This window comes from Actinia tenebrosa, unplaced genomic scaffold (genome assembly GCF_029948245.1).
Source record: "Actinia tenebrosa isolate PJP-AT-01 unplaced genomic scaffold, QUT_ActTen_1.0 PGA_scaffold3__52_contigs__length_22856419, whole genome shotgun sequence".
NCBI lineage: Eukaryota > Metazoa > Cnidaria > Anthozoa > Actiniaria > Actiniidae > Actinia > Actinia tenebrosa.
Genome location: NW_028292580.1, coordinates 2747791 through 2819683, shown reverse-complemented (window position 1 = coordinate 2819683; position 71893 = coordinate 2747791). Strand labels below are relative to the sequence as shown.

General features: G+C 40.0%; 4 protein-coding genes, 1 non-coding gene and 1 pseudogene across 5 annotated transcripts; 3 read left to right on the top strand and 3 right to left on the bottom strand.

Moving 5' to 3' along the window:
* Positions 1-34220: 34220 nt before the first annotated feature.
* Positions 34221-35022, top strand: LOC148907735 (uncharacterized). The gene is made up of 3 exons (XM_089034816.1): positions 34221-34246; positions 34527-34675; positions 34775-35022. Exons 1-3 carry the CDS (start codon positions 34236-34238, stop codon positions 34966-34968), a joined length of 354 nt encoding a protein of 117 aa, XP_088890942.1. The 5' UTR covers positions 34221-34235; the 3' UTR covers positions 34969-35022.
* Positions 35023-37497: 2475 nt separating this feature from the next.
* On the bottom strand, positions 37498-44932 carry LOC148907734 (uncharacterized). The gene is made up of 5 exons (XM_089035647.1): positions 44801-44932; positions 44360-44706; positions 42943-43996; positions 40882-41655; positions 37498-39256 (listed from the first exon to the last, which is right to left on the bottom strand). The coding sequence occupies exons 1-5, from the start codon at positions 44892-44894 to the stop codon at positions 38511-38513; spliced, it is 3015 nt and encodes a 1004-aa protein (XP_088891773.1). The 5' UTR covers positions 44895-44932; the 3' UTR covers positions 37498-38510.
* Positions 44933-45160: 228 nt separating this feature from the next.
* Positions 45161-49124, top strand: LOC148907733 (uncharacterized). Its single transcript, XM_089034776.1, has 7 exons — positions 45161-45564; positions 46832-46890; positions 46970-47061; positions 47459-47577; positions 47798-48332; positions 48741-48899; positions 49000-49124. The coding sequence occupies exons 1-7, from the start codon at positions 45211-45213 to the stop codon at positions 49116-49118; spliced, it is 1437 nt and encodes a 478-aa protein (XP_088890902.1). The 5' UTR covers positions 45161-45210; the 3' UTR covers positions 49119-49124.
* Positions 49125-52806: 3682 nt separating this feature from the next.
* Positions 52807-54229, bottom strand: LOC148907732 (uncharacterized). Its single transcript, XM_089035497.1, has 2 exons — positions 53643-54229; positions 52807-53444 (listed from the first exon to the last, which is right to left on the bottom strand). The coding sequence occupies exons 1-2, from the start codon at positions 54195-54197 to the stop codon at positions 53265-53267; spliced, it is 735 nt and encodes a 244-aa protein (XP_088891623.1). The 5' UTR covers positions 54198-54229; the 3' UTR covers positions 52807-53264.
* Positions 54230-66056: 11827 nt separating this feature from the next.
* Positions 66057-66178, bottom strand: LOC148907731 (5S ribosomal RNA; annotated as a pseudogene).
* A 5148-nt stretch (positions 66179-71326) lies between these two features.
* Trnat-agu (transfer RNA threonine (anticodon AGU)) lies at positions 71327-71399 on the top strand. The gene has a single exon. It is a non-coding gene; the product is annotated as a tRNA-Thr (tRNA).
* The last annotated feature ends 494 nt before the right edge of the window (positions 71400-71893 follow it).

Genomic DNA, 71893 nt, shown 5'->3' with positions numbered 1-71893 from the left:
CCCAACCTCGTCTGTAAGCACTGCCGCAGGAAATTCAGCAGTAAGCAGATGCTGGGTTACCATACTTCCCACATGGTGTGTCAGAAATACCTCAGAATGTTAAATAGAGGTTAAGACTTTGTTAAGGAAGGTCGGAAACTATCTCAGGAACCGCCTCAGAATGTTAAGATATGGTTAAGACTTTGTTAAGGAAGGTCGGAAACTATCTCAGGAACCGCCTCAGAATGTTAAGATATGGTTAAGACTTTGTTAAGGAAGGTCGGAAACTATCTCAGGAACCGCCTCAGAATGTTAAGATATGGTTAAGACTTTGTTAAGGAAGGTCGGAAACTATCTCAGGAACCGCCTCAGAATGTTAAGATATGGTTAGGCAGTTGAATACGTGCTCCTCCTCTCTTACACATCCACATCTCTTACATTGCTGCCTCCAATATTCCCTGTTAGTCCATGGGACACCCTCTAACGCGTCAAAGCGGGGTAGCGTCCTGCTTATCTTCCTAAAGTAGTCTATTCGATTCCTTAGGTAATCATCCTTATGTTCACAACGACTCATAAGATCGCCCGCACTGGTAACAATCCACCCCTTCCAGATCGTACCTCTTTGAAAGGCATTGATAACTATTCTCATGTCTTTCCTTATGTGTCTGAAGACGTTGGCGGCTACTAAGAACCTTAGCACAGTAACTACACTGCGTAGTTCTACGGCAAACCCCCTTCTTGACGTGGTACCGCAGCTTCTGAAGAGTGCTGAACTCCCTATTACAGTCATTGCAGACCTTACTAATTGGATTCTTTGTGCAAACTCCATGCCAAACATGGTATTTCAGTCTTTGTTTGGTACTAAATACCTTCTTACATTTCAAGCAGTCCATATATACTTAACAATATTTTAACCTCCATTTAACATCCTGAGGCATCTTTTAGATGAGTTTGACGGTAACCTTAACAATATCTTAACCATATCTTAACATTTTGAGGCATCTTTTGGAGGAGTTTGGTGGTAACCTTAACAAAATGACAACCGCATCTTAACATTCTGGGGGGGGGGGGGGGGGGCGGTTTCTAGGAGGGTTTCCAACCTTCCTTAACAAAATGACAACCGCATCTTAACATTCTGGGGCATCTTTTGGGGGAGTTTGACGGTAACCTTAACAATATCTTAACCTCCATTTAACATTCTGAGGCATCTTTTGAAGGAGTTTCCGATCTTCCTTAACAAATTAACATTCTACATGGGATACCGCATGAAGTCCACAACGGACTCCTTTGCCCAGGTCGCCATAGTTATCAGCGCGCCAAACCGCTCTGCGCGCTTCAGACCGCACATTTCCTCATATAGCTCCTTTACGCGTTCATTCAGCCGGTCTATCTCCTCCTTTTGCATTTCGACCGTCCTCTCCAGGTCCGACTTTTCTTTGACGACGTTAACCGTTGCTTTGACTGCTTCCACGGCCTCCATATATACCAGCAAATGAATTTGCTTCTAGTATAAATGAACCCAGATCACATGCCTTGTAACGCTCTGATCGTAGGCCCTACCGGCTGCGGAAAGAACCAATTTGTAGTAGAGCAGCTATTAGGACCCTTTAGATACCGCTTCGACTATATCGTGCTATTATGCCCCACCTACAGGAATAATGTTACCTGGGAAGGCATAGGCAGGAATGATGACGACTTCTTCGTATATATCTTAGACCCTAACGAGTTATCCAGCCATTTGAAGTTCTGGCATAAGCAATTCCCTAAAGATACACAGACACTCCTCATACTGGATGACATTGCCTGCGGGGACGACGTAAAAAGACGCACATCGGAGCTCGTTAAACTCGCTTTCAGCGGCAGACATGACAATATTAGCGTTTGGTTGCTCTCGCAGCAGCTTACCAGCGTCTCTAAGCCCTTTAGGGAAAACATAGGATCACTTGTCGTCTTCTACACACCCAGTAAGTCTGATCTGGAAACCATCCTCTCCGACTACGGCGGGGAGATATCCAAGGAACAGTTACACGAATACATGCGCCACTTGAAGACGCACCAACATTCCAAGATGATCTTCTCTTTGAGGTTTCCGTATTCCATAAAGATCTGCGAATCTTTAACTCCTAATGTATATGGAGATTGAGCAGTTGATAGAAGTCCCCACACAGTTAGACGAAAGTAACCTTAAGGAACAACTCAACATCCTTGTGTCTTCGGGGAAGTGCAAGGAAATGATAGGCAAGGAACTTACCCATGAGCAGGTTAATAAGTTGTCAGAAGAGGAAGTTAAGAAGTTCCATAAGAGGTACGAGGCCGCCCTTGCAAGTAAGACCACGGACGCCGTAGCAGACTCCGCTATCCGACTTGCCACAAAACTCCTTGGGCTTGCGCTGCCCATAGACGACGTGGAGCAACTGCGGAAGGACATAAGAGATGACTATGTCATCGCCCAAGAACTTAAGATAACCTGCGGCTGGTTGTCTTTGAAGTGCGGTAAGTTAATGGCAGTCGCCTCTGCGGCACTTCACGTAGCTCAGCATGTCGACTTGAAGGAACTTACGACATCTTGGAAGGACTTTAAGAAGAACAGAGAAGTCGAAAGGGTATTCGAGGCGGCACTTGCTGAGGTACCTGACCAAGTCGCCTCAAGTTCTTCTTAAGTACTTACTTAAGTCATCCTCAAGTACTTAGTCAAGTCATCCTTAAGTACTTGGTCAGGTCATCCTTAAGTTACTTGTCAAGTCCTTCAAGTCCTTAGTATAAATGAGTAAAGCTAAATCAAAGGTAGAGCAGCCCCAAGAGGAGCAAAAGATTACCAAGGCTAAATCTCCAGGCAGAGTTGCCGCGGGGAAGAAGCTCGCGGAGATGAACAGGAAGAACAAAGCCAAAAAAGAAGAAAAGGTGGAGGAAAGAGAAGAGGAATCCTCCATCAATTTAGGCTACGTTATTGGCGCGTTGGGAGTTGCTATAGCAGCAGGCAGCCTCTACTTACAATGGCGGGCTACGAAGCCAAAGGTAGAACCCGTGCATGTGACGCAGGAGCCCCCTAAGAGAAGCAAAATACCCGTGATGGAGTAATAACCTTCTCGCTCTGTAATATAATGTCAACCGCGTTATTGAAAACTGTTGAAGAGGCAGCTATCATTACTTCCATCGTTGCGGGCATTGGTTGGGTAGGTAAAAAGGTGCTCAAAGAAGACTTTACTGAAGATCCAAGCAAGAGCTTCGCTAATTTTGCTAAGATGACCGCTGCCGTAGGCGGGGCTATCATGGTAAAGGATTACCTACGTAAGGAAAAGTACCTCCCTAATGTATAGATGGCTACGATAGGAGGTGCATTAATTGCTGCTTTAGCATTTACTGGCGCCAGTTACGCAGGTAAGTACATAGAAAAGGCGGTAACTGGCGGAAGTAGTCTCGAAGCCGAAAGGAAGAGACACGACTTAGCGCTGGAGAAATATCAAAGGGATGTGGCGGCTTGGAATGAAAAAAGACAAGCTTACAGGGATTGGTTGGACAAGAACTACCAAGACAAGATGCAGGCGGATAAGAACTTCGAAAACACAGACTACGCCTTTAAACTTTATGCGCAGGCGCACCCCGCGGCATCGACGGGGCTAAAAAGGCCTCAGTTCAAGAATTACTACCAGCCTTCTAAGAAACAAAAAGACAATGAGTTGGTCTTCGTAGGAGTTGCAGGGCTGGCGGGAGGCGTAGCTTTGGCGTATTTAGTCTAGAAGGAAACTGTGTTGCCTGGGATATATGATAGTCTTTTTAATCGGCGACAAGAATGACTTCACCACTTACTTAAATCCTCCCATTAAGGCCTCTAAAGTACGGCTGGTCAGCTGTTCTTTGTATAATTCTTGGTACAATTTAATAGGTGGTAGCGTTACCGTTTCTGGGACGGCAAACGCAATACCAAATTCCCACTACACGCCTTTGACGCTGGCAAAGGAATTAGCTAAGCATAGCATTACCCTAAAGACAGGCCTACCACACGAATGGGGTTTGCAGACACCTTCTCAAACCTCTATTAACCAAGCTATTAACGACCTCATAGGTACGAAGTCCGCCAATAATAAGCTTACATATTCTTGGAAAGTACCTGCAGGCTATGAAGTCTATTGCGACTTGGTTCGCTCTGTTTCAAATGGCAAGCCATCTCAATTGATGTCCAAGTTCCCACCCAAAGGTAATCCATTTGACCTCGTAGAATACACACCCATATCCTTACGCTATGATCTGTCTGATGACCTAGTAGAAAGCGTAAACATCACCATTAAGGTGGACGGAAAGACGGTGGACTTCAACGGACGTAAGATCAATCTCGTCCTGGAATTCATATAATGGGTCGAACTGAGGACAAACTTAAAAGGATTTACTATGGACCTGAAGGCTATTGGAGAGGAGCGTCGGCCATCAAGAAACTCGCGACCGCGGCCACGGTATCAGAAGAAACGGCTAAGAACTGGCTAAGAAAACAAACCCTCTGGCAGGTTTATCTTCCCGTGCCTAAGTACATTCCCAGGCCCAGCTTCACCGTAAATGCCCCCAATGAAGTTCATCAGGCGGATTTGCTTTTCTTACCGCACGACAAGGTGAGAAGAAAGACCTATAGGTACGCTTTGATCGTAGTTGATATCGCAAGCAGATATAAGGACGCCAAACCCATAACCAGCAAGGATTCTGGGGAAGTCGCAGAAGCCCTAGGTAGGATTTATAAGCGCGTCTTGAAATGGCCTAAGCTGCTGCAAGTGGATGCGGGGACGGAGTTCATGGGCGTGGTTACCAAGACCCTGAAAGACCACGACACTAAAATTAGGAGAGCCGAAGCAGAGTACCACAGGGGTCAGAGCATCGTCGAAAGATTTAATAAGACCCTTGCCGTGCGTCTCTTTGGGATACCAGTATTGGAAAGAGCTGCAAGATCTCTCCAAACGCAACAGGGAATGGACTCAGAGGCTCCCCCAGGTCGTCGCGGCTTTGAACAACGAGGCGGCCAGGGCTACGGGAATGAAACCCAAGGACGCAATAAAAAAGAAACACGTGCAACACAAGTCCTACGTCAGAAGTTCGAGGGCGGTCGGACTGAAGGAAAAAAAGCTCCCCCGCGACATAGTGGTCCGATACCTCTATCAGCCGGGGGAACTCGAAGGTGGCAGTAAGAGAGCCACGGATCCTAACTGGTCCCTGGAAACGTATGAGATTTCAAAGTCCGTCACCAAGGAGGGGCAACCCGTGTTGTATTACCTAAATGGCCCAAGTCGCGGATTTGTCAAGGAAGAGCTGCTCATAGTCCCCAAAGACTCAAAGTAGTGCTGCTCCGCGCGCCCGATTGCACTCTAGGCATGTCAGTCTTACGTTGCCTCTGCAATGCCCGCGTTTATTATTTATACGATCCACGGAGAACTGCTGATCGTCATTCGGGTCAAACCTCCATAGTAGAGGTATGTTACACTTGGCACACCTTGCCCCTTTCTTATAGACGTCGTCCACGCATAGGTCGAACGTCATATTTTTTTTTTCGTCGTGCCGCTTGTAGCGAAGGAGTTTCTTAGCAATGTTCTCCTTAGCTACTTCTTCGGGGGTGCGGTCGTAGCGCAGTTGCGGCCCCCAGGCTCTTTTTAACTGTTTGGCATACTCCACGCGGCTGACAGCGGTGTAGATAAGGTTGCTCCAACACAGCCGCTGGTCTATGATCCATAAGGTTTCCTTTATGGTAATTCCTTGCGCGTTGTGGACTGTCATGCAATAGCCCAAGCGCCAATCTGGATGGGAGGTTACCTTTTCTACGACTCCCATGGGCACCCAAGCCCTGTCGTGCGTTACTGCGTCGTGCAAATAAACGTCGGTTCCCGGCACGCGAACGTTTCTTTTTTGCATACGGGTATCGCGCGGCTTATAACAAACCGGCACCAGATGACCAGGGAAGCGCTCTTGGTGCACTCTCAACAAGTCCTTTTGTATGCGCGACTGCGCTGCGCGTTTGCTGCTCAATACCAAATGCTCAGGATGCCAAGCTTGTAAGAATTCCTCATACTTCTTTGCCCGCACGCGCTTACGCAACACCTTAGATTGTTCGGCGTCGCTAAGGCCCCTTAATTCGGCCTTCAAGTTTCTTATCTGATCCTTGCTGCGATAGTCGGCGTTGATTTCTTCATGATAGTCTACCATTTCTTTTAACCATTCATGGGGCATTACTCCGGCTATAGGAGGTGGTTGGCAAGGATCCCCCGCAAATACTACCTGACACTTTCCTCTTAGGAATTCTACGAACTCCTTAAGGATCTCCAAGGGAACGGTACAAATTTCATCCCACAATATGACGGGCGGAATTTCGTGGATAGCTTCCGGCACCCACTTTTGGCCATTCCAGCGAAAGAAGCTGTGGTAAGTCTGCGCATCGTAGCCCTGTTCGCAGAGTTCCCTTTCCAAGCGATGCGTTGGCGTTAGCACCTTTATCTTAGGAAAAAGCTCCAACGCGCGCGTTGTCTTACCACTTCCTCCCGTACCATAAAGATAAGAGAAGCGTTGGTAAGATATCGGGTCCTCAACTGAAGGCAGTGGCTCTTCCGTTGGCTCCACGCTACCGCGGGTGTGCTCTCCGTGATATTTTACGCGGCCTCTCCAAGCTTTTATCTCTTCGTCTTTGACGCGCCACTGTCCACTTTCCGCCAACTCGTCTTCTGTGTAGAATTCCTTCATCTTTTCCAACACACTGGGCTCCACGTACAAAGAATCCGTGGCTACGCGTGGAACGTCTTCTTTGTCAAACCGCAAGAGCATTGCGAGGAGGTTAATGTGCGCATATGCGAGCATGCTGGCACGCAAATGGTAATACTGTGGTCGATGATCCTGATAGTAACACAGCGCGTTCCATTTACGAGTCTGCTCACCTTCTACTAAGTAATCCCATTTCTCCACGGACACCATCGTTCCTTGTTCGTGGGCGCGCTTGACAAGGAAGCTTAGTTCGCCTTCGTCTGTTATTAGGCGCCTTTGCATATGTTTCTCACCCTCCTTAGCACCCTGCGTGAACTTTCCTATGACTATCCTTGCCGTGGGGTTATGCTCTGGGAGCCACTTCGTGAAGGAGGAGTGGCAAAGTATGGCTTCATGCGCCGTGTATTTCAGAAGATTACGCTCTTCAAAGAACTTCAGCAGCGGCACAGGTATCCATTCTTTTTCCTGCAGATGCTTACCATACCAAGCGTAAATTATGGGGTGTAAGTCCTTTGCCAACTTCCAAGAGGTTAATCTGACAAACCCAGTTGCTGGCGCGTCGTAGCTGCCGTCTAACGAAACGCGAAAGAACTGCGAATCCGGGTGTCCGTAGCGGTCGTAATATTCCTTACAATCCCCCAAGCCCTTGAAAGATGCTGGGTAACAATGTTTCATGTCTAAGGAGACGTATTCGTCTTCGTTGTATTCCATGTTCCAAAGACCTCCATGACCGTGTTCTACGCAGGCCTTGGAGATATCTTTGAACTCTTTTGGGGTTGGTTTCTAGCCGTTTCTCTTTTTCGCGGCTAAGAAGTCCAAGCTGCGAGAGCTGAGCACTTCATCTGAGAAGTCTTCCCCAAGGGTTTCGCAGGCGCTCTGGATGCGTAGATGTTCGATTTCGGGGCGGTAAAGAGTACCATCTTGCGTCATAAACTGACTTCCTTCTGAATCCATCAGCCAAATAGAATTCTCATGGATTAACTCCACCAATGGAGAATTCTCGTAGACCTTTGTCTCTTTCTTCTTAGGAAATCTTAGTTCTCTCCAAGCATGCGCATTGTGTTGATAAATGACTATGGGAGCACCTCTACCTCCGTACTTATGAGTTCCAGGATAAATGTACCCATCCGTGATATCTTTCACATGTATTCGCCTCTCTAAGAGGGTTTCTAATTTTTTGATGTTGTCTATCGTTGCTCCGGCTTTATAGGTGGAGTTTTCCCATTTTCTTATGGCTTCTTTTCTCTTTGGGGTTAACTTACCACCACGGGAAGAATCCTCAAAGAACTCCCTCACCAACTTACCCACGCAGTTGCCGGGATGTCTCATCGGCCTAAGTCTCCTAACGTCTGGCTCTTCAATCTTATACGCGCCGTAGATAACTACAGTAACAGGATAAGCAACTTCATAGAATAACGCGTCTATACCCACCATCGCACCAGGTCTTGTATCCTTGTTCAATACGAACAGGTTCTGCTTACCAGACGCCCGGATAGGATTACGACCCCTCTCTATCACCCAATCGCCATCTAAATACTTTATGAACGTTAATTCAAGACGGTAGTTACCTTCTGGCATTAAGTCGATTATCCTTTCGGCTCTTTCTTCGTCCATAATTTCTTCTGTGTCTCCCTCTGCAAATGTCGTGAAGGCGAAGTCGGCATCCAAACGATCCAACACCTGAGTTCGTAACCTACGTACAGTCCTATTTCGAATGCTTGTGATGTTGTCCATCTATATCTAGGAAATATTTAAACCTTTGTTTGCGACCCTACGAGGGATCTAAATATCTTCGCAATCACAGCAGCAGTAAGGCGCTCCTCGCTGCTGTCGCCGGATCGCGCAAGGGGGTCCCAAGCCCGGGAAAACCCGCATAATTCCAGGTGCATTGCCGACGCTCCGCGAGTCCGCCTTACTGCTGCTGAAATCCATCATAAAATAAAGTTTATTTTATCATTATCATGATAACATAGGTTAAGCAGAGCCCGGATGGTTACAGAAGGAGCATATGGGCAACTGAAAGGGCGATGGCGTGTCTTATTGAGAAAATGCGAGAGCAGTAGAGAGGAACTGAGAACGACTACCCTCGCGTGCATGGTTTTGCACAATGTATGCATCGAGAAGGGGGATAGTCTATCTAAGAAATTAGATATTACTGTCGACCCACAAACCCAAGGTAGAAGAGACCGCCAGGAAGTCAGGCAGCTACTGCAGATGAGAGAATGCCAGAAAGTTAGGGACTCACCTGCAGAGGCAAACAAGGTCAGGAATGTCCTCTGCCAAAAACTTTGGCAAGAAAAAACAACTGGAAATGTTTGTTGATGGACCATTTTTGTGAATGGGTTTTTCTTACAAGGGAGCTCTTTGATTTCATAGATCATTTTTGTACTAAGTTATAAGGTCCAAGTGTGTACAGGCCTGTAGCTGGCCTCAATGATTTCCTTTTGAATATATATACCTTTTGAATATGTATCTTTGTCATTTATCACATCTTAAAGATATAAACTCTTTACATTATGTTATTCTGTCACTTGACAATGGCATAGCTATGACACCAAAACATTGTGTTTTTTTTTGTATTGAACTTCATTTTGCTAACTTAATAATGGTATCTTCTGCTGTTGCCTTCCTCTTCCTACCTGACTTTACTGGAATAAATTGCTTGGTTCCATTTTGTTCTTCAGATTCGCTCTCAATTGTAGCTGATGGTTCCCTGCCCATTTCCTTGCCATTAACTCTTTTTGCAATTGCAATGAATCAGTTCATAGCATGTGTCTTTAGCCTGAGTGAGCATCGTCCAGTTTGGCTTCCATCGATTTTCAACCTTCTTCCATCCCCATTCCTCTGGACTAGACATTTTTGGTGTCGGAATCAGCGTTTGTCCCCACACTTGGAATGGCAGTTGATGGTAAGACTCTACGACGTGTTCCTTTCCCTCTTTTCTCCCTTGTTCCTGTCTTGAGTGAGTCGTCTTTATAGATGTCCCAAACGATGTCTACTCTTGTGGAGCGTTCGAGTTGCTTTGTGATATAAGGCATGAAAACAGTGTCAGAATATTCTTGAAATGTACGGGCTGGTCTTGGATTTAGCATTTGGACTGCTACCGCACCATCGAGAACCACGCTCTCTACAATGGGGGGTTCATTTGGCCTGTTGGATTGAAGAGCTTCAAGACATTGTACAAGATCCGCTTTTTGGCCTTTTCTTATTTCTCCCCTGTCGGCTAGTGAGGGTGGCCAAGGCTGATTCTCATGACGAAAAAACTCTTCTAGGTTTCCGTCACGGTTTTGGCAAGCAATATAAAGTCGAGAAAATAAAGAACAGTCATTTTTCAACTGGACAATTTTGGACTTATCCTTCGACGGAACTTTCACTTCCGAATTACGAAGTAAAACCAACTTGTTCTTTGAGATAGGCTCTGAGATGAGGGTTGTTCTGCGTTTAAGTCTACATTCTACATAAGATGTGTACTGTTCTTGGCCTACTTTATGAACATTCTTTACTGCTTCCACAACACTATTGTTCATAATGTCCCTAGTGTCTACTGCAAGCTGATCTTTTCCTTCTTCCTCAAAGGGATTTCCCAAGTCTTCAAAGCTATCAATAACCGACTGAACATCCTTACAAAATGCTGCTTGGTGGCTATACGACTGCTCGTGGTGCTTTAGAATATCAGCAGGGGATGTTGTTGTTTTTTCAAATTCAGTCACAATTCTGGCGATCTCGGGCCCTGAAATCATCCAGCGTTTTAGCGCACCTGGATTTTCTGTCAGTCCCACCGCTCCACCTTCACCTTTCACCACTGCATTCTCCTGCTCGTGAGCCCGGTCTAGTGCTATTGCAGAGAATCGTTTTTGTGTCTTATGGACAACAAAAAAGCCATTGGTAAATTTCTCATATACATCAGGGTGTTTGATTGGCAGTTCCTGCATATCACGGATATGAACTGGTAGCCATCTGCTATAATTTGTTTGGTCAAGTGCAAACATCCAGGGCATCATCTTTGTTAAAGAGTCGACATACAAGTTGAAATCTGCTGTTCGGAATGCTTTAACCAACTGCAAGCAAAGTAGCTCTAATTCCATGTTTCTACACCAATAGAGAAAGTGTGGGCACATTTGTGACATCTTCTCTCCAATCTGTAAAAGACAGAGGGACTCTCTCTTCTGTTCTTGTTATGTACCTCTCATATGCTCGCTGCTGGAGAACGTAGATTCCAAAATTATGAATTGATCTAATGCCAGTTGTACATTTGATTAAGATGTTCATCCACTTGTTTCGTTTTATAATTGCTGAACTGTGAATAGCCTTATGTAGAGTGACAGAGCTTTCTGGTCTGACAGAGTGGAACTTTGTCACAATACAGTAAGGTGCAGATGACAGGTGGATACCGAGAAGAACCGGAACAAAAAGTGATTGCTGCACTTGGTGTAAAATAGCCGCCTCCTTTTTAACTACTGAAATATCAGTAGTGGAGTGGGCTTTTTTAACACAAACATGAATGTTCTTCCAACTCATTAATTCACATGTTCCATAGCTACCAGAACCAATAATTATTGAAGCTTCCTTACTTCTTAGTGTTTGTAGAGGTATTAGGTGGTGAACAGGAATTTCGGTCAATCTACTAATAATATGATCAACCTCATTTTGTGGTGGATTTACTGTAGCCATACTGTGTACACTGTGTTGCTTCAGTCTTTGTTCTTCCAGGTCATTGACTATTTTAGAAAGCGTCTTTTTCTGCTTCTGAAGTCTCCTTACACTTTCGAGTGAGTCATTGTAATTCCTCCAATCTTTTTAGCTTTTTAACTTTAGATCCTATCACTTCTTCTTTTTCGGCAACGCATTTTCTCAACTGATTGATGGCTTCATTCTCGTGAGGTAGATTTGTTTCTTTGCCCTGCTCCGTGCTAGCCACCTCGTCAGGCTTATAAATTTCCCTGATACTGTAGTAATAGCTTTCAGAACTACCATTTCTGGGGTGATAATTCTGTCGTTTCACAAAGGGAAAGGCTTTCTTCACGATTTTCCCCGCTTCAACAGGATTCACTGATGGATATTTAATAGCAATCGCTTCATAAACAGATCTACATTTAATCTTCCACTTAGTGTGCTCTTCATGACCTTCTAACTGTGTTTTCAACCTGGATCGATACAAAAGCGTACTCAGTAATGACCCTCACATGTCATGTGATAAATTCGTTTAATGTCCTTACCATTCAGCTCGTTCTCCTCGCAAATCAGACTCTAAAACAACCTTCTTCTTCATAGTATGTGCATTTGCCTTCCCTGACGCCATCTTGGTCTTGATAAACAAGATCACGTGGTTTCACTGTACGTACGGCACGGACAGTAAAACCACGTGACATACGACCACTGACTGAGAATATCCTAGCTAGAATCCCCTGATACTTTTATAGAAATTTAAATACAGCTAAAATTTCTTAATGAATTTTAAGACAAAGAAGAGATTTCCAAAAAAAATAATTTCCTTTTACATTTATGTGCGGCGACCGCTCAAGATGTTGGACTATTTCGCAAATCCGATCCCACGGCACTCGATACTTGAAGTTTACACCAAAATACGGCAACAAGATATTCGATGCTCGGCTTAGTGACCTAGTGTGCCTGGTTCTGTTTCTTGATTCGTGAAAGTAATAGAAACGAAATTTAACAACATTCATTTTGACGTTTATTTGGCAACCCTGGCCTTCTTGAATATTCGGGAATCCGGAACAAGAAACCCCAGTGCACTTGATACTTTGAATATACCTTAGAATACGGCATACGATATTCTCCGATACTATAAGAAAGGGGCAAGGTGTGCCAAATGTAACATACCTCTACTATGGAGGTTTGACCCAAATGACGATCAGCAGTTCTCCGTGGATCGTATAAATAACAAACGCGGGCATTGCAGAGGCAACGTAAGACTGACATGCCTAGAGTGCAATCGGGCGCGTGGAGCAGCACTACTCTGAGTCTTTGGGAACTATGAGCAGCTCTTCCTTGACAAATCCACGACTTGGGCCATCTAGGTAATACAACACGGGCTGCCCTTCCTTGGTGACGGACTTCGAAATCTCATACGTTTCCAGGGACCAGTTAGGATCCGTGGCTCTCTTACTGCCACCTTCGAGTTCCCCCGGCTGATAGAGGTATCTGACCACTATGTTGCGGGGGAGCTTTTTTTCCTTCAGTCCGACCGCCCTCGAACTTCTGACGTAGGACTTGTGCTCCACGTGTTTCTTTTTTATGGCATCCTTGGGTTTCATTCCTGTAGCCCTGGCCGCCTCGTTATTCAAAGCCGCGATGACCTGGGGGAGCCTCTGAGTCCATTCCCTGTTGCGTTTGGAGAGATCTTGCAGCTCTTTGCAATACTGATACCCAAAGAGACGCTCGGCCAGGGTCTTATTGAATCTTTCGACGATGCTCTGACCCCTGTGGTACTCAGCTTCAGCTCTCCTAATCTTAGTGTCGTGGTCTTTCAGGGTCTTGGTAACCACGCCCATGAACTCCGTCCCCGCATCCACTTGCAGCAGCTTAGGCCATTTCAAGACGCGCTTATAAATCCTACCTAGGGCTTCTGCGACTTCTCCAGAATCCTTGCTGGTTATGGGTTCGGCGTCCTTATATCTGCTTGCGATATCGACTACGGTCAAAGCGTACCTATAGGTCTTCTTTCTCACCTTGTCGTGCGGTAAGAAGAGCAAATCCGCCTGATGAACTTCATTGGGGGTATTTACGGTGAAGCTGGGCCTGGGAATGTACTTGGGCACGGGAAGATAAACCTGCCAGAGGGTTTGTTTTTTTAACCAGTTCTTAGCCGTTTCGTCTGATACCCTGGCCGCGGTCGCGAGTTTCTTGATGGCCGACACTCCTTTCCAATAGCCTTCAGGCCCATAGTAAATCCTCTTGAGTTTGTCCTCTACGCGACCCATTATATGAATTCCAAAACAAGATTGATCTTTCGCCCGTTGAAATGCGCCGTCTTTCCGTCCACTTTAATGGTGATGTTTATGCTTTCTACCAAATGAGACAAGTCATAGCTTAAAGAAATGGGAGTGTATTCTACTGGGTCAAATGGATTACCTTTGGGCAGAAACTTGGACATAAGAGAAGACTTTTCCCCATTGTTGTAACTATTGACCAAGTCGCAATAGACTTCGTAAGAGGATGCGACTTTCCATTTTACATCATATGTACTGCCGCTATTTATCGTGGTACTAGTAAGGCCCAGGAGTTCTACCAATGGACTGCCCTTTAGATTGGCACTCCCATTATTTTTCTTGAATGTCATTTCATAGGGTAATCCTGTGGTAAGAGTATATCCATGCTTTGCTAGCTCCTTAGCCAGTGTTATGGGGGTGTAATGGGAATCTGGTATTTTTGGTTTGGTGCCGGAAGTTCCGATGACAAAGCCATTAATTAAATTATACCAAGAATTATACAAAGAGCAACTAACCAACCTTAACTTATGGGCTTTGATGGGGGGATTCAGATAAGTAGTAAAGTTATTCTTGTCGCTTTCCAAAAAGACGATCATTATATTAGATACGCCAAGGCTACGCCTCCCGCCAGCCCTGCGACTCCTACGAAGACCAACTCACTATCTTTTTGTTTCTTAGAAGGCTGGTAGTAATTCTTAAACTGTGGCTTTCTCATTCTAAAGTCGGGGTGTGCTTGCGCATAGAGCTTAAAGGCGTAGTCTGTATTTTCGAAGTTCTTGTCTGCCTGCATCTTGTCTTGGTAGTTCTTATCCAACCAATCCCTGTAGGCTTGTCTTTTTTCATTCCAAGCTGCCACGTCTCGCTGATATTTCTCCAGCGCTAAATCATGCCTCTTCCTTTCGGCGGCCAAAACTCCGCTGCGATCACCTCTAACTAATCTATCCAAATATTGACCACCGTAATTAGCTCCAGTTAATGCTAAAGCTGCAACAACTCCACCTGCGACCACGCTAGCCATTATATATTAGAAAATCACAGGGATTTTCACACCGTAGGTAGGTACTTTTCCTTCTGTAGGTAATTTCTTAGCATAATGGCCCCGCATACGGCAGCGGTCATCTTACCAAAGTTACTCAGGTTTTTACTTGGGTCCTCAGTAAGGTCCTCCTTTAGGACTTTCTTACCTACCCAGCCAATACCGGCGATGATGGAGGTTGTGATAGCAGCTTCTTGGACGGCGTCAATTAATTTGGTTGACATTATATTACAAAGCGAGAAGGTTACTCCATTTCAGGGATTTTGCTTTTTCTAACGGGCGGCTCCGTAGGCGTGTAATGCGCTGGCTCCAACTTTACTTTTGGCTTCGTAGCCCGCCATTGTAAGTAGAGGCTGCCTGCTGCTATAGCAACTCCTAACGCGCCAATGACGTACCCAGGATTAATAAAGGATTCCTCTTCTTTCTCTTCCACCTTTTCTTCTTTTTTGGCTTTGTTCTTCCTGTTCATCTCCGCGAGCTTCTTCCCCGCGGCGACTCTGCCTGGAGATTTAGCCTTGGTAATCTTGGTATCTTCTACGGGAGCCTTTTCTGGTTGTTCTTCGGTGCCACTCATCTTATATTAAGGGACTTGAAGGACTTGACTAAGTACTTACGAATGACTTGACTAAGTACTTACGGTGACTTGACTAAGTACTTACGAATGACCTGACTAAGTACTTACGAATGACTTAACTGGGTACTTGAGGCGACTTGATCAGGTACCTCAGCAAGTGCTGCCTGGAAGACCTTTTCAACGTCCCTGTCCTTCTTAAAGTCCTTCCAAGAGGCACCAAAGGTGCCCGCAAGTTCCTTCAAGTCAACGTGCTGAGCTACGTGCAAGGCCGCAGAGGCGACTGCCATTGACTTACCGCACTTCAAAGACAACCACCCACAGGTTATCTTAAGTTCTTGGGCGATGACATAGTCCTCGCTAATGTCCTTCCGCAGTTGCTCCACGTCGTCTATGGGCAGCGCAAGTCCAAGCAATTTAGTCGCAAGTCGGATAGCGGAGTCTGCTACGGCGTCCGTGGTCTTACTTGCAAGGGCAGCCTCATACCTCTTATGGAACTTCTTGACTTCATCTTCTGACAACTTATTAACTTGCTCATGGGTAAGTTCCTTGCCTATCATTTCTTTACACTTCCCAGAAGACACAAGGATGTTAAGTTGTTCCTTGAGGTTACTTTCATCTAACTGCGTGGGGACTTCATCTAAGAGCTGCTCAATATCCATATACATTAGGAATCAAAGACTTTAAAGATCGCAGATCTTTATGGAATACGGAAACCTCAAAGAGAAGATCATCTTGGAATGTTGGTGCGTTTTTAGGTGCCGCATGTATTCGTGTAACTGTTCCTTACTTATCTCGCCGCCGTAGTCGCTCAAGATGGTTTCCAGGTCTGACTTGCTCGGAGTGTAAAATACGACAAGTGAACCTATGTTTTCCCTGAAGGGTTTAGAGACACTGGTAAGCTGCTGGGAAAGCAACCAAACGCTGATATTGTCATGCCTACCGCTGAAGGCGAGTTTAACGAGCTCGGAAGTGCGTCTTTTTACGTCGTCCCCGCAGGCGATGTCATCCAGTATGAGGAGTGTCTGTGTATCTTTAGGGAATTGCTTATGCCAGAACTTCAAATGGCTGGATAACTCGTTAGGGTCTAAGATATATACGAAGAAGTCGTCGTCTTTCACTCCTATGCCCGTCCAGGTGCGGTTATTCACGTAGGTGGGGCATAATAGCACAATATAGTCGAAACGGTATCTAAAGGGTCCTAATAGCTGCTCTACCACGAACTGGGTCTTTCCGCAGCCGGTAGGTCCTACTATCAAAGCGTTACAAGGCATGTGATCTGGGTTCATTTATATTTAAACTTATTCGCTAAAATATATGGAGCCAGTGGAAGCAGTGCAAAGAATTGTCGCCGACGCAAAAGATAAAAGAGACACCATAGAAATGCAAAGGGAGGAGATAGACCGGTTAAAAGAGCGCGTGCAGGAGTTGTATGATGAAATGTGCGGTCTGAAGCGTGCAGAACGGTTTGGCGCGCTGATAACGATGGCAACGTGGGCTAAGGAGTCCGTTAAGGACTTCATGCGATATCCCCCGTAGAATGTTAACAATAAGGTTAAATCTTTGTTAAGGATGCCTGGAAACTATTTAAAAAGTGTCTTAGAATGTTAACAATAAGGTTAAATCTTTGTTAAGTCGCCCATAAGCTATTCCAAAAAATGCCTCAGAATGTTGACAATAAGGTTAAATCTTTGTTAAGTATATGTGGAAACTATTTAAAAAGTGTCTCAGAATGTTGACAATAAGGTTAAATCTTTGTTAAGGATGTTAAATGGAGGCTAAGATACTGTTAAGTATATATGGACTGTTTGATGTGTAAAAAGGTGTTCAGCACCAAACAAAGACTGCAATACCATGTTCGGCATGGAGTTTGCACGAAGAAGCCAATTAGTAAGGTTTGTAAGGATTGCGGTAAGGAATTCAGCACCGTTCAAAAGATGCAACAACATCAGGATAAGCGCATTTGTGTGCTTTGTAAGGACTGTAATAAGGAATTCCCCAACCCCTTTGAAATGCAGCAGCATCTGAAAAGGGGCGTCTGTAATCGAACCAGACAGTGTAGTTTCTGTAATAAGATACTTAGTAGTCGTCAACGTTTACAGACGCACCGGAGAACGCATGAAGTGAATTATCGATTTCTCTCCCGCGCTTACGACTTGGAAGGCGTGGATTGCTACCAATGTGCGGATTTGATGTGTCGCTGCCCGCATAAAGAGGATTACTTAAGGAATCGCATAGATTACCATAAGAAGATAGTCCGTACTTTCCCCTCTTTTGAACGCGCCGAAGGCGTTCCGTGGACTAAAAGGGAGTATTGGAGGCAGGAGTGCGATCGTTGGGGTTGTGTTAGAGAAGAGGAACATATCTTCAACTGTCTTAACAAAGATTTAACCTTATTGTCAACATTCTGAGACACTCTTTGAAATAGTTTCCAGGCATCCTTAACAAAGATTTAACCTTATTGTCAACATTCTGAGACACTCTTTGAAATAGTTTCCAGGCATCCTTAACAAAGATTTAACCTTATTGTCAACATTCTGAGACACTCTTTGAAATATATGATACGCAATAGCATTTCTTGGGGCCTTTAATAGTAAAGCAGGGTTTGTGCAAAGAGTCTCAAATCCTGATCTTATTTTTCTTGTTGTTTGTTAGGGATCAACATTTAACAAAACAACAATAAAAATAAGGACCCCTTTTAAAGGTATATGCTAGCCTACGCAGCCGCCTTCTTAGGAGGATTCCTAATCGCCCTTTCAATATATGGACTGTATTACGTGCGAACTACCAAGCGACTGCATAATCCCTGAAACCCCCGCAATTCGTGAGGAGAAAAAATACACCTGCCTTTATTGTGGCAGTGCATTTTTCAAAGGATCCTTCGTTGGTCATTGGTGCTCCGCGGATCCTAAAGCGCAGCGGACTTTAGCAGACGCACTAGTAAGCTGAGGAACGAAGCTTAGCTATGCAGAGGACTCTCAGGCTCATACTTGACTACGTCAAATACCCACCTGCCATCCTTTTTACCATGACTCATAACGTGGGTAACATCCTGCCCTTCGATGGCGTACCTTATCCTATCGGGCGCCCAAAGGGTGTATGTTCTTTTTTTATTCTTTAAGACCAAACGCAGGCGGTCGATGTCTTCGAAGACCACGTAATTCTTTATCTCGTAAATCTCCCCCACGGTTAAATCCCTCCAGTATGTTTGTATGAACTTTAACTCGTTAAATTTATCCTTATCCATTATACCTATGGAATATTCTCAAATGCGTTGCCAGGGTCTGCGCGCTTTTAAAGCGCTTGCAGCACCACCTACATGGCAGACGCATTCCTTGTGCATACTCCGTGATCTCCCTGCAAATGACATCGTAGTCGCTGCTAATCATTACCTTATAACCGTTTTCTTCATACCTCTGTAAGAGTAGTCGCTGATCCTCGGATAATACCCCGTTGCCTTTTGGAGTCTTCAGCTCGATGCAGAAGCCACGGTAATGGCTGTGCGCATTCAGGATGAGCAGGTCGGGTTGACCGCGTTGATATCCTTTCTGCCAGCACTTTATGCGTTTACCGTAGCCGTCCTGCAGTTCGCCTAGACCAGGGGTCACGAGCATTTGGGGGTAAAACCTGCGGATGTAGTCTACTACCTTTTTATGCAGGTCGAATTCGTTTTCTATTTTGAATACCAACTTGTTTGGGGTGTTAAACCGCCTTTCGATTTCGTATTTACCTGTTTTTCTTAGCGTAGGGAGAACGTCGCCCAACACCCATTTCTTGAACTCCTTGGCTGCGGACTTTTCAGATCCGAATATTAACTCGTAAAGGCCCATTTCTGTTACGTAAACGGAATGCGGTTGCGCATTAAGGGTGTCGGCCAGATTGACACCCTTTATGTGCCTCAAAGTTACCTTGTTTTCCTCTGAGACGTGTGCTCTAGCTGCGTCCCTAGAGTTAACGTAGCCCAACGCCAAAGCCACCTCCTTTGCTTTGAAGTACAGTTTGTCGCCTTGCACTATGCATTGCAGTTTGGTTTCGTTGTTTTGAAATACGCGAAGCATATTATACGTAAGGGATATTTTAATTTTTTTGTTCACTTTGTTCACGAAACTAGTAGGCGACGCTCTTTAGCTGATTCATTTCTACGCTCAGTTGCGCGTCTGAGACTACGAAAATGTACGCATTTACCTTAAAGTCGGTAGCGGTTCCTTTAGTGCGCTTGATTTCCAATGTAATGCCATCCTGCGTATTTACTAGACGTAAACCCTGCCCATGTAGGTCTTCGTCGTTGGTGGTGCGCATATCGATCCATAACGCATATTTATCATTAAAGAATTTCTCAGGGCTAATTTGGTCGCAAAACTTACGCGCGACTTCCTGGTACATATCCGTGGGCTTTATCCCTTGGGAGTAGACCTTGTTTGGAACGCCGTTTATGCTCACACCCACGTTGGTAATGTTGGGATTGAAGAACGCTTCGGAGTCGCGCTTACCGGCCTCGTATGTCTTCGCAAACACCAACATCAATCCCGTAAGACTTCTTCGGGGAACGTTGATGCTTTGGTTAATGACCTCGTCGCCGTTGTTTTGAAAGCTAAATGTCTTGTACATCACTACGTGGTCGTAAAGGAATGCCTTTCCGGCGCTATATTCCATGCCAGCGCTACGGGCCAGCTCTTCGCTGTATACCGTTTCGTACTGCAGCTCTAAGTTGGTAACAGAATAGGGATGAATACTTCCGGTAAGTGCTGCCTGTGATGTGTCCATCTGTAAGATGTTTGTGGTATCTGCTAGGGTCACTTCAAACTGTAACTCGGATAGCTGTCTGGGGTAGTACGCGCCATGATTCGTAATCACCTCAAAGTCCAGTGGTATGACGTACTTAATACCATAGGCGGTCTTTACCCTCGTCGCGTCTGCTACTGCGGTTGCGTCACCAGAATCCGTAGGCTGCGTCTTAGTATCACTGCGAACCTTACGAAGAATGACGCTTCCAATTCCCTGCTCTATCTTTTGTGCGCGGTCAAAGGCCGTCAACCACAAATCTTCGTACGTGGCATACAGATCGTACCTGTTTAGATCCAGCAGGGTCTCCCCGGCAAACTTGACCCTCATCTTAGAGACCAAGTTGCGGCCTGCGTTATTAACGACGTAAGTTTCTAATTTTGTGCTTGGTTGTATTGCTAGGTCAAACCTTAGCGCCAGGGTGCCAGGAACCAACACTAGGTTATCCGTTAGGCGGGGCACGCCTACGTACAGCGTTTCTCCAGGTTTAGCGCTAGAAGGCGTAAAGGTGACCCGGTGAAAGGTGCGTTCTGCTTTCAGCCCGCCAACCTGCTTAGGTAATACGTTGGGGTTTAACTTTGAGCTTATCATATATAATGAAGTAGAAGGAACGGATTTCGATCCCACCACCGAAGAAGGTCAAGTAGATATTAACGACGACGAATTCGACGCATGGACTCAGGTTGCGGATACCGACCCCCTAGTTTACGACGCAGCCCTAGAAAACAAGTATGGTGGCAGATGGAAAAGCGCCAAAGCCGCCTTAAGAGACATGTGGAGAACTAAGAAGCCTAATGAACCCGCTCCTGAGTACTTGGAAATGGAAAACATGGACCAACCGGAGGCAGCTGCGCGGAAAACCACAGAGTGGGCAGCGCGGGAGCTAGAGCTGCGCTACGACAACTTTGATGCTGACGACGTAAAGCTCACGGAGCGCGGAAACAAAGTCCTCATAAGCGTTCAAGACTTAAGATATCCCGACAAAGACCGCTGGACTAAACCACAAGTCCTCTTTGATGAGGAGGGCAACGTTAGGGGTGACGTCTTAAGATTAAAGGGCTTCCAGCGTGCTACTAGAAGCCTGTTAGAACGGTTAAAAGCCCTAACCGAAAGAACTGAAATGGAAAAGCATGCCGAGAAGCTGCAAAAGGAGATAGAAGAAAAAGACGCAGAATACGCAAAGCAAAGTCAACTACTAGCTGATGCTGAAAAGAAGTTCACCCATCAAGACGAAAGAATGAAAGAAATGAAAAACCACTTGGATAAAGCTCTGCGCGATAGGGATAAAGCACAAAGGGACTTGGAGGAGGCTAAAGGCTCAGGCGCCTCCGTCTAGGCGCTGCGAGAAACGTTGGAAGAAAGGGAGGAAGAATACATGAAGCAAAACCAACGGCTTGCCGACGCACATAGGAGGGAAGTCGAATTTAAAAATCAAGAAATAAGTGAGCTGGTAGACCAAAGAACCCGAATTCGGCGTGAAAGGAATCAAGCACAAAAGGCTCTTAACCTCGCCCTGCAAGAGTTGGACTTAAGAAGCGAAGATGCTAAGGACCTACAAACCACCATAGCCGGCTCTTTGGTGGAACGGCGGCGGTTGGTTGCCGAAATTAACACCATGGAAGAGCAACTTCGGCAAAGAGATCAGGCCATCGAAGACCTGGAGGGGCAAATAGAGCGGCAGCAAGAAGTAATTGTGGACCAAACTCGTACCGAGGAAGAAAGGGAGGCAGCCCAAAAGGAAGTAGAAACCCTTCAGGTGCGCCGCGCAGAATTGCAGGCGGAAAAGGAAAAATTGGAAAAGGAGCTGGGGCTTACCACCAAGGAAAAGGTAAAAAGAGCCCATTTTGAAGTATGGCGTTCCGCTGGCATTTGCGGTCGCTATTTCAAGCGTAGTAGGAGTCATCCTTAACGCGCTTAAGGCTACAGGCGCGGGCGTAAAGAAATTAGGCAATGGACTAACGGACCTGGGGAAAAAGATGGCAGCCGGTCTTCCTGGGCTGCTGGGTTCGGTTGTTTCCTTGGCACTTAGGGCCGGCGGAGAACTGCTAAAGTTTGTGGGGAATAACATTTGGATCTTGGTCGTCGCTATTGGAGTGGTACTCCTGAAGAAGATGAGGGGTTGATCTTATCCTTGTGTATTACTGGGGGCTTATCGTCGTCGGGTACCCGAGGCATCCTCGACTGGGGATAAGTAAAGATAGTATTCGCGCCGCCTTGATAATGCGGAACTAGCGGCAGCACACTCATGGTGCTAATGGGCTTATGATTCCAAGTAGCATCCGTCGGGGAATCTCTTGACGGGGCGGCATTTATCCGAAGGTAGGCAACGTCGTTGGGAAGAACTTGTAACTTCGCATATTGGCAATTGGCTATCATGTGAAAAGTTACCGGCGTTAAGTCTTCTCCGCTTCTTGGAGGGGGTTCCGACGAGAAATGGGCTGGGTTCCTGTCGTTATCTTTTTTTCTGTAGGGTAGTAATGGGTGGTTATCCTCATCGACAATCCTAAACCCGACATTACACGAATACCCCGTCGAAATGCTAATGGTACACATGATCAATCCCAGGCCCCCAACCTTCACCCACAGCCCGGTGTCATGCCAATGCTGTTCTAAGTAGTCCTTCTCCTCCAGGTAATGGAGAAACCAATCTTCCTTCGCGTGTGGGTTCATACATTTCAAGAATCAAAGATCCTCCTAAAGGCTCACCACCGTAAGAGTGCTAATGGTCTTGTGATTATAAACCGTATCTCTCTGATTTTCTATACTATTTATGCAAACGCTCCCGGTGTCATCTACGCGCATTTGCAGCTTTACCTTCCCGTGGCAATCGGCGACCATGTGGAAAGTCCAAACGGAGTGATTCTCGGAGCTATTCGTTGGCGGCTCTACGGAGAAATGCGTAGGCTCCCTGTTGTTTGTCTTCGTACGCATAGGCTGCAGTATCCCATTGTCATCCAGGAACCTAAAGCCCACGTTGGCTGCTCGTACCAATGCAAATGCTGCATATTATCAGTTTCTTTCCTGAGTAGTTCAGATCCACAGACATCCCCGTGACATCAACCCAAGATGCCTGGTTGTATTTTTTCTCGCCTGTGTAAGTCGTATAGACACAATCTACTCCAGCTACGTAGGGGTTGTTCATCGCCATATATAATAACTTAGACCAATGCTTGCAACTGCTACGCCGGCCTTTAGTAGGTTATGGTCATATTCCTCGGGTATGGTTGGCATAACCTTCTTTTGAGGCTTCTTCCTTGGTTCGGGTTTTTCTGCGTGTTCCTTTTTTGGTTTCTCTACGAAGTGAGGAATGCCCTTGGTCATGTCAGAGTTCACATCATTCACCCCAAACTTCATATCCTTAGTAGCTCGCTGCAGCTTGTTGTTGTAACCCACAACGGAATTAGTGTTGATGACCAAATTACTTGGCATTAACCAACAACCAGGCGACAAAGCGTAATCCAGCCGCACTTTAGATTGCTGCACCGCTAATTGATATCTCTGCACCGACTTGGATATGTCGTTCTCTATTATTGCGGACTCAAACAGGGTTAGGAATTCCTGTTGCGTTTCCTGTGAAGCGCCTTGGGATCCAACAATGGGGCTGCGGGTATTTACCTGCGCTCCCAGGATGCAGTACACGAATGCCTCTATGCTGCGGTTAATCCTAGCGAAATTCCTTAAACCTTTTCCTTTCATTAACACAAACGGATCCCAAGTGCTAGGAAAAATCATTTGAATCCTATCAATTAGCGTGTTATTATCCTTGCGACCGCCCATATCGTAAAACTCTAATTCCTTCCCGGGGTATTCTTGGTGATCCATGTCTGCCGGACGCGCAGCATTAATACCCCAAACGTAAACAATGCCCAACCCATGCGTCTTACCCTCCTTATAACGAAAGTCTCTTTGCTGTGGCTTAAACTCGTTAATTAACCTTTCTAGGGCAGCGGAGTCGTAGCGGTTATTCATCGAATTAAACACCTCATCTCCTGGTAGGGGTACGTTAAGCTCCTTCAACAACCTCCTCACCGTAAAGGCGACGTGAAACCGCATAAATGAAATATGAAACATGTCCGCGGCAACACCACAACCTTTAGTGGCAGCCCAAATAGCAAAGTTTAACTGCTGCGGCCAATACCGCATGTTGGGCCCTGCTAACCATTCCCTGGCCTCTTTACCCGACGTATGCTTCAACATCGTCTCTTTAAAGATATCCCTTACTACTACGTCAAACGATTGCTTACCCACTGGAATCTTCAAATGCGTTACCAATTTATCGAAGTCGTTTATACCACCTTGGGCGTCGTAAAATGGGTAATCTTCCTTGGCCATTAATAGATTCCTTGGAAAATTGGGTGGTACTTCTTTATGCTCGGGTTTTGGTGGCCTTTCTTTACGAACGGGCTTTGGTGCCTTCAAATCCTCATTGCTGTACATCCTAGAGCCGTTATAGTAAATACCATCGGGCCTTCTTTCGAACTTACTAGGGTCTGCATGCGGAAACATCTTCCTAAATGCTCTCCAATTCCAGTAATCTCGATTATCGTGATGTGGCTGCTCCTCGATATCATTCCCAAAAGCGTCGTACATTAGTATATATAATGGATGTTATACCATCAGCACCTCCACTTTATCCTGATCTACCCAAGGAGGGTCCTAACAAACTAAACGCCGAAAACTTTCGTCTGAATAAAGCAAATTTAATCCTGGCTTACTTGGAAGGGCAAGCAAAACACTACGAAAAAGTTAGGAAAAAGTACGTCAGAGCCCGGACTACGCTACATAAGATTGCGATAACTTCAGGATCCATTTCTGTTGTGTTAACGGGCTCCGGCGTTGCTACTTCGCTTACTGGACCGGGAATAATGGTTGGAGTTCCTTTGGCCAGCGTTGGGGCAGCCTGTGGTATCATTTCTGCTGTTGCTACGGGCATTATGAAACAGTTGTCAAGCAAAATATCCAAGCATGACACGACAATAGCTCTGTCTAGGGCTAAAGTAAATACAATTACCGATCTTGTCTCAAAGGCTTTGCGTGACAGAAAGATAGACGACGTAGAATTCCTCGCTTATTCTGGCCGAAGAAGACAAATACGAGAAATTAAAGTCGAACATAAGGAATAAAAAAACAGTCGTAAAAGATCTTTCCGAGGAATCTCGCAAAAAGATCTACCAAGAAGCGAAAGAAGAGCTTCAAAGAAAGCTTGCTCAGTAAATATCGTGACAGGATTCTATTTACATATCAAACGCCGGCTGTCTGGTTCATATGCAAATTAAATATAATAATTTTCACATACATAAGCGTCCAGATGTGTCTGGCGTTCGCTTGTGATCGTGGACTTTGGAGCTGGAGAGGCCTAAAGTCCCGAGTTCTAGCCTCGCTGCAGACACATTTGGACCGGTTGCTGTGAGTGAAAAAAAAAGCCTCCCCCACTCACAGCAACCGTGGGGGGAGGGGTGGAAAGTGCGATTCAACCCCGCGATGGGGGGTTTCGCGATTGGAAAAGTCGGGGGGTGTCTCGGGACGCTGTCCGGAGTTCACCCTCTGGTGGGTCGTAAGAAAGATATATGTGTATGTACTAGAGGGCCTCTGGCGCGGGATGAAATAAGCCCCGTAAGCCCAAAATGCAAAAAACCCCACTGGGGATAGCTTGGTGTTCTGCGCGATGCATTCCCCAGTGGGGTTTCTGGCAAAATAAACGCCAGTTTTGCATTTTTATTTTCTCGGAATCCATCCTAACAGGGGGTGGTTGGGGTCTATTTTGTAAAATATTTCGTAAATTACGTCAGGGTAATAAGGAATATCCTTATCCAGCCGACAAAATATCCACTCGGCTCTGCTCATATCAGGAACCTCAGGAATAGACTTACCGGTAATTTCAGACAAAAGATAAGGAATAGCTTTGTAATATTTCCCTAGCTTTAATTTTTTCAATGTCTTCCGTAGACTTTGTGGGGTTGGCTCTTCTAAATGGTCTATGATTTTCTTCTTTACTTCGTTGTCTAAATATACCGGTCGATAACCTTGGATATGACTCATCCAGTCCCTAAAGTATTTTATTCTCTTATAAGGTGTTTTCTTACGACCTCCATTGGCGTAATATTGCTCTCTGGTAGCATTTGGTACGGCATTACGAATATTCTTACCACACTCGTAACACTGTGCTGACGTGTCGTCTTCTATTTGCATTTTCTTACCACAGCACCACAAACCCTTGGGCTTGGGTATGTTAACTTTGGATCTTAGGCAAATTATACAGAAGTCATTGGTGAACTTTTTACATTCATGCATATATAAGACAAATATTCCCAACTTTCGCGCAACATATAACAGAACACGGGTAATTCCCGCGGGGGACGCTAGTGCGTAAACACGGGTAATTCCCGGGCGATTCCGAATGGTGACCGCGAGTCCCCCTTACTGCTGCTGTATGCAAAATGTGTATGTTACATTTTGAACTTGGAGAAGTATGAAGCAAATTTTGATTAGTAAATGGTACTATCAAACTAAGACTATTTTACGGGATTGATTATTCAAGAATTTATCCAAAGTTATTTGTACAGTAAGGTTTCTGTCAAAAGGGCTCAAGTTCAACTAAAGTCTATTAATGAATTCATTATTCAAATATTTAGTTCGTTATTCCTCTGCCTTCGAACTTGAAAATACATACATGAGTTGTGGTTGGATTCTCCAATAATATCCAAAACAAGGTAGAAAAACTTTCCAGCCAAATAAGAAATTCATTATTGGTCTCTAGGGGGTACACTTGAGCTATTTTGACTGTAAATTTTTGTACACTGTTATTAGTTCTTGAACCAAAAGCTAAGGAGGCCCAGTTCAGACTTTGAACTTCTGCCACGTCAAATGTAATTGCCCTTGAGGTCGAGCGCTTTTTTTCTCTTAAACTAGAAGAAGTATGCAGTATATAATGCTTATTGTCCCCTGGCACTTAGCAAAAGAGTTGATGTCTTCCATGGTAGTTGTTTGCTTTGTCTTGGCCAATGGCCTCAAAGGCAATAATATTCAACAAGACAAAAATTCGACGTCTGAACTGAGCCTAGGAAAAAGATTAAAATAGTCAAAACCTTGAGTCATTATACAGAAAATTCAAGGAAATGAGCCATCTTCTTTATATTCAATACCTATCTATGCTAATATATTATTTGTGATTAAACAAATTTCTGCAACCCAGTATGCATTATTTAATCACAGTCACTGTATTAATCTTTCTGCTTCACTTAAGATTATACTGTATAAATCTATACCATATGGATCACTATTACTGACCAGTCTGGTAGCCTCTATTGATGCTAATTGCTCATCATTCAAACAGCAAGGAGTTTCAGGAACCCCAACAATTTCTTCTTCTTCAACTACAGAAGGACCTTGCCAGTCAATTCCATAACTTTCATGGGCCTATAATTTTGAGACCACACAAGCAATGACTATGAAAATTATCAAACTTTGTGTGTAGAGTCAGAACAAGAATGAGGCCCAATGCTGCTGGCGAATGAGGAAACAAGTCTGAATATTATATTGTACTACAGTATACCTCCTAAGAATACAGCCCAAATTTGTAAGTAAATATTCTTACAACCCTAACAGCATACTGTAGTAAAGCCATTTGTACTAATTTACGAGTAGTAGACTTCATTCAAATTTTCAATAGTATTTTCCTTGTTTGATTTTTCTTTTACTCTCAGTCAATGTTTTGCCTGCCAAATGATAGGCAATCCTCTATTGGTGGTTTGCACCTACGTCATCACAAATTTTAAAAGCGATATTTCGCATTGTAGAAAAAAATTAGTTTCATATTCTTATAAAGCGTTCAAAACTACATATACTGGCAAAGTTTCAAGACTGTAGAGCATTTGGTAGCGGAATTATGGGCGAGCAAAGATAACACGGTTTTTAGTAAAAATGTATGGAGCCGCCATCTTGGTGTTCCACTCTGGTACACGAAGATGGCGGACAAAACTTCAAAGGCATAGAATGATAGAATATTCAAAAACTTCCATTATATTTCACTTCAATATCCTCGGAATTGATATTCTAAACGAGTTTAATGCGAAAAACTTTCAAATTGGGTAAATTATTTTGAATTTCCATCGATATTTAGATCAACGTGACATCATTGCGTGACACCAATTCAACCTTCATAACTCGGCAACCAAACATCAAAATGACTGAAAACGTTTTCCCGTGACTTAAATCGTTGATTCCTAAAACATATTTTAAAATTTTCTTTGTAAAATGAATGGTTTGGATTTTAACTTTTTGATGGCGTCATGTGCAAACCAAGAATTCAGGAGCCTACATTCCCCTCTGGTACTGTAAGCCACCTGTTTGAAAACCAATCCAAATGAAATTTAGCTGGACTAAAAATTTTGCAAGATCAGAATAATCTTTAAAGGACAAGTAACCGCTGGATAATTTTTCGTGATATTCTGGTTGAAGTGTTTTTTAGACATACTAGAGGCTGCATCATTCTACACTCGACAACCATCTGCATATATTTCTTTGCCCATACCATGATGTTAATCAACTAAATGAAGTCCAATCCAATGAAAAATATTGCAAATAAGTCTACTCATGAACAATGGAAGTTAACATTACAATTAACTTAAAACAAGAATTTGAGTGCTTGATTGCCGTAGGCTACAATGAGCGTATCTGTCCTTATACAAGTTTTGTTTTTAGTCCTGCTGGGTGTGATGTATGCCACCCTCAAAAACCAGCATTTAGCAAACAGTAAGAGGCATTGAAGCATAATAAGCATAATAAATGAGATAATAAATTAAGATATGAGTCAAAAAATGTACTGTACCTTAACAATGTCCAATGTACCTTCCATCACTTAGATGAATGCCACGTATCCACAGCTGAATGGGGCTTAGGTTTTTTTCAGTACGCAGAGGATGATGGGACCATGCATTTTTCCAGTTAGTAAGATGACTATTGATAATAGGCAGATAAGCATAGTGCAAGCACCAAAGGTGCAAAGGATTTACAGGATCCAACAAATTTGAGCTCTCAAGAAAATGAAATAGCTCATAGAATAGGGACAAGCATCCTTGGTACACGTCTCTCCATAGCCTCTCTATACGCTGATTGTGTGTACTTTTGCCTGTAATATACATGTAATAATGTGGTAAGTCATAAATATTAGTCATAAATTATCAATTAATATACCATGATTATTACCCATTGTTGGAGTGGCAAAACTTTTTTCCCGCAAATATTATGATTTGTAGTACTGACTGAGTGGTATCAACAAAATGGTAAATACTGCATTAACCAATGAACAAATGAAGGCGAAAAAAGAAAAAAAAAAGAAAATGCATAAAGCAAAAGGCAGTTTCACCTGCTATCATGCTCCCACGGCCTGGTCCTCTATGGGTTTCTATAGTTCCTATTGGGATGGCGTGAATTTTTACGTGAACACGTGCAAAAACCGTTGCCCTTATCTCATGCTTCTTGTAGCTGTGAATTTCTCGCTCTGGATATATTTTCTCAAACATTTCGCAGGATTCCGGCTTCGAATGTCAAACGCTTGACTGCAATGCTATCGCTATGACTATGGCTTGAGTTTCTTCAAGATCAGATAAGTGAATACGGATAGCTTTGTAGTTAAAGGGGGACTAGTACGAAAATTGGTCAATTTTAAACGCCAATTTCTTCAACCCAGGTGGTGATATATAACCTGATTTTTCTTATTTCACGGAAATTTCGTCGATTTAGAAAGAAAACGGTTAAATTTTCGACTTAAAACTCATGAAAAATCGCTGGTCGCCATTGCTTCGTTGTCGCCTGCCGAGCCCGCAAATTTGCGTCAGCGGTTTCTTCTTGTGACGTCATTTACTCAACAAGCGTCTTCTAAACTAGTAAAATTTAGTAGATAACAGGATGAGAGCTATTCTTCGAGTTCTGCCAACGTTTCTGAGAGTTCTGGCTCAGACCTAGAAGAATTATTTACTTCCACTGGTGCTGAAGACTTTGAGCCGGTGGCTACTCAAGAAGAAAGCCTGAAATATCAACGTGAAGTAGCCGAAGAAGAAGAGCAACTTATTATGTTGAACAAACGCTTTGAAGAAGAGGTGGAAGTTCGCTCATGGTATGTCAGAAAGTTTCCATATTGTAGATAGCAATTTATAGTATTCTACATTCTCAAAACTTACTAACTTAGTTTCTATTGCCATTGTAGGTGCAAGTGTACTCGTTGTTGCTTGGACCTCGTCACAGAACCGGAGGAGTGTTTTGCTGCGCCGATATTGACCGATGCCAAGAGAAACTGAATCATTTGGTCGAAGAAGGTCCTGGAGAGCCTCCTTCGTGTATCACCGCTCAACCTGGCTTTAGTTCTGGCTGCCTCGATGAGTGGGTACTGGAAGTCGCTGCTGTAGGGTTGAGAACGCGCAAGAACCAGCGTTATGCTTCCTTTTATGAACAAGGACGTGCTACTAAGTCTCAGTAAGTGCTAATCAAGTCCATTTTGTGTTTATTTATTTATTATTTCGTACACGTCTCCGGTAATCGATTGATTTACTCTTTAATGCTTAAAAAAATATAATATTCACATAGGTTTCTGAGATCCGTACCATATCGGCAGTTCACCCGACTGGTTTGGGAATATCTTGGAAATTCAAAGCGGCTTCCCCTACCATACTATGCGTACAACGCTATTAGAGCTCGATTTCCCTCTGAAGATGGAGAATATAAAGGCTTCAAAGAAGAAGAAGAAGATGAAGATGAACAGAACGATTCAGAGGTATAGTATGATAGCTATTGCTTACAACATAGTAAAAACTAAGAATAAACTTCAGAGAGTAAACTACTAGTCAGTTTGGCACTGACCTCTCTTATGTCCCTTTCTGGGGGCTCCACATGTTAGGCACGTAGGTGCTTTTCTTTTATTTGATCCCCTGCCTGATCCTTGCTGTAATTCTTGTTCTAAAGAAAAACAAAATTGTTGTGATTCTATCAATTTTGTTCCCTCAATAAGAAACTAGTGCCTAGAGTAGCTATAAATACCTGTACATGTAGGTGGTACTATTGTAATTTCCATTGACCTTCTCTTCTTATGCTTGCTGATAGCACCAGAATGTGACTCTTTATCCAAGGCAGAGCACACTGGTTCAGGAATACTTTCTTTGAGCTCTACTTTTTTATTTTTACGAATTGAGAGAAGATGTAGTGAGAGAGAGATTACATGGGAGACATGACGTAGGGGGGGAAACGTTTGTGTTTAATTTGTACTAACCGATTTCAAATTTCAGATTTTCCATCCTTATTTTTTTGTTTGGTTTTCTTGCAGCGATGTAGTTGACTTTTTACTACGCTTTGCAGTTAAGTTTGGCGTGACCGAAGTTTTGTCACGTAGTTTTGACGTCTATACTATGATGCTACCAGGGGCAACGTTTCAAGGTTGCCGCGTCATGTGTCCAAAGGCGGGAAACCCATAAGCGTGCCGACATCTTGTGAGGTATCCACGACTTCGAGAGCTACTGTCTATTTTCTTGATTTTAGAATACTTATAAGTATTTTGGTGCCCACAATATGATTCAACTTAAAGTTTTTTATAACATTTCATTTCAAGAAGACCGATGCGAAATAATGTCCATCGAAGAATCACAACTTTCATCATTTGAAGATCTAATGAAAGCCGTGAGAGCTAAAATTGCCTGTTTGGAATTCATTCCTGACACAGAGCTCAGGATAAAATACAGGGACGACGAGCAGACTTTTGTAAACCTGCGTGCTTGAGATACACTTTGTGATGCTTTACGATGTGCTAGTATCGTGCAAGGAGCTACTTTTAGAAGATTAACTATCAAGATTGAATGGCAACCACAATCCACACCAGAAATTATCGTGAGACGTCGTGAATCTACAAGTGCCATATCAAACAATGGAGCTAGTACTTCGAAAAGGGAATTGTTCACACTTACAGAAAAACAAACAGCTTCTAGAACTTCTGAAGAAAAGGGAATTGGTAGTAATAACGATAGTCCTGTGGAAAGAATGCTGCAACGAAAACGGGACAAAAAAAAAAAGAGCAATATTTTCTGTCGTGACTGAAAACAAGCTGAAAATAAGTCACGCACTTGGTGACGTCACACGTGTGTAAGTGGATCCAAAGCGATAAAATTTAGGTACATAATGCTGCAGTAGAATCGGGGAAAGATAAGAAGTATTGCTTAATATCTATGCTTCAAATATATGTTGCGAAAGCGTACAAATAAAACTTGCCCAATACGAAAGTTATTTGTCTTGTTGGTCATTTTAAGACACAAATTCTCGCTGTTAAGTAGTAGTAAAATGGCGACCTCATTGAACCCTGTAGTAGGTCAGAAGCGTAAACGCAAACCTGGCAAACGTTGTTGTCATGTTTTGCGACAAAACCAATGAAGACGGTGTGAGCTTGCACCAATTTCCGAGGGATGCTATCTTATGCCAGAAATGGAATAAGTTCGTTCTGATGAAGCGGGACGGAAAAGGGTGGTCACCAGGAACGGGTCACGTCTGCAGTGATCACTTCTTGCAAAGCGATTATGAGAGTTATGGGGCGAAACTGGCAGGCTTTTCTAGCAAACTTGTTTTTAAAAAATGAGCTGTTCCGTCGATTCAGCCAAACCCGACCCCCGAGCAACTTTAGAAGGCTCGAAAAATTTCTCTCAGTACGCCATCGCCTGTTACTTCGAAAGACACCGAAGGTACGCCGCGAACTTCAAGAAGGGGAAATGCTCTCACTAAACTTAGCGCCCAGCGGGTAAGTTTCATATAGAAGTAATTTTGTGATTTTGAATAGCGTAATACGTTAAAAATGAAAAAAATCCTTGAAATTATGATTTTGGTTTTTCGCCCTTGTCGTAGACCATGAAGCAGATCGAGTTTATACCTGAGAGTGAAAGTCAAAGAGCAGAGAGCGTTGGCACTGATGATACGCTGCAATCAGCTGATTCTCTCAGCCTGGCAAGCTCTGTGGAATCGGAAAACAAAAGACTATTCCCGTTAACAGCAAACAAGGCCACGCAAAAAAGTTTTAGGAGACCTGAAAGAAGAAGTAGGGGTAAGTAATCATAATTGTTACTGAAATGCGTTTCATGACAGAAACTATCTATAGGCCACTTATGAAATAATGACACTGAATATCTAAATGGTTCTGCGTTTCCAGGTGACCAAACATCTATTGAGCAACAGGAGATTGGTGTGCAGTGTAACCTTGCTGATCTTCCCCCGATAGGGTTGCCCATGCCCAGAATCGAGTCTTACGAAACAGATGATGATTTTTCAGAGGACTTGTACTCTCCTCAGTCAACATCGTATTCAGAGGAAGATATGGATTTTTCAGACAAGGATTGCAAAGATAAAACATTCAAGAAAAAGAAAGGATTGAAAGGGTAAGTTTATATGTAGGGTGTGTCACCAGTACTTTGTATATAGTAAGCTACATCGATAATGTGTTTTGTTTTTTCCCCTATAGCCCTCTACAATACCATAACGAAAGGAAGTACATAGTATTTGAAAGTGCTCTGCGAGAACTATTCCAATGGTGCCCCGTTTGCAATAGCGCATCCCAAGGAACAATTTCAGATGAGCAAGGCACCTACATAAAGATTATCCAACGGTGTAGAGACCCACACTGCAAGCATGAAAAGGTGTGGACAAACCAGAGATTTATACGGACAATGCCTGTAGGAAATCTCCTTTTGTATTGGTGTGTATTGTATAGTATTGGTGTGCAGCCTCAACACCTGATGGTGATGGAAATCTTATCAAAGCAAAGTGGGAGATCTTACCATTACACATTCAGGGTATACACAGAGGGGGAAATGCTCTATACCCTGAATGTGGCCATGGACAACTTTGTGGAGAGAGCAATGATAGACTATGGTTGGACAAATGTACAAATTGAAAGCATCTTTGTACAGTTGTACATAAATACAGTATCGAAACACCAGTTTTTTAAAAAAATGGATATGGCAGCAAATCCTGTTATTTGAAATCAGATGTAACTTTAAATCACACAGGTTCAACTGCTGCAGTTAAGCTAGAGGAACTTCTGCTTAAAAAACGAGTGCTTGATGACGTGAGCAAACTTTCGCCTGTTTATCAGACATCAACTTTGGAGGCAAAACATAGTCTTGATATACAGTTTGTGCCCAAGCACACAGCTTTCTCATACTGGGGAATGCAAACAAGGTATTTCAAGTGGTTTTAAGACCCATTTAGTAATAATAAAAGTAGTGTCTTTCAGGTGTGATGAAATATCCAGTGGCAGAAAAAAACATTCTATTGGAGGGGAATGAGGATGTGATTCACCTTGACAACTCATACAAAAAAAGTAAAAAAATTCAAATCTATTACTGGCTGAGTTGCAATCCCTTTACCCCTTCCCTGAATCTACCTGACTGTCTTATGCCCCCCCCCCCCCCCCAATCTGATGTGGTTTATTTGCCCATTTTGGTTGTTCTATTTCAAGGTTATGTTTGTCAGCACTACATTATAACGAAGCTGCTGACAGAATGCAAGCAGTCAATAAGGAGGGTAGGCTTTGCTATTCTCTTAAATTCCCTAAAGCGAAGAAGGGAAAATGTGCTGTCAGACCACAGAAGACAAGAGCAACATATGGTAAATGAACAAAAAATTAAAATACAATAAATTTATTACAAAGCTCCTGTAGGCAAATTGAAAACATTTCTCATTTATTTTTTTTCTGCTTTAAAAAAGAATACTGCAAAAAGGCCATGAATCTCTTGTTTGATGAATATAGCAAGAGCCCAAAACAGTTACGTCTCTATATGGAAAACCTGAAGAAAAGCACACCTCCCCCACTAACTGCCTCCATTGAAGACAAGCCCGATAAAGAGGAAGCCATTCTGGATTATGTCTCCAGATATTACCGCCGGGAAATAGTTTACTGACTTCCAATTCCTATCATAGCCATTTCAATATGAAATTCAACTAACCAGAAATAACCTCCGAGTGCTGTTTTGGGGATGCAAACCAGGTGCATACTGGTCTACAAAACAAAATGTAATTTTGAAATATGTTTTTGATATGCTTGTTCAATATAAAATTGAAACTTTAGTTTCTACCCCTAAAAATATCTTCGTAATATTATAGTAGTAATTTACGAAAGTCATGTTCGAAGCCAAGTTTGATTAGATTTTGATCGATGATCTTTATAAACTGTCAAAAGTATTACTACATTCGAATATGCGGTAGCTCATGTGTACTTTTGATGAATAAATTTGTGAATAAAGTTTATATATATTAGCTACAAAAAGAAACAATTGATAAAATGGTTTTCATTAACCCGTGAAATACACCACTGCGTGAAATGAGAGATGTCAAGGAAAATACGAGTTCTTGACACGCGCTGATATTTAACGTATCCGGGAGCAGTACTCAACGTGTCAGGATACTTAAAGTATCGTGGGGTTTCAAAGTCCGTATACTTAATATCTTGAAGTGTCATGGAATATCCAATAACGCATACTCAATGTTTTGAGGTGTCATGGAGTATCAAACATCGTATTCTCAGTATTCTCAAAGTTTCCAAGTGTCATGGAGTATCAAACATCGTATTCTCAGTATTCTCAAAGTTTCCAAGTGTCATGGAGTATCAAACATCGTATTCTCAGTATTCTCAAAATTTCCAAGTTTCATGGAGTATCAAACATCGTAATGTACGTCCATCGAGTTTAACGAAATCATTATTCATACTTTAATATCAAATATAATTTTATACATCCACCACATACGTAGATGTATTTCTTTTGCAAATTGTCGAAGAATTATTTTATATATCAAATTATATATCGATGTCTGTTTTTTTTTTAATTAATTACTCAGCCTAGTTGAAGTTGATTGTTCTCGGAAAGGTTTTCTCCAACACAAGTGAAATGAGATGAAATGCGTGAATCGAAAAAATAGTCGATAGATAGATGTCAGTCTATAATAAAGCGTAAAAGACCATCCTATGGTTGTTTAGAATAATACATTTATGAAATAAAAAACCCTTCGATGAATAGGATTCCTGTGTTATAACGGTCCGCACGGCATTTTGGGTATTGGTTGATCGATCCGACTTTCTACACGTGTTGCTTCAGAGGTCACAGTGGATTATTTTAAGCTTTTCTATTGGAAAAGAAAGTTAGAAAGGCCGTATTTAAGATTTGGTGAGTATCATTGTTCATAACTATTTTCTAATTGAGATATACTTCTTGCCAAATACGAATTCATTGCCACTACTCGTAGCTTTATGCTGTGCCAGTACTGTGTGTCTTCATCTCTTCCATGAACGCATGTTTCTTATATCTAAAGGTTTCAAAATATGGGAAAGCACAAGAAAGCTAGCCGAATGGCCTACGTCAAAAGGTTAAAAAAGAAAAAGAAAGCGAAGAAATCCGGTGGACAAGGGGACAGCAGCGCCGCAAATGTGCATGTGTCAAGTCAAGAAGATTTAAATTCTAACGACAATTCAAATGAAGTTCACTCTCGTGATAAAAAACAGAGGCTTAACAATTCAAACAGTCGCAGAACAGCTATTTCTGGGGATTTCAAGAAGGATCCTTTATATTTTCAGATGTTGAAATATAGTAGATGCAAACAGAAAATGAAAAACATCGAAAAAACAAACTATGCTTTATTTGATAGATATCCTGCATGATTATTCGAAATGTTTAAATTCATATTGAAATATATTTAAATCAGTTGAAGTTAATGTGATTAATGCTGTGAGATTACTGGTATTCTGGAACAGAAAGAGTGACGTCATGTATGTGGCAGATCTTTAGGCTGTGAGATTACTGGTATTCTGGAACAGAAAGAGTGACGTCATGTATGTGGCAGATCTTTAGACTGTGAGATTACTGGTATTCTGGAACAGAAAGAGTGACGTCATGTATGTGGCAGATCTTTAGGCTGTGAGATTACTGGTATTCTGGAACAGAAAGAGTGACGTCATGTATGTGGCAGATCTTTAGGCTGTGAGATTACTGGTATTCTGGAACAGAAAGAGTGACGTCATGTATGTGGCAGATCTTTAGGCTGTGAGATTACTGGTATTCTGGAACAGAAAGAGTGACGTCATGTATGTGGCAGATCTTTAGGCTGTGAGATTACTGGTATTCTGGAACAGAAAGAGTGACGTCATGTATGTGGCAGATCTTTAGACTGTGAGATTACTGGTATTCTGGAACAGAAAGAGTGACGTCATGTATGTGGCGGATGTTGGTTGTCAGGAGACATGATTGAATTTTTTCTTGCATTGGATGATAACCTAGAATCATGTGACCACTTTCAGCTCAAAATTATTTATTATTCCTTATAATACCATTTTCTAGTAATAGTGATACTTCAGGAATATAATAATGTAATATATATATATTATTATTATTCTAAAACGTTTTCCTTTAAACTGATCATTGTAAATAATGCAATTTAGCTATGTGGCTGAAATTAAGTCATACTTTAAATAAACAGACTGTCTAGTATCTAACTATTTATCTAATATACATTATTTCACAGATCCTGTTAGTCAACCTCACCCTCGTCAGCATGTAATTAGTCTTTAGAATTTGACTACAGTGTAGGTGTATTGCTACAAATACCGTAAATGCTATTCTAAATAAACTAAATAAACTAAATAAACACCTTTTCAGGGAAAGGTACAACCCCAGGATCAGTTTAGCAAGGATTTTGTGATTTTGCCTTTACTTAAAGGGGCACTTGGACGAAAATTCCCCAAATTTTGAAAGTCCGAATAATTCAAATATTTGTGGATAAACTGAATATAGAAGACATTTAAGAACAACATTCCTAAAATGTCTTTATTTTAGACACATTACCCCCAAGAAATTTGGGTTTAAAAGCTCAGAGAACAATAGGGTTGAGTAAATGACGTCATTTACTCCAAATTTAGATGCTAATATAATAAGTAATTTTTATCCACTACTAATGACTGAGGGGAAAATTTATTGCTTGGGACTATCAGGGTCATATGGATAAGTTTCATCACTTTTCAAGTCATTTTCATTTTTGGGGCATTTTCGTCCAAGTGCCCTTTTAAAAGGGGTAGCACCTAATAACATGTGCATACTAGTAAACTTGTGGCCTTCATTCAGTGGACATTGAATAGCCACGGTGTAAATACCACTAAAATCCCATTTATTTTATTAATTTTTACTTTGTAATATCTTAAGAGTTGTTTTCATATACCCATGGAATACACTAGCATATTTGGTGCTACTACACTTTTAATCTTTTGTCTCTTATTGATGGATTTATTACACTGTAAGGGCTTTTTTTAACATGAGAGACGGTGTCCCTATGTAGTAGGGCTAACTCTTGTTTTCTTTTCCGTTTTGGGGCACACAAAACAAAAGAGTTAGCCATACTACATAGGTGCACCCTCTCATGTAAAGAGGCCCTAACTAGAACACTTTCTTATAAAAAAAATCTATATTCTGGTCTCTAGGGGCAAAGGTATAACAATATTAACTTGTTCCTTTCTATTTCCATTTGCTTTAACTGTTCCTTTCACAACAGCACATTTCTGTTGGAATCTGCCAACTGGAATGTATGAAAATTTGGAGTAATTCTCAGGAATAGTTGACCATGTTTCTACTGGATGAGAATAAATATTAGTTCTAGAGTAACTCCTGTACCAATCTACTTTAGCTAGAACATGTGTAACTTTCTTTTCCCTTCTATTTTGATCCTTCAAAATTACATCATGCAGCAAAAATCCTCGGAGTATGGCAGGGCGCTTCATTTCATTAAACCATGTAGCTGTTACGACTGTAGCATTGTCATCATTCATGGTACTAGAACTATACAAATTACCTGCATATAATAGTTGTGTAAAGGACTGATAAAACCTAGACACATGTTTAACAACAGAGGTATCATAAATTAATGCATACATTTCTTTAAGTTTCAGTACTTCTCCTTGACTCAATGCTTTCCTCTTAATGGGTGAAAGAGGGACCTGTTCTGGTGTTTTCGCAAAGTTTACTTCTAATGGTCTACCTATTTGTAAAGAAAGCATTTCTGAATACTGTTTACTTGGAAGTATCATTTCCAGTAATGTTCCTTGAGGGTTTGTGGCAGATTCAACAATCTTGGTGACATGTTGCATTTCTTCTGGGAATTCTGACATCATGACTTGCTTGTCTCTGTAAAATTTTCTCATGATTTGAAGTCCTATTATGTAAAAACAATTATTATTATTAATTTTATTCAAAATAATGATTACAATGATGCCAATATATAAACCTGTGCAACAGAAATTGAACATTGATTAAGGAGGCTTCCAAGGGTTTTCATAATATCCATGCACTCACAGAAAGTGACCGATATCTTTGTATTGCCAAAAATCGTATTTTAAAGTGATATACCATATTAAAGTTGGTGAAATGAGGATTCGACGTTTTTGAAAATTATCATGTTTGACTTTGCACTTTTTAAAATCTTTTCGAGAGGGCCCATTCATTTATTAATTCTTCATTTATTTGTTGAACAAAATTACTTTAATTGTGCCCTCCCCTCCCCCCCCCAAAAGGTGCATTTTTTAGTTAATCACCCTCCCATAAATAATGAAGGTATCTAATAGTAAAACAAAGTGCTTTGATTTGCATTTTTTATATCACCTACAGGAAAACACAGATTGGTATAAAATTTAGCCTGGAATTGCTTGGCCAGATTCACTTTTAATTCTAATATTTTTTACAAGAAAGAGATTACCTAGGTGTTTGATATCTAGTATACAGAACGCAAGGGCATATTGTGATACAACACACTCTCTTGTTCTGTAAACACTACTTAATTACTGAAGAAGTTATTTGTCCAACTAACATTGGAAAAGTTAAGCCTAGTGGGGGGGGGGGGGGGGGTATGGGAAAATGAATGAATTGTTCAGACCATTGGAAATACAATTCCTATGATTTCAACAAAGATTTCTAATAAAAAACTTTAAAGGGACAGTTAACCCCCAATAATTTCACGATTTTCAGTCAAACTATAACTATTTTGAAACACAATTATACCATTTTTACAACTGACCATTCTTCCATGTTATTTTAGCAATCCATGATTTTTTAAGACGTGGATGCGTTGAAATTTTATCAAGTTTATATCCATAGTTTTTGATGAATAATTCGTGCAGCCAGGGACACAACAATTCACCATTTTCTTCACAGAAAAGCAAGAAAACTCAGCAAACCACTGGACTTTGACGTTGTGAGGTCATAGAATGGCAACATGGCGCCTTTCATATTGAAATATGAGAGATGTTTGGAAATTTTTTCCGGCCACACGGAAGAACGGTCAGTTGTAAAAATGGAATAATTGTGTATCAAAATAGTTATAGTTTGACTGAAAATCGTGAAATTATTGGGGGTTAACTGTCCCTTTAAAGTTCCTTTATTAGAAATCTTTGTTGAAATCATAGGAATTGTATTTCCAATGGTCTGAATAATTCATTCATTTTCCCATACCCCCCTCCCCCCCTAGGCTTAACTTTTCCAATGTTAGTTGGAGAAATAACTTCTTCAGTAATTAAGTAGTGTTTACAGAACAAGAGATACAAAAATAATGCAATCCATTTTTTCAATAACTCTTTCTAGTACACATGCTTATTAGCATATTTGAAGTATAATCCTTGATATCTCAAAGATACATTGCTAATTTCAAGCTCATAAAAAATAGTTGACAATTCATTGATTAACTTGATGTTCTAAGATTCAGTACTAGATGTACTGCGTATACACACTTAATGAAAATTAAATCAGAATACCATTTGTATAGTGAATTTAAACTTAATTACTTACCAATATTGGTGTTATTTGTTTGATATGTTCCAAGTATGCCATTATACCTCTCAAAGGAAAAACACCAGAATGAGTAAATAGGCCCATAATCCACAATGCATTGCTTGAGATGACCGTGTAGGTGCATATTGGGTGTACAACTACTTTTTCCCAACAGTTCCTCAAACTTTGAACAAAATTGGTTTAGCTTCTCATCAGCATTATTTAGATCTTGTAGAGTCAGCACTTTTGAGCACAAAATTGTACAAGCTTGAGCAAAGTCCGACCACATTGTATAATGGTCATTAGGTATAATCCCTCTAAGAGTAAAAAGAGAATAAATGCAAACCCAATTTTTCCACTGGTCTGCTGTAAATCCTGCAAATCCATTAGCAATTTTACTTGGCAAACGTCCAATATTCGAAGGGACCTTTACTTTATTCACACGAGCCTGTAACTTTATGAGATCTTTGTTGCTCAAAATCCCTTCTTTAACCCAGGTATTCAAAACGTGCTTTGCTGTTCCAAGCAAAAGGTTATGCATTGGATCAATAAGTGTAAATCTCACAGCATCATAGTAGGGTAACTCGTACAACACAGAATATCTGACCCCAGTTTTACTAGCACAATCCTTGGCCTTTGCAGCACTATGGTAATCAGCTTGCTGGTAGCATTCAGCATGTCGTTTACATTGTTCATGTGTTCTCTTTTCCCAATCATCTCTATTAAAACCAGAAAAATCAGGTTTTTCACCAAAAGATGCCCTGGGAAATTGCTTGTAACACTTATTACAACCTGTTTAAATGATAAAAAATGGGAATAAATATGTAGTAAATATATAGTTTAGTTATATCTATGTACACCATTCTAATCTAATTCTAATCACCATTTTAATTCCATTCTGTCTTGAACCAACATGCTGTATTAAAGTTGGCCTCTATCAAGCAATAATTACTTTTTTATGTTTAGTCTTAAAAATATCATGAAAATTTAGTTTCTTCACCTTGATATATCAAAAGGTAACATGGTAATAAACAATTATTGAATAAGATTTAGCATAAATATTGTAAATCATCATGACCAATGTTGTGTTATCTGCAGAAGCAATTACTATACTTAGAATATCATGCGAAAACCAAATTCAATAAAATATGCTTTATTTTACATCTTGTAAACTGAGAATGAAGGTTTAATTCTTTTAAAAAAACTCTATTATTAAAACTCCAATCTGAACTCATTTGACTCGACATGATAAATGTACGACGGTATATGCAGAAAAACCTACAGATAAAAGATTATCATGTTGAGTTCACACAGTATCAGGGTTTGCCTGAGAGCTTCCATCCAATCAGAAGCCAGACAGTAAGTAAAATATATAATAATATAAAATAATTGTATTTTACCTGGTCTCCCTCAAAGCTGTTTCTAGTGTCAGGATGGCTGTGCTCTCCCTCCCCACTAGCTGCTGCTCACATGAATACAACATTTAGACCAATAAGATACAGGCTTACATATTAGACTGAAAACCTGACCAATAAGATATCAGGAAGTTGTAGAACCAAAGTATTTTAGGGAAAGAATTCACAAGAAATGTATTTACAATTAATATTCTTCTCGGATGGTAATCATTTAATCCTCACTTGACCTTTGCTCTCGGATGAGGATTAAGCCTGGTTCACACTAGCATCGTAATCATAATCGTAAGCAACATACGCAGACTCAGTAGCGTACTGCTCCTTAACAGTGTTTGTCTTTGTTCACACCTAGGTGACAAATGCGATACCGAGTCTGCGTATGTTGTTTACGATTACGATTACAACGCTAGTGTGAACCAGGCCTTAGTAGTTGTGTAATTGGTTTAAATAAAGGGAAAGGAATGTCGTACTTGAGTGAGCTGCCATTAGTGGAATGAGAAAGCATAGGCATCCTGACACCAATAATGGCTGCAAATAAGACCCTATATTACCATGTCACCTTAATGATATACCTAGAAGAAGAAAATTCATTTGAAATTATTGTTTTAAAGCTATACATCTAAAATAATATTAGTATACATCTTCTTATGAATGATACAAATCTTACCTCTATTTGCTCCATGTCCCATGAAAGCCCCACATTTCCTAATAGCAGGTAAGTCGCATGATAAAGCAAGGAGAGCAGCTCTATATTTCTCGTAAATGCCATTACCACTGTCAAGCAAAACACCATCCCAAAGATCTACCAATTCATCAATCAGTGGTTGGAGGAAAGTGTTTATGTGCAATTTTGGTTCCTTTGGTCCAGGAATTATACCCAGCACAATTGCATTCTCCATTTTGAACCTCTGCTCTCTTGGTAGATTCATGACTACCAAATATATCACTCCAATACTGTGCACCCCATGTTTGGTTGGTTGAAACCAATCCACGTTGAGCATTAGCCCAAAATTATTGGGAGCTGACAAGAATGGTTCACCATTAACTGTTTGGAAATCTTTCCAGACCTGACCTTCATAAACATCCCCCAATGTACCATTTGGTAAGTTGCGATCTCTCCATTTTTCACAGTCACTTAAAAAGTTTTTCTTGTAGATTAAGTCTTGAATAGATTCAATAACTTTTTTGTAGCAGTACATCTGCTTTGGATATAGATAAGAACCCCCATTCGATGATCGCTTTGTTTTCAAAAGTGTAGTTCCACATGGTTGTCTCCTGGTCCTATGTGGGTGTAGTGGGTATCTTACATAGCTGCATCTTAAAGATGCAGTATGTCCATTGGGGTTCTTGATTATGCAGTCTTTGAGGGGGTACAATGACTTACATTTTGGACAAACAGCATACTTTTCAAATTCATCCTTTTCAAACCACAATGCTTTGTAGACCATGTACATTGTTTCTGGAATACATTTCGCAAACTCTTTAAGAGCTTCGTATTCACAGAGTTCAGCAATATACAATAACATTCCCTTCAAGAATTTAAAGAGCAACATAATGCCTTTATCTGAAACCTTGTAAAGAGATTGCCACAGAAGGAAAAACATCAAGAGTGCTCTTGACTCTGATGAGGTATGAAGACAAGTAGCTTGTTTGCCATCTCCATTATCTGAATTACTCTCTTCTTCGAGTTCAGGAATGATTCCATCACCTAATTCTTGTGCCTACAAATTAATACATGTAATATTAAATTTAAAACCATGTGTATATAAAGTACCCAATGAAATATCTTATTTTACTCAAATTTTGTTCAAGCCCAAAACAATGACTCAGTAGTTTGTAGCCGAGGGATAGGGGGGAGGGGATGGCAGCCAATCCAAGAAATTGATGTGTATCAAAAGAGATTTAAACATCCACAGGCATCCCTGGGTGAAAAATTTAATTTTGTATTGGAAAGTCGACATGGGTTATTAGTTTGGATTAATGGGGATTCAAGGCTGGAGAAATTGACATTTGAAAACAAGAAAATGTAAATTCCCCTCCCCCCCCATGGGACAAACCAATGATACTTGAAGTGTCATCTCTACCTGAGAATGAGAAATATCTGGCTCTATTTCTTCGTTTATTGCATTTTCCTCTTCATCGTGCAAGCCACTTAGATTTGCCTCTTCGTCACTGCTACTGCCTTCCTCCCCTTCCTCGGAAAAGAAATTCAGATCCTCGTCCTCGAGTTGAATATCATTTTCTTCATCACTTATATTTTCACTGTCAAAATATTCCTGTACCGGCGTTTCCATTGCGGATGAAGTATTACCATGTAGAGGGCCTTCCAATTCTGCGTTGTTTCCATAAAGGATCTTATGCTCATAGTAGGTTGACTTTGAGACAGCTTGTTCGCAATGCTCACAATAGAAAGATTTGCTTTTTTTGGACGCTGTGGAGGGAATAGAATATCATTAAAAAATCATCAACTTCCTTTGCTATTTTATCAAAAAAATGCGCATGTTTATTTATATTTAGCAACTCACCACTGGCATTGCAAGGTAAGTGATCATAGTATTGAGTTTTAGCCATGAAGGTACAACAGCCATCACAAAATCTTCGTTTTAAAAGGTAGCACATTCGCCATGATGAAAGACGCACACTGTCTCTGACTCGCTCGGTTGCATGGACTCTAGATGAACGTCACAACGTCATCCGATCGTATATCTGCCCGTGGGTACTGGAGCGAGGCATCCCACGTGGGGTATCACATGAAAAAATTGCTCTCAGTCTATTGGAGCAGCGAGGTGTTTGTGTAAAAGAGCGGGCTTTTCATAATTATAATCAGTATTCGTGCCCCCCTCGACCTCTTTCTTTCTGGTTTCAAAGGGTTCACTTAGTGAGACAAAGCTCCGTTAATTCATCACTTTAGATCGCTAAACAAAAAACTGCAGTCATGCCTTTTTCGACTGGGTCATTTTTTAATAGAAGAGCAGCCGGCAGCTCTGATAGTTCAAATGGCAGTAGCAGCGAATCCAGAGGATACGGTCCACGTGGATCTCGAAGAGAGGAGAACATCGTTGTTTCCTCAGTCGAAATCTCTCGTTTGTTTGAGAGCGTTAAGAGTTTAGGAGAGGAGCTTAAGAAACAGAACCAATGTATCGAAAAACTGGCAGGCAACGTCGAACAATGCACAGCAGAGATAGCGGCCCTGAAGCAGGAGTTGACGGACCTTCGCAATGATCAAGAGCATGTGCCAATGCCGCACAAACTTCCAAGCTTTAGCGGACCAATTCCCAAAGCCCTGAAGGTAAATTCTTGTTACTCTTAATTAATCATTTCATAACCAATATTTTAAGGAATTTCTAACACCGTAAAAAGACTGAGTAAGTACTCTAAGAAGCTGCACTAATTTAATAAATATTGGTTATTCTATTACACACGCAGACTCAGCCGTGATTGGGTCGGTTTTCTTTGTTATCCATAAGCATTTATTTCAATTATATATGTTTATAACTATATTACTTTGAATGGAATTGTAAGAGCACTTGATTGAAGTTTCCTTTGCGGATTGAATAACAATGTTCTTATTGTTGATAGCCCTTTGCAAGCGTATTTGGGTTTTCTTTTGTGTGTGAAAACCCCTTTGTGTTTAAGGACAATTTTAATGACATAATATCATTCATTGAAAAAACCGCCTATTAACTTCTTGACAAGCTGTCACCTTCCGACTGTATTCATGAAACAGACCATCCTCGATTTTGCTTGAAAATAAAGAAATAGCCATTTTTTACTGAAGACTTAAAATTCCGTTTGTGAAATTGTTTATTAATCCTTGAATCACTCCACTAAATACTCCATCGGGAATCTTAGATTTACCTTTTACCATCCGCAGGGCTCGAAATAACAGCCGGACATAATGACCTTTCAAATACATTTTTGTCCATTAACTACCGATTTTTGAAAAGTCGAAAATTGTTATCACATGCGAACATTTTTTCCGCTTCAAAATTTGGCCGGTCAACTTGTCGCCTTTCAAAATCTTATTTGGCCGGTCAAGTAGCAAAATTGCGGGACCTTGTCCTTGACCCGCCGTTATTTCCACAGGTATCCCAAGCTCTGCATTTTTACAGTAAGTATATATGGGATCGTATGGCTTGGAGATTTCATTGGAGAAATACAATTGTCAAAATAAAAACAGTCTTACTTGTTGTTTGTGGTTCCTTTGTCCTCTGTGTGGAATTTCAGGCCATTTTCTTCAATGTGGACAAAGAAACCACAAACAACAACTAAAACTATATGTTTTTATTTTGAAAATTGTATTTCTCCAATAATATCTCCAAGCCATACGATCCCATATATACTTACTGTAAAAATGCAGAGCTTGGGATACCTGTGTTATTTCGATCCCTGTGATGTGTACCCTGGTCATTCCATGAAAAAAAAACCGCTGAAAAATTGAATGTGACATGATTAATCAGAAAGGCGCAGTCCATAGAGTCAACCGATGATAGTCTATGGACAGAAATGACTCGAATTTTGACTCACACCTAGTTAAAACTTGTATGTTTTATCAGGATGATGTACATTTGGCCCACAACCAGCAAAACGAAATGCAATTTCGTGGAAAAGAAGGGTGAGTATACATGGTAATCCAGTGACTTTTGATACATGCAGTACCTAACTATGACGTTGTTTTATCGTTGTACTTCTAGTATTGACAGTCCTCACAACAGTGCTGTGAGGGCATTTCTGGTGCAAGAACTAACCAAAGAAGAAAATGGCTATGAAAAACCAGTTATTATGAGTAAGTTTTGGATTTTTACACAAAAGTAATATGAGCCAAGACAATGCTCTTGCCCTTTTTCTCGCAAAATTACTTCCACCGTATTAAACAATGATTACTTCCTCCCTATTTGAAAACGATCTGTAAAAATGGTTCTTAACAAAATCTTTTATAGAACGTGCAGAATTTAGCAATCTTTCCCTCTGCCAAAGCAGGTCCGGTGATATCAGAAGAGGCGCGCAATGAATTGTTGTTACTTTTCTGACGGTTCATGGGAAATTCTTTATGTCCAAACCAATTAACTTTATAGGCAAAATGGAGGCTTTAACCAACTATTTGACCAGATAAACCTTCTAATTTATAAACAAAGTTTATACTTATTGAAATGACCATTAATTAAAGCACATCTTTTCTTAAGGGGCTGTTACTCGATACTTCGAGACGAAAAGACAGCAGTACTTGGACAATCTGCGACAAAGGAACGAGGCGACAGAAAAAAAACTGAAAGACAAGATCCTTACTTCCCGAAGAAGAAGGGTGAGTCGTGAGCCGTTTTGACCGCTGTAATACTGCTCAAAGTAGTAGTATAATAATATAATAATAATAATTACAATTTATAAAGCGCTTATCAGTTGTGTGGGTTTATTGTTGCTCATTTAAATCATACCTATTAAAACAGAACATTTTAATATCATGGACTGAAAGAATTATATGTTTAATACAACAAATATTTCTTCTTGTGTCCTTCTACATTTAGCGATATGTTCAAAGGATGAAAGTGGCAAACGAAGCGGAAAGAGAAAGGCTGTCAGAAATAGACCATAATTATATGAGCGACGAGGAAGATGGAGATGAGGAAGGGATATGGGTCGTGCGTAGTCCATCCTGGAGAAGTGCTGAGCTGTCAAGCCTCCTCGAAGCTTTACAGAAAAAAGTTAAGGAGAAAGACAGCACATCAAAGCACCTCAAAAACAAGAGAATGAGGGGTGCAAATTGTACGAGGAAATTACCATCAAGACCTCCAGCATGGGCTGTTTCTCAACAACGACAAACTTCAATACGTCAACCAACAGCACCACAACATCACAACAGCACCACAGCATCAACCTTAAGAGATCTGGAAAATGGGGGAAGACCATCCCTCTCAAGAAAAAACCCACAGCCTTTAACAAGAAAGCGCAACCGACCAAAACACCCGCAGGAAACAAGAACTCAAGATATGGAGGATGAGGACAGCAGCTGCAGAAGTTCTTCTCCGAAGAGCCCATTCTTGAAAGGAAAAGGGGCACATGGTATAGTAATTATATACAAGTTAATTGACTGTTTATTGGCATAATTATTATGCATGATTGTTTATGATTATCTAATATTCAATGGCTTCGCATTTTGTCAGCTGCAAGGAAGTTGTAGGAAGCTGAAAGTCAATGTCATAATGTCCCCCCTCCCCCCCAAACAAAGACATTTAGAACAAATTATCTCGTAATAACTAAAACATCACTCTAAATCCTCAATGCCATCAATCATTGTATATTTAGAGAGTTTTTGCTCATTATACATTAACAAATCATCGCGTGGCGTAATTTGACTAGCGCGAAGAGTGATCTTAAAGGTCTTGAGCGCCATCTGAAAGCATGATCAGAAAAAAAAATTCACTGATCATTCAAACGCTAAATAATAATGAATTATATTTTCTTCATAAGATTCGGATGAAGAGGATGAAGAGTATGAGACATACTCCTCGGAAGAAGAGAGCGAGGAAGAGTTTGCCAGAGAAGGAGAGTTTTCAAAAGATGAATCATCAGACGCAGAGGTACGCGAAGACCGACATATCAAGAAAAAGAAACTATCATTTTCTCAAGGTTAGTCAGGTTTATTGTATAGAACATTTGTCCCTGACGTGCAAACTAATTTATTTTCTTTTTGGAACTGTAAATTTCCTTTTTTTTTTTTTTTGAACAGTTCAACAAGAGTTAGCCCTTCCTGACCCCAAGACACCAGAGCAGATGCCCGGCGCCTTCAAAACAAGCACCCCAATCGCTGGAAGACGGCAAAACAGCAAAAAACCAAAGAAAAAGTGAAAACGAAAGCAATTTTCAATTATATATTTTATAGTTTTCATCAATACTTAAATTTCATTAGTAAAACATGTTAAAGTTATCTTTCACAAAAATTATATGATTGCATTAAAAATGTTTTTGATGAAACCAAAAGGTAAAAAATGCTCGGGAATCGGGAAATATAAGATACGTGATTCTCGAATACTTGAAATGGCATGGGAAATCATTGAGAATACGAGATATAAACCCGGGGAATCGGAAAATACAAGATACGTGATTCTCAAATACTTAGAATGGCATGGAAAATCAAGGAGAATACGAAGTCGATACTAGACGTATCAGCTTCGTACCGGGACCCCTGATATTCCATGACAGGGAAAACAGTCCGAATACGGGAGTATACGAAATCGCATATTCCATTACACTTTAGATATCCGATTACCGGATACTTGCGTATACTTACGTATTCTTCAAATATACGAGTTCGTATACGAGAATATCAAGACTCGTATACCCAGCTTTTCACAGAGTGTTTTAGCTTTTAGGAAAATAAATTTCCCTACCCCCCGCCCCTCTAAAATATAGTGGTTTGCCCCTTATAGACCGGTTTAGATTTCGAATATTGTACGTTACGAGTGCATTGTATATCATGGACAATAACGACGTCTATGAACCGTCTATGAAATGTGTTAACATTGTAATTTTATTTAGAGAAATTGTATTCCTATAGTATAGAATGAGCAAGTAATCATGTTTCTTATTTTGTTTTACATTGAGAGTTGATGCCACAACCGCTACCGCCGCAGCCACGAAAATTGAGCCAAGAAAAATGTTTTGGCTCTTTATTACGGCTATTGCAGGATAGCACAAACATATTTATTACTAACTTTTTGACAGGATTACACAATCTATTTTGACTTTAGAACTGCATACTTTCTTTCAGACAATCAGGTGTCTCTTCTGGAAGAAGAAAGAAAAGCTCCTCTAACAAAAAAAAGAACTAAAGCAGATGATGAATTCCAGAACAAAATTGCTGATCCCCAAATCAGTCAGATAGGCACTCAAACAAAAGATACAAAACTTGCTGATCCCAAACCTGAGAAATTATAACTCAGACAGAGGAAACTAATGATTTTTCAATGCGATTTTTGAGCACTGAAAAATCATTAGAAGAGTTACGGGATATTCTTTTAAAACAGTCATACCCGCTTCTGAACCTGAATATGTCCCAGCTAGCCCTTGCATCCCTTAAGCTAGTATGACTCCAAGTGCCAGAGTTACTCCTATATCAAGGTCTGACCTGGGCACAGACACTGGTATGGTACCTGGGTGTTCGGGAGACTGGACTGAGTCACGTGATAGGCTCATTAACATTAAATGAATAGTGTGCGTTCATCCGTACATTTTGGTAGCAGAGCGAGGTTTTTACGATGAAAAATCGCTAAAATGTTAGAGGAAAAATTAAAGACAAGTAAGATGAAAGCAACAGCTGGATTTACAAGAAAGAAAAACAAACTATTTATGGCGCTGGAAGGTGGTTTGACCTCAAGAATGGAAATCAGAGAAATGTATGATGGGTTAAACATAGCTATGGAAGACATAATAGCTACTATCAAGAATTTAGAGGAATACTACGAAGGAATTCACAACACCGAGGAAGGTAACACACTCTCAGCCAAATTGGAAATGATCGAACAAGACTTCGAAGAGGTAGAGCAGATTGTGAGAGCTTGTCTCAAAAACAACATTTAACTTGCCCAATCAAATGCTTCACATTCCATAGAAAAAAGAGAGACTGCGAAAAGCCCGCTCATTCTGTGGTTAATCAAGAAATCGAGAATTTGAGGCAAGAAGTAAGTAAACAAGAGGAAGAAATAAGTAAAATAGTTTAAGAGTTGGAAACTAGTTGCAAGAATTCGCAAGAACTAGAGCCATTACAGAATGCCGAAAAAGTGGCGCCGATAGATCAAAATCCACGAAAAACAAGATATCAAAGAACCGGCAAAAGAAAAACGCACTAAGGAACCAAAAAGAAATATTACCAAGGAAATGGAAGTAAAAGTCATCAAAGAACCGACTTGGAATATACCGCTAACATCGAACAAGTCACCCAAAGCCCAAGATACATTAAGCATGGGAGGTCACATAGCTTCATCAACCCCAGCGTTTCATCGTCCAATGTCATAGTTCGCCTTTAGCTCTCTAAATCCACAGATGCGGGATTCATCGTTAGACTTAGACTCGTCTAGATTATTAAGCAGAGTACAAATTCCCAAAGTTTGCTGGAGAAAAAAGAAACTACGAATCATGGAGAACAGCATTCGTGTCCTGTGTGGACAAAACCACAGCCACGCCCAAATTACTATGCCTGCACAACAGCCTCGAAGGAGAAGCCCTGAAGGTGGTTGGAAGCCTCGGGCATTCAGCAGCGGCTTACGAGATTGCCAAAGAAAAATTAGACAGGAAATATGGTGGAAAGCGCAAACAGATCATTCTTCACAACTGTTCTCCCCAACTATTGTAAAAATTGGGCATCTTGGGTATTTTAATGGCAGTGGTATTTATGGGTTGCAAAACGTTTGTGAAGTAAACAAAGTAAAAAAGGACGTCGAGAGAGAGCAGGTCTGGTTGAAGGATTCCATGTATGGTATTCAAGACCACAAGATGAGAACAATACGAGATGTGCTATGGAACAGCAATATGGGCTCAACTATTTTGAAAGTTGAAAACAAGTCTCTTGATTTACAATCTTTCACGACTTTGGTGGGAGAGAGAGATACCTTGATTATTTTGTGATTGACTGTGTGATAACCAAGTTAAATGAGGATGCACACCTGCATGGTAACCAAAGAGTAAAATATTTACCAACAGAGAGTATGACAAGTTCAAGTTCATTTAATCATATTTCACACCACCTAGAGTTTACATTACAGTTCTACATTTTTTACAATAAAGGTTTACAATACAATAATTTTATACAATTACATATATATATATATATAAAGCATGAATATTTACAATACAGTATCAGCAAGATTATTAAAACTACTATTGTTGTCATTTTTGTTATTATTGTATTTACAAAGATTCAGCTATAGTAATAAATTAAATAGTAAACTCAGGGCGGCAGACACCTCAGGAAGAAACCACAGGCTTATACTCTTGAGGTGTCTTTTTAGCTTGGTAATATATAGTATCAAATGAGAGAAAAGAAAAGAAAGGAAGATAAAGGCATGCAGTTTTAGCAAAATTAAAGCAAGGAGGAATAAGGAGCTACATGTTGTATTTTGAGATGCTATTTTGTTTAGTTGCACATAAGACATTTGATAATATTTGAATTATTTACTAATGAGACAATCATTAAGGTACATTTTATATTTATATTTAAAGCTGGATATGGATGTCAAATTTTAATTTTATAGAAGTTACAATCTAACATGGAAATATGCAAAAAACAAAGGCCTGAAAGAGAAGGACTACTTATAGTCAGGTCTCTTATGGCAAAATATAGGTCCCATCGTTACAGAAGTGACAAAAGCGCCAAATTTGGCAGAGATGTTCCTTAGGATCCACTAAATAATGTTAGAGGGGGAGCCCAACGCAATTCTCACAATTAAGGGGGATTAAGGGGATTTTTTAATTGACCTTAATTACGAATTGGGCTACCTGTGGTGGTTTGCAGCTTTCAAGTAAAACAGCTCACAAGAAATGCAGTAGTGACATTTATTGACTGAAACTATTATGCTTACTCATTTCTTCGCATATACATTACATAAGTCTTTTGGATATTTCTTCGCATATACATTACATAAGGCTTTTGAATATATACTAATTCCCAGTCCCTTCTCGCCAAAGCTTATTGCAATTTACGTTCCCTTTCTCAAATTCGCATTTTGAACCTAAATTACTGCTGTTAGATCGATATGTGTTCGCGAAACAAATGTACTTTTAAATAGCGCTAATAGAAACGCCAAGAGATAACTATATTATTTGAATTAAGTTAGGGCTACATAACGGAAACAATGTTCGATCGCTGAAACTCTTCAGATTGTCCCTTAAGCTTGATGCAATTACTTTGTTAGCATTGGCATCTACAAAGGGGGGTACATCCCAAGGAAGCCTTGGCACACTTGCATCTTGTACAGGCACGTTTGCAAGAGCACTTAATCAGTTCACTGCAAGCCTTGGATACTTCGGGAATAGTGATCCATTTTGGAACTCATTTGCCATCAACTTCAAACCATGAGAACTGCCCTGGTGATGGCACAGGTGGCTGTGGCTGATTGCTAACTGTCCACATACCGGCCTGGTAAACGGTGCACCGGACATGCTGCAAAAGGGCATGGCCTGCAAATAACAACAGTGTCGATGTTATTAAGGATTATTTAGAAAGAGATTGATCCTAGTTTCATGGAAAGAGGGTGCAGCGGGTTAGTTCAAACTTGTCATTGTGAGTATGTGTCCTGTTAGCGTCCTGGCCCCCTGACTCTTCCTCTCATAAGTGAATTGGAGACAAATTGTGATAAAGAAAAAAGTAATATTTACCTGTGTAGGCGGGAGCTTGTCCATTGCTCTGCTGTTCTTGCAGAATAGCTCCATCCGGGTTAGGTTGATGTCGGATAAGGGACTGTGCTTATCGTACAGGATTACCGTGTATCTCTCGATCTGTTTGAAGAGGGGCGAGTCTGTCGTAAGCTGCATAAATGGCGTTTTGGCAAGCATTTCGAATGTGGGCGTGACTTCTGGAAATATCTCCCATGCCTGCCAGGCTGACTTCTTCCCTTTCCCAAAGAAGCAGGAGGTGGTATCGCATCCAGTTAATGCGTGGAATACAGGCAGGGAAGTAGATCGTGGTTTACCAAGTACAGCACAAATAGAGTTGACGCTGACGAAGCGAAAGTTTCGACCCATACCAAAGGCAAGCCACAGATCAAGTTCCGGCTGGACTTCTCTCAGGTCATGAAATTTTCCCACCAAGATGAGTAGGACATCGGTATCCACGGTTCGGACGAGGACAGTTTCCACCTCTTCAACTTGGATGGCGCGAAGGATATGGACCACAACCCTCGTATCTGCCTCCTCGTGAGTACAATCTGTCATAGCGGTTACAGAGCCAATGGAAATCACAGAAGTACCTGGAGAAAAATCATTTCGGTAGTTAACATTTTTTGTGTGATTTTTCAACATAGGTTATACACATTAGCATGATTGTTACCACTTTTCAATATGTCTTAGTAAGAAAACTGAGGGGGGTCGCTTAGCCGAAAGATTTGTTAGTTAATTTCCTTTGTTGTATTACACATACAGCATATTTTGTTTGAGTATCATAGCTGACATATGTGTTGCATGTTACCTGATGTAACATGGATTGTCTTCGTTTCTGGCCAGTTATGTCCAGCAACCTTCAACGATAGGAACTGAAACAACTCTTGTTTGTTTAACGGGTCACGCAGGAATGACAACCAGTTGGATGGTAGTTCAGTACCAAACCACTCAGGATCATAGAAATGAGTGACTTTAGACTTGCTGGGGTGGACATTTCTTGACAATCTGTAGTAAAACTTCCAGAAAAGTTGAATCCTTTATGCTCAAGTATGTCTCTTCTTACAATTGCGGAAGCCTTGGCCAGTATTGTGGCGTCCTCGGAGAAGTCCCTTTTAGTCTTGATTGCATCTTTAACCATGCCCTTTAATGCTTTCGTGAAAACTATGACAACATTTTTTCCATCATTTTGCTCTTGTGAATCATGAAACTGATCTAACAATGAATTCTTCAGTCGAGTCTTATTTACAGTCTTATAAACGCCCAAAGCTTCAAGACGACTTATATAAAGTGCATGCAATTCAGATAGCAAAAAAAGAAGCTTGCTTTCCTTAACAGAAATCTCAATATACTCAACCAACTCAATGGATGCTTTCTGAAGAAAACATTCTGAAGAAAAGAGGCATAGACTGATGCAGGTTCATAACAGGAACCAGATGCTCTAAGAGGACATCTTAAATCTTCTGTTGTAGTTGTTTGGCATATGATGCATCGATTCCAAGATATTTCCATTTCCGATTCTGAAATAATTATATTTTCGATTAATTTTAGCTAATTAATTCGAAAAACAACTTAAACTTCAAAGAAAGCCTGTTAAACCAAGCTTTTATATATATTGCAATATAAAAATAGCAAGATGACGGCCTTTTAAGAGCAAAATACTTACAGGTTTTGTAGGTAAGTCTGGGGGCCGCCATCTTGGGTTTAGCCAATGGCCGAGTGGGACTGACCACTAGTGTTTGAAAGAGATGCCGAAAAGTAGCTTTTTTGTTAAGATTTGGGGTTGTAATCGATAGCCATGACAGATAATGCATTATAATATAGTCAAGTAAATCCGCGCGATCTGATTGGTTGAAAAGCATGAACCATTTGCCCATGGGTTGCACGCTCACGTCAGCTTTTTTAGCTTCGGCGAAAAAAAAAACTTTTTGTATCTTTTTGCTGACAATTTATCTAGAAAAGATAACTGAAAATGATTGAAAAAAACTAGCGAAAATACTCATCAATCTCCGACATTTAGTATAGAGTTGTCATTTGATCAGCCTAGTAATAATACGTCAAGATTTGCATCACTTTCAAACAGTGAGCTGGACAAGATTGTGTCAGAGCGTCACTCCAAAAAGACAAAGCAAACCACAAATCGGTCGGTGTCTACATTCAAAGGATTTTAAGCAATGATTAAATAAATACAAAAATATTGTTATCGTGTATTTATTCAACAAAAGTATTTCCAAAGTAATTAACTATAAATATCTTGCTCACCATCTACTTCGCATCTTCACAACTGCAGTGAAGTACTTTCTGAAGCTCTACATGGGAGGGAAAGCCGACAAAGCGTACTACCCAGAGAAAATTAATCCAGTTCAGTCAGTTAGTTTTGATCCGTGTACGAGATTATTTCCATTGCTAAGTCATTGTACGATAACAAACTTGAGCATCGTCAACAACAACAAAGACAGCCACTTTGTTTTTCACTGATTTTCTCGGGCATTACTGTACTAAGATATGTCAACATTTGAAATGTACTTCTTACAGTTGAAAATCACTTTCTCCGTAGTTTTGGACATCTTTGATTCACTTGTAAGCTAAATTTTTGCCATTATTGTAGTCATAACTGTCTTCAGTGTAAAGCTGCCATTTTCAAAACGACTGTTTTTCTGTTTTTGGCGCCTTTGTCCTTTTCATTCACTCAAGGTGCGTAAGGAGAATTTAGGGCATGATCAACAAATACAGTCTATAATTTGTATTTATTTCTTGTTTGTTGACTTGACTATATTATAAAAGCAATGGATCATAAGTAGCTGTGCGTCCATCGAGTTATGGATACACTTGGGAGGTTGCTTAAGCACTCAAAAAAGCTAGAGTTGCACTCCGCTTCGCGTCGTGCAACTCTTACGCTTTTCTTCGTGCTTAGCAACCTCCCGCGTGCATCCATAACTCGATGGATGCACGCTACTTATGATCCATTCCTTAATTCCAATGGGTAAATAGCTGTTTTAAAATTTATTCAAAACGATTTTACATATTTAATGAATATATATCAAAAAAGAAGCACAGGGAGCCCAATTCGTGAAATTTGAAAAAGTAAATCCTCCGTAATTTCCCTTAAAGGACAATTTACGTTGGGCTCCCCCTCTAACATTGATAGTACTACCATAAGCTACGACTATGCCAAGTTTGGTGCTTTTGTAAGCTCTGTAACGATCAAGACCATAAGAGACCTGACTATTAAGGTGGGCAGGAATAATTTCGGCAATTCCTTCATTATGGAAAAAGATGATGAATGAAAACATAAACAAGATAAAAAGCAAAATTAGTTCAAAATTATATTTAGAATTAAGGAATGATAGGATAGAACTTGAAAGCGTTACGACACATACGTTTTATCAATACCTTATCGAAGTGAAATTTCGCCCTCCTACGTCGCAAGAGAAAATAACCAAGAAAATGAATCAAGAATTGAACCCCCTTGACTGGAAAAAAATTTATAACAGAATTTATACCACAGCAATCGATACATACTCGAGCTATTTTCAATACAAGATTTCGAATAATATATTATATCTCAACCGGGATCTTCACCGTTTTAAAATTTTGGAGTGCTCGTCCTGTTCTTTTTGCTCATTATATCCTGAAATAGGATCATCTTTTTGTAGAATGCATTGAATCAATGAATTTTTATTTTGAATTAAGGAATTGGCTCTTTGATTTTGATATTCACTTACCAGAATATAATAAATCCAATATTATTTTAGGTGTAGATGATACCATAATCAACTATATCATATTCACATACAAAATGTGTTTACATAAAGCAAGAGAGAGCCAGAAAACTCCTAATCTAAAGTTTATACAAAATGTTTTGAGACAAAATGAAAGAATTGAGTATAAGGTAGCCAAGGAGAATAACGTTATTTTCAAACACAAAAAGAAATGGAGAAAAATATGTCTCGCACTAGATATAATCAAATAACTGCCAAATCTTATGTTTGTTCGTGTATTTATATTTATATTTTTTGTGCTTGTTGTTGTGTGTGCTGTAATCTAATATCAATATATTTATATTAGTAAACATGTTAAAAAGATGTAAGCTTTTCATCATAAGATGCAAAAAGATGTAAATCATAAAATATAAATCATGTTGTAGAAAAATCTCGTGTAGCACACTTAGTGAAAAGCTTGTAAATTTCAATTAAAATGTATGTAAATTTTTTTTTTAATGTAAATAATTTTTAAAAAATCATGTAGAAAAATCTCGTGTAGCACACTTAGTGTGCTACTCTTTAAGTTGTAAATATATATATATATATATATATATATACACACACACATATACATATATATATATAAAAGCTTGTAAATTTCAATTAAAATGTTTGTAATTTAAAAAAAAAATTGATATTAGAAAAAAAAAAAAAAAAAACTTTGGCAAGTTTAGTATTATCAGGAACAATACCTGTTGAAATAAAAAGGTTGATAATATAGGATAGAGGTTTAGCAAGTCAATCAATGTTTGATTTAATATCAACAATGTTAACTTGGCTGACTTGCACTGATGAGGAATTCACCCAGGAAAAATTGGCACAGTGTATTACCAACAAAGATGTCGCACAGTGTGAATTGGTACTGGTTCCACTCCACATGAATATCTGCCACTGGGGTTTGGTAGTTGTGGATGTTGAAAATGAGCAGTTGCTGTTCGATGATGGCCTCAAAATTAACCTTAGTAGAAATGTCTTACCATCCATCAAGAGAGCAATGAAGAATTTGTAAGTGTTTAATTAACCTTAAACAATTTGTTTATTTCGAAAATCGAATACTAAACTAATTATACTTTTTCGTTTTCCTATAGATTTTTAATGGGACTAACTTGTTGAGTCATGTCGGCTCAAAGGCGAAAAAGCCAGAGCTTTATGCAACAGCCCTACTGTCACTTCTCTTCACAGATGAAGAGATGAGAAGTGGCAGTGTGGAACCAAAAGATGGAGTGAAAAAACCGGCCCTTGACCAGGATAAAATAGATCTCATCAAAAGTAAGTTACATTGATTAATATTCAGATTCTCACCTTGATCAACTTCAAGGACATGAGCTAATATGTGTTACCAACCATACACTCTAATAGTGGTACATAGCTTATGATTTGTGATAAATGCAATGCTCGTCATTATATATCAAAATATGAAGGACAAGGTTATTGGTAAAATTTCTTTCAAGGGAGTTACCTTAAGGTGACTGTCTACTTTTGGAAAACAATTTAAACTTTTTTTTAAAAACAGAGATTTTCCAAACTGAAATTTAATGCTGATTCCAAATCTGGAAAGGAATATTGGGCGTTATAAACTTTTTCTAAAATGTTGATATTACCACAGGGAACCTGGCTATATATATTCTTTTGCTTCCTTTAGAAAAAATAACTTTGCTCTTTGTGGGTTTCCTGTGTTGTGATCAGTTTCCTTTTACATAAGCTGTAATCAGATCTGCGCGCTGTAAAAGTTAGATCGGTGCTATAAACTGATAGCCAATTCAATAACTGTTGGTGTTTTGTTTCTTATGGGTTGCCTGTGGTGTGTAAAGCACTTTCTAGTAAACACTCAAGGAGGAGAAGGGCTGCAACAAAGCAAGAGTCCGATTTTAAAAATCCCTGTTCAAATTATTCATGGAGGTAATTTATTAATAAAAAACCCATGTAATGTTTGCTCAATGAACAAACTTTGGGCCTGGATGTTTTATTTTGTTGAACTCGTAAAAGTAACGATCCTAGAAAGTGATATTTAAAAGCTAAGTTTTAGTTATATGTTCACCTCCAGTTGCTCGGACCGCTTAGCTTATGAAACAGGATGTATCTAATGTACGTCCGATTTGAAACAAAAGAATTTGACAGCTTGTTGACAGAGACATCTAAATTTCCATATAATTTCTGGACATTTCCGGTATCGTTCAATATTTCCCGCAAATTCTAAGCGTGTGCCGCACATCTGATATTATTCTAAAAAAAATTGGAAATAACTAATACTCACCAAAACACAAAATTTGAATTCCCTTGTTAACAGGGTTTTACATCTTTAATATTTTCGAACAACATGACGCAATCGAAACATGAAAGTCATCAAGACTTCCTGCTGGTTGTACAAAATAGCTGGTCCGAGCAACTGGAGGTGATGATCATACGATAAAACTTGCTTGCTTGCAGCCCTTCTCCTCCTTTGAGTGTTTACTAGAGAGTGCGTTACCAACGGTTATTGATTTGAATTTAATCGGCTATCAGTTTACAGCGCAGATCTGATTACAGCTTATGTAAAAGGAAAATGATCACAAAACAGGAAACCCACAAAGAGCAAAGTTAATTTTCTAAAATAAGCAAAAAATATATAGCCGGGCTCCCAGTGATATTACCTAGAGTTTGAGGAGCTTTTTCCCAATGAGCTATTAAAAAATAGTCCCATGCAAATTTTGAGCGTTTTGCCCTGCTGAAGCTCAAAAAGCGTATGGTTCTTCAATAAATTCTTGTTGTAGATTATTCTCGTAGACTTTTCAGCGGTTCTTGAGCATACGTACATCGTAGGCTCAAATCAAGCGTCCAAAATTAGGCAGACACCTCAAACCTCTCAATCAAATTATCTTATTTGTGTGAAGAGACATTTGTTTATTACATCTATAATATGTATAGTTGAAAATTCTAAAGAGGCCATTTTTCTCCTTTTCCAATATGTAGAGTGTATCAAGGTGAAGTATGGAGAGAAAATGGTTGAAACAAGCTGGTCTGACATCAGGACCAGTTTAAATCAGAAATGCCTTGATAAACTCAAGGCATTTCGAAAGTTGGAGAAGTATGAAGCTGTTGATGATCACCCGATATTAGATGAAAGTCAAGTTTAACAGGAATGGTTTATTACAACCATTCTCAATCACACTTGCATCTAGCCATTTTTTCCTTCCAATATGCTATGAATATGATGTCATAGGAGGCATTATTAAATTGTTCTGGGGAAGTAAAAAAAAAAAACCTTCTCATTTCCTTCTCAGGGCTAGAAAGGTTATCATTACAAATTCTCATAGTAGACATCGATTAAAGGGTGATAAGCACTTTGACTAATTTTCTAGATCACATTTTAAGATATAACTAGCTAATTTACTAGATCACATTTTGATGCTAATGGGTTTTCAAACACAAACTAGTGCCAAAGTCTAAGTCTAATAGATTGGCTAATATGAGGAGGTACAGTGCTAGTTGATGTGATGCAATCCTTCATTTATATTCATGGGCCAACCTGAAATCTACTGGCTGGTGACATAAAGCACAAAGTTGTGCAAAAATTTTGTGAAGATAGTTGCATATGTTTGTAAACACCAACTTAAGCACTAGATAAAACCCTTGAATACATAATGAGCAGGGTAATATGGGAGATAAACCCTATGTAGCCCATGTCAAATGCTTATCTAATATGATGTTTGGGTTGGTACTAGGGACAACTCATCTCGCCAATTCGAGTTTTCTTAACTGTCTTTTGAAGTAAGGGCTAATGGCTTTGGCCAAAAATATCATACTAGTAAGTGTACTTTTTTTGCTTACTAATAAGGCCTTTCTGACCCCGCTTCCATGCAATTTTTCTTAGTACTAACCGAGTTTGACCGCTACAGCTATGAGAAAGGTGTATGCTCTTACATTTTTAAACAATAACGTATCAAAGATTCAGTGAATTTAGTTTAAAATTTAGTAAAAATTTAAAGCAGGATTTGTGAAAATTAACAATAAAAGTAACATTGTTCATCTTAACTTAGTTATTATAACAAGCAGCAACTTTTTTAGCTTAGCAGATTGTTGTAATATTAAAATTTTTATATGAATTTAGTTATAACATAATAAACTTTGCAAAAAAAAGTCATAACTAGTGTTATTCTGAAAACTGTACTCTCAAGAAAATAACAAAATCCTGTACAGGATCCTATCAAAACCTCAATTCGGATCCTATATGATCTTGAATAGGATCTTGAATGGGATGCTATAGGATCTTGAATAGAATGCTATAGGAACCTGTAGGATGTTATAGGATCCTGTAGGATCTTGAACAGTATCCTGTAGGACATTAAGTAGGATGTTATAGGATCCTGCAGGATCTTGAACAAGATCCTACAATATATTAAACAGGATACTACCAGCATCCTATAGGATCTTGTAAAGGGTTCTGTACAAGTCCTATAGAATCTTGAAACAGGATCTTGCACAGGATCCTGTACAAGATCCTGCTCAGGATCCTGTTAGGATCCTATTAGGATCCTACCAGGATCCTGAGCTGGATTTGCACCAGGGTATGAGTTTACAAATAATAACTTTTGATTATTTTGCATAGGTACTGCACCTAAACTTGTGAATAGTTCAGTACAACCCTTTGAAAGGGGCCACTTATCTCCCACTACCAAAGAAGATTAAGGATGAGAAGGCGGTCCTGAATATGAAGAATCATGATGAAAAGTGCTTTCTCTGGTCAGTCCTAGCAGCTACACACCCCATTGCCAAGAAAGATCATCCTACACCCCGTACCCACCAGTACCCGAGGTATGAGGATGAAATTAATATGCAAGGCATTGAGTATCCAGTCAAGATAGGCCAGATAAAAATCAAATCAAATCAGAATAATGGGATTAGCATAAACGTGATGCTTTTAAATGCTTTTACTTAAACATAATCTTAATTCTAGAAATGAAACCAGCAAACCCTGACATGCACTTTAACATACTAGGTGTTTTCACTTATCAAGTACTGAAGTCTGTTGGTATCCAAATAAAATACGAAGTGACTAAACGCCCGGCAACCGGACAAGGAGCAGCAGGTAGGGGGACTCTCGAAATCCGAGTTACTAAACATTGAATTTCACGGGTATTACCTGCGTCAAAGGCCCCTCTAAATGTGTGCGTCCGCGTTGGAAATAACCCGCGTTGCGCGATAATTCCTACCTGCTGCTGTGTCACGAAGGTTAAAAGATAAGTCTTATATACGATGCACGAATGTATAGAGTTTGTTTATGACTTTTGTATAAAGTGCTTGAAACCCAAGTTTGTACCTAGTAAACCAAATAAGTATATTTGTTGTGGTAAGAAAATGCAAATAGAAGATGACACGTCAGCACAGTGTTACGAGTGCGGTAAGAACATTCGCAATGCCGTACCTTGTGCTACCAGGGAACAATATTACGCCAATGGAGGTCGTAAGAAGACCCCATACAAGAGAATAAAATACTTTAGGGACTGGATGAGTCATATCCAAGGTTTACACCCGGTATATTTAGACAACGAAGTAAGGAAGAAAATCATAGACCACTTAGAAGAGCCAACCCCGCAAAGTCTACGGAAAACGCTGAAAAAATTAAAGCTAGGGAAATATTACAAAGCTATTCCCTAACTTTTGTCTGAAATTACCGGTAAGTCTATTCCCGAGGTTTCTGATATGACAAAAGCCGAGTGGATGTTTTGTCGGTTGGATAAGGATATTCCTTATTACCCTGACGTAATCTACGAAATATTTCACGAAATCGACCCCAACCACCCCCTCTTGGGATGGATTCCCAGGCGATGACATCACATAGCAACGCCAACATTCCTCTTCCCCATAGCAACCAGCACTTTCACTTTCGAAGTTGGAAAATACACGAGGGGAAATGGAATGTAAGGAATTAATTTGCATATGAACCAGACAGCCGGCGTTCAATATGCAAATAGAATCCTGTTTCGCTTTTTTCAAAGCAGATGTTTACTGAGCAAGCTTTCTTTGAAGCTCTTCTTTTGCCTCCTGGTAGATCTTTTTGCGAGATTCCTCGGAAAGATCTTTTACGACTGTTTTTTTGTTCCTTATGTCCGACTTTAATTTCTCATACTTTTCCTCTTCGGCTAAGATAAGCGAGAATTCTACGTCGTCTATCTTTGTATCACGCAATGCTTTTGAGACAAGATCGGAAATCGTATTTACTTTAGCCCTTGACAGAGCTATTGTCGTGTCATGCTTGGATATTTTGCTTGACAACTGTTTCATAATACCCGTAGCAACAGCAGAAATAATACCACAGGCTGCCCCAACGCCGGCCAGAGGAACTCCAACAATTATTCCCAGTCCAGTAAGCGAAGTAGCAACGCCGGAGCCTGTTAACACTACGGATATGGATCCTGAAGTTATCGCAATCTTATGTAGCGTGCTACGGGCTCTAACGTATTTCTTCCTAACTTTTTCGTAGTGTTTTGTCTGCCCTTCCAAGTAAGCCAGGATTAAGTTCGCTTTATTAAGCCTGAAGTTTTCGGCGTTTAGTTCGTTAGGTGTAGTATAGGGAACATCTGGGTACAACTTAGGTGCTGATGGTATAACATCCATTATATATACTAATGTACGACGCTTTTGGGAATGATATTGAGGACCACCACATCACGATAATTGGAGAGCATTTAGGAAGATGTTTCCGCATGCAGACCCTAGTAAGTTTGAGCGTAGACCCGATGGGATTTACTTCAACGGCGAAAGAATGTACAGTAACGCGGACTTGGAGCCCAAGCATCCTAAGATTTTACCACCTGGTTATGTTAAACCAAAACCCGTGCATAAAGAAAGGCTACCTAATTTCCCAAAGAATCTATTAATAACCAACCAGGATTACCCATTTTACGATGCTGAAGGTGGTGTAAACGACTTTGATAAATTCAAATTTCAAAATTCCAAGTGCAAACAAAAATCAAACGCCGAACGAAAACTGACTTCAATAGTCTTTTTGGTGAGGCCGTAAAATCCAACAAAATCGCACAAAATATAGATAATTTACCACAAAACATTGCTAAATTCCTAAAGAAGCATTAAAGCATAATTTATTTGGGTTATTTAAGTTTTTGCAAACAATAAATCGTTCAACTTGAAGCTAAATTGTTGAGAATGAATCCCGCCAAAACATAGCGACAAGCAACCGAACTCTTTACGGTCAATTTAACTCTAAAATATCGCTTTAGATAAATCAATTAAACAATAATGGCTAATATGATAGGTAATTTACCTTTAGGATGCAGTATGAGCCCATAAAGATCCATATTTGAGGATAAAAAGGATTTTTAGTCAGAAAATATTCACACAACAACTTTTCTCGTCGACTGCTCCTCTGTACCACGTGACTACCTCGTTTACATATCAACACAAACCAACACCACGGGGGAGGGTAGGGGATTGATTCATGGTTCACAGTGACTTTGTAACATTTTTCGAAGTGAAAATAAAATATTTCCGACAAACAACTCAAAAACATCTTTTTCCAAAAGCACTACAACGATTATAAGACACTTTTATTTTATTTTAATGAGAAAGAAAATCATTTGAACAAAATAAATTCTTGCTAAAATTCCCGCTAAATTTTTAAAGTTCTACGTGTCATACAACTAGCCTGCGTCTTATCCGGAATTTTCTTCGGAATTTTCTTCGCAGGCTATGATACAACACATTGAATCAATGTTTCTATCTCGGGAAATCGTGTACGATCTCCCACCCAACACGATCAGATGAGTTTCATTCGTAATGCGGTAAACGATCAGCTTGGACATCGTGCACGGTCAGTTATGGATATCGTGCACTAATACGTATAAATAGACCTTATTCGTGGTGTGACAATGTTTTCCCAATTCAGTGTGGCAAACCTCTAGGGGAATGAAGAGCTATTGTTTTGAAACTCGTCGGGATATCATCGTTATTCCTTTCGTATCCTTTGGGATACTCATGAATTTTTCGAAGAGTAAAAACAAAAGAAAATCAATCCCCTGGAGGTTCGTCACGCTGAATTAGGAAAACATTGTCACACCACGAATAAAGGTATATTACATCAATCACTTTTCGGTTTGGATTTGCTTTCAACTCATTCCTATACTAGTACGTCCCCAACAAATGTTCGTACATATGATATATGGAAAACGATTGAATGAAAAACAGTATCAGGTTTTTAACAACACCACTGAATGTCTTAAAATCCCGCGGCATTTAGATAACGGCCTTTTAACTGTATTTGTATTTTAATAATATTTGTAAAATATTTGTACCCGATCACTTAAGACTCGAAGAAAGGCTATGCTTGTAATTTGTTAAATGTAAATGTACATGTAATCCTCACACTCATTAATACTCACCCTAAGTCCCTCTATTTCCCTTGGTCACTTCGGTAATCGTACGAGAACCGGTTTTTTCTCGGTAGTATGGCCGTAGACAGAAGAAATTGCATAACCTAAGCTACTTTATGCTGCATCACGATTTCAGCGCCTGCAAACTTTTCTAGAACGGAAGAAGATACCGCAACAAAAACAAATAGAATATAAGAAAAGCAATGAATATAGTAGTAAAACTTAAAAATGCAACGAATAAAGTGAAATGCAGCAATAGAAAAGTCAAGGGTAATAAAATGAAAAGAAGTCTACAGCACCAGTTATTGCCAGGTGGTCACACATCCAAGTACTACGCTGCCCCTACTACCCAGTTTCACTTCGGTGATCGGACGAGAACCGGTTTTTTCTCGGTGGTATGGCCGTAGACAGAAGAGATTGCACAACTTAAGCTACTTTATGCTGCATCACGATTTCAGCGGCTGCAAACTTTTCTAGAACGGAAGAAAATACCACTACAAAAACAAACAGAAAACAAGAACCTGAATAATTAGAGTAGTAAAAATTAATAGTTGAACGAATAAAGTGAAATGAAGCAATCGAAAAGTCAAGGTGAAGTCCTAGGGCACCTATTACTACTGGGATATTAACAGTTCGCGGGCTAAAAATAAAAAAATAAATAAAGTTAAACCCCCTACTCATCTTACAAATATTCATTTTGGTTGATTGCTCCTATTTATTCTATTCATAGTGAAAAAATTGTCAGCAGAGTGGCGCAGTGGAAGCGTTCTGGGCCCATAACCCAGAGGTCCAAGGATCGAAACCTTGCTCTGCTATGACGTTATTGTATTTTATTCCTTTCTTCTTTTCGTCATGTCTTTTCGTTGTTTTTCACTCTTGTGATCAGGTTGTCATTCCTCTTTATTTCTAGTCACGGTTTTTTGTGTGAGAATCTGCCGAATAATTAGGAACATTTTAATCTCCTTTTCATTTTTGTATGCCGTGGACCGGGTTCGATTCCCGGTGTGGGAAATGTTTTGGCATAATTTTTCCACCGAGCATGAGGATTCGAGCGATACATGGGGAATAGGCCCTTTGCAGTTAACGGTCACCTGTCTGTACTGGTGAGAACATGTTTTGTTTCTATTTTAAATTGGTGATTCTTTTTAGCTACTTGTAAAGAACTGAATGAAAAGTATGTATCCAGTGTTACCTAATGTAGTTTAGTACGATCTCTCAAAACAGGTTGTAGAAAGTTTGTTTGCTCACCAGTATATTTCACCCATGGGAAACAAGATGTTTATTCATTTGCTCTCAGTGAATTAATCACCTCGTGATTACTGAGCTGCAAAGGGCCTATTAGTGTGCCTTATAAAAAATAATGCCTTTGTTTTTTGAGATTAAATGTCTTACTTTTTAACAACCGACCTCATGTCTTTTGTACCTAAAGATGCTTGTATCTATATATTTGACCATCCTATCTCGAGTGATATCGATTAAACATTTATGCAATATCCAACCCTGAGAGTAATGTGATAATAGCGTAACTAACATGATTAACTTCAAAGAACAAGGGGGATTAGCTCAAATGGTAGAGCGCTCGCTTTGCATGCGAGAGGTATGGGGATCGATACCCGGATTCTCCAAGTAAAGTTTTTTGCTATAGCTTTTTTCTATTCAAATGCATGATTACTTTCTGATCTGATCTAGGCTATAGCAAAGCGCAACCGTTACGTCATCAAGACTAAGACAAAGGCGAAATTCAGACAAACAAACTTACAAGTTTACTTTGAGCAGATAATTTTCACAGCCGATCGCACTAGATCTTACTCACTTAAAATGGGGTATTATTCTAACTTTAAGTAAAAATGATAAAATCGGTTCGTATACTCCTCGTCGCGGTTAAACAGAATGCAATGTTTGTCTGAATGTTAAAGCTATTTTTAGAATCAGTGCGCTGCGCTATTGATGTACCTCTGCAGAGTACTTACTTCTCAGAGAAGGTTGGCGAGAACAAGAAATAAGGTACTTCTTAAAATCAAGTCGAGCGTGGATCATTCGAAACTCCACCTTGCTCAACAAGGAAATTGACGCCTCCCATGAGAACCTGCATCATGCAAATGTGGTAGAATACCATCATCCCTTGACTGATAATGTATGGTTATCTAACCAACATCAAAAAAAATATTTTGATCAATCATTTAATTTTGATTGCAAAGCAAAATATGTTTTATGCTTTTATAAGTGAGGAATGTTATACCTTTCAAACTTTTCTCAAGCACGCAAAAGCTAAATTTGATTTAGAAAGAAAAATTGCTTTATCCAAATCAAAATGCGCACAACTATCTTTCGAAAAGAAATGGTCCCCTTTTAACTCGTGGATACGCGAAGCGTAGAAACGAGTTATTGTGAGGGGTCTGAATATGCAAATGTGTCACTCACTCACTCGCTCACTCACTCGCTCACTCACTAAGATGTTAGCAGATCGATATTTAAACGATTACCAATCGTCTTACGTCATCTGATTACGAACGTTACACGACACTAACAGGCACAAAGCTGTTATACACTATAGATTACTTTGATATTTTATATGAGGAAATGGAATACTGATGATCCATGTGGGATAGTTTCTAGCACTTGTGAACGCCATGGGGTCCCACTGTGCATGCGCAGTCTCGCACATAGTTTTATCTTCGGATTATTCATATTAAAAGAATCAAGGAAAGATGCAAGTTGAAGTAAAATTATACAATTAACGCCTGAAATAAAATTTCAATAAGTCAAACCTTTTTTCCTGATGCATTTAAAAGTAAACAAAAACGCTTATGTACAAAGTCGACATTTCGATTTTTCTGAAGACCTTGTAGATCGAGCCGGCTATATATCGAAAAAAGCTATTTTAATTAGAACTCAAGGAGAAAGTCTGATTTTAAGCTCTAGAGGACTTTATTCTCCATAGAGACAGCTCAAAGTCACGACGGTATTTCGCAAAAAAATCTTATAAGCTCGATCGAGCGAAGTTTTATTACTGATATGAATAGTTGTATTTACTGAGTGACGTCTTAAGAAAATAATCAATGTAGATGTGGATCGTAGAAAAAATAGAAAAAGACGTAAAAAAGAACAATTCCATTGGATTTTTGAAGGAAGTTCGGCCAGTTTTGTCATTCAAATATTAAGCCTTTCTGAAATGAAAAGTAGTTTGATCGCTGCACATTACAAACAGCCGAAGCAATAATGTTCTTGAATGTTGAAATGTGCGAAGGTATAACAAGAATCCGCTCCAATAAATAATCAGTAATTTACAGACTTGGATGAAGACAAAATAAATAGCATTTCTAAACGAATTTCTATCAAAATATAGTTTCATGTTAAAAATGTAGGAGCCGTGACCCTTGAAGGTCAAGATATAAAGTAGTAATGTAAATCAACCTCACACATAACGCAACGCTTTTTGTTGATCGCCCCGATTGTATCATAAACGGCCGATTATCTTGTATATTCAGTTTTGAGAGAAAGCGTTTGCAAATAGATCTTCTTCCAATTATACTCTATACTCGACTCAGTTGACTCCATCGAAGTCGAAGCCGTCTTTCGTAATTGAAGTTCAGACAATTAATTCATCACAGAATTCGCTTCCAAACTCAACAAAATAACAAAAAACTAGGTGTTAAAAGGAAAATAAAATAAAAGAACTATTACTGATTTTACCAGCTAAGTTGAGTATTTAAAAAAAGTATGAAATCGAGCGAAATACTTTGAATCCTTCGAATGTCAACAGGCATAACAATGACACAGGGAGCCCAATCTCCAAAAAGTGCAACTAGTATCCACGAGTTCGCCAAAGGCTGTTTGATTCTAAATTTTTGAGCAAAGACATTTCAAATAGTGTAGATTGATTAAGATAATAATAATAATAATAATATTTATAATAATAATATTTATTTATGAAGCGCAAATACAAATCTGTTCTAAGCGCTAGTAAACAAACGACAAAGACAACGACAAAATAAAATAATTTACAAAGAATATGCTAATTTGAAGAGATAAGTTTTAAGTTCAGTTTTGAATGAGGCTAGACTTGATGCATTTCGGAGAGATATTGGAAGTGAGTTCCAGAGTTCAGGAGCAGCCACAGAGAAGGAGCGATGACCATAAGATTTAAGATTATAAGAATGTGCTGATAGAAGAACTTGTGATGCAGAACGAAGATTACGGTTCGGTTTATACACTGAAATGAGTTCCCGGATATAGATAGGAGATTGGCCATGAAGAGCTTTAAAAGTAAGTAATAGGATTTTATATTTGATTCTAGATTCAATTGGTAGCCAATGCAGATTAACGAGGATAGGTGTAATGTGGTCATGTTTATGGGAAAGAGTGATTATTCTGGCAGCAGCATTCTGTACAGATTGTAGTTTATCTAAGAGTTTGTTTGGTAAGCCAAAGAGCAGAGAGTTACAGTTGTCGAGTTTGGAGGATATGAACGCGTGGACGAGAGTTTCAGTTGTTTTCAAAGAGATGTATTTTCTTATTTTAGCAATGTTTCTGAGATGATAAAAAGAAGACTTGCAAATATTATTCACATGACGAACCAAAGTAAGATGCGTATCAAATATGACACCAATGTTCCGAGCATGCATTGAGGGCATTATCACATCAGAACCAAATTGAAGAGAAGGAAGAGTTAACTGTGCCTTTATTTAGTTTCAATTTATTTGTAGTCATCCAAGCATCAATATCAGATAGACAGTTTTCAATCAGATTCATGGAATCATTAAGGGACAAATCATCATTACAGGAGAAAGGAATATATAATTGAGTGTCATCAGCATAAAGGTGGAAAGACATTCTGTGTATTCGGAGGATATCAGCTACTGGAGAAGTATAAAGGAGATACAACAAAGGACCAAGTACAGAACCTTGAGATAAGTTTCTCTTTCGAGTTTTTACAGTGCAAAAATAATAATATATATTCTTTTTGTTGTTGTTTTGTTTGTTTGTTTGTATTGTCTATTATATACGACAATAATAATTAGAAGAACAATCTAAATTTAATAGGAAAAAAAAAAGTAGCTCTCGTAATAGTAATGTTATTTATAGTTTGTTGATGTAATGATTTTGTTTATAAGTATGTTCCATGTACATCCTTCAAGATTGTATATTATTTTGTTGTAAATTTATCAATAAACATTTTGATATTAAAAAAAAAAAAATTAACTTAACAAAAAAAAAATCATCCCTTGACTGGTTTAACAAGCTCTTACTGGCACGGAAAAGCTTACATTTTTCAGTTATTTTCCCTCAGTAAAATTGATGTAGAATTCACGTCGCGCTATGTTCATAAGACTACTAACCCATGATTGTGCTTGATGTGGTTATAGAGCCTGACTAGTATGTAGTAAGATAGGGATGAACATTCGGCTTGATCAAAGTGAAACAACTTCGACCGCACACCGTTCTACGAAGCACCCGTGAAGCAAAGCTCATCCAGCTTATCCACGTCTTAAATATTTTACATTTCTATTGCCATGTTTTGTCTAAATGTTTCTTATGTTAGAATCTTCATATCAGTGCCTTTGTAGCTCAGTGGTTAGAGCACTGGTCTAGTAAACCAGGGGTCGAGAGTTCGAGTCTCTCCAAAGGCTTTCTATTATTATTTCCTTTGATTTCTTGTGAGTACATATTTTTGTAAGTTTGACTGGAGTTAAAATGAGCTCTATCCTCATCGGTCTCGCGTTGCTAATATATGATAATCGATTACTCACTTGGTACGAATCCGCTGAGCCGCTCAGACGTTCCGTCCCCTCTCTCCCGTACAGATCTGCCAAAGGATAAAGAGGTATTAACCTTCTATGGCCAAGGAGTATCGGCAAATGGATTAGGTGTGTGAATAAGACCTTATCATTTATCCCTTTCCCATCTATGGTATATCATTTATCTCTTTCCCATCTATGTTTTATCATTTATACCTTTCCCATCTATGTTATATCATTTATACCTTTCCCATCTATGTTTTATCATTTATTCCGTACCCATCTATGTTCTATCATTTATCCCTTTCCCATCTATGTTCTATCATTTATTCCGTACCCATGTATGTTCTATCATTTATACCTTTCCCATCTATGTTTTATCATTT

What these genes read in the sequence shown, in the direction of transcription:
- LOC148907735 (XM_089034816.1), top strand. An exon ending in GAAGACAAGAGCAACATATG is followed by an intron (nt 34,676 to 34,774) that starts GTAAATGAACAA and finishes GCTTTAAAAAAG; the next exon opens with AATACTGCAAAAAGGCCATG.
- LOC148907734 (XM_089035647.1), bottom strand. Translation starts at nt 44,894, where the DNA reads ATGTGCTACCTTTTAAAACGAAGATTTTGTGATGGCTGTTGTACCTTC. An exon ending in CTTACCTTGCAATGCCAGTG is followed by an intron (nt 44,707 to 44,800) that starts GTGAGTTGCTAA and finishes TTCCCTCCACAG; the next exon opens with CGTCCAAAAAAAGCAAATCT. An exon ending in AACAAATAACACCAATATTG is followed by an intron (nt 39,257 to 40,881) that starts GTAAGTAATTAA and finishes TTTACATAATAG; the next exon opens with GACTTCAAATCATGAGAAAA.
- LOC148907733 (XM_089034776.1), top strand. Translation starts at nt 45,211, where the DNA reads ATGCCTTTTTCGACTGGGTCATTTTTTAATAGAAGAGCAGCCGGCAGC. An exon ending in CAATTTCGTGGAAAAGAAGG is followed by an intron (nt 46,891 to 46,969) that starts GTGAGTATACAT and finishes TTGTACTTCTAG; the next exon opens with TATTGACAGTCCTCACAACA. An exon ending in TGAAAAACCAGTTATTATGA is followed by an intron (nt 47,062 to 47,458) that starts GTAAGTTTTGGA and finishes TCTTTTCTTAAG; the next exon opens with GGGCTGTTACTCGATACTTC.
- LOC148907732 (XM_089035497.1), bottom strand. Translation starts at nt 54,197, where the DNA reads ATGACAGATTGTACTCACGAGGAGGCAGATACGAGGGTTGTGGTCCAT. An exon ending in ACAAGCTCCCGCCTACACAG is followed by an intron (nt 53,445 to 53,642) that starts GTAAATATTACT and finishes TGTTATTTGCAG; the next exon opens with GCCATGCCCTTTTGCAGCAT.